The following is a 72,089-nucleotide window of genomic DNA, read 5'->3' as shown; positions in this document are numbered from 1 at the left end:
GGCAGCAGAACATTATCCACGGCGTCTCCAGACTCTGTCACGTCTGTCACGTGCTTAGTGTGAACCTGCTTTCATCTGTGAAGAGCACAGGGCGCCAGTGGCTTATTTGCCAATATTGTTGTTCTCTGGCAAATGCCAAACGTCCTTCACGGTGTTGGGCTGTAAGCACGACCCCCACCTGTGGACGTCGGGCCCTCATACCACCCTTTTTCTGACCGCTTCAGTGGACACATGCACATTTGTACGCTGCCGGAGGTATTTTTTTGCAGAGCTCTGGCAGTGCTTCTCCTGCTCCTCCTTGCACAATGGTCCTGCTGCTGGATTGTTGCCCTCCTACAGCCTCCTGTATGTCTTCTGATGTACTGGCCTGTCTCCTGGTGGCACCTCCATGCTCTGGACACTACGCTCACAGACACAACAAACCTTCTTGCCACAGCTCGCTCTGATGTGCCATCCTGGATGAGCTGCACTACCTGAGCCATTTGTGTGGGTTGTAAACTTCATCTCATGCTACCACTAGAGTAAAAGCACCACCAGCATTAAAAAAGTGACCAAAGCATCAGCCAGGAAGCATATGAACTGAGAAGTGGTCTGTGGTCACCACCTGCAGAACCACTCCTTTATTGGGGGTGTCTTTCTAATTGCCTATAACTTCCACCTGTTGTCTGTTCCATTTGCACAACAGCATGTGAAATTGATTGTCAATCAGTGTTGCTTCCTGAGTGGACAGTGTAATTTCACAGAAGTGTGATCGACTTGGAGTTACATTGTGTTGTTTAAGTGTTCCCTTTATTTTTTTGAGCAGTGTATAATTGACCTTATATTAATTCAGTACCGTATACCATATACCGTATAACACGCATTTTTTAGGCTAACATTTTTAGCCTAAAGTCTATCTGGGGGTTATACGACAATAAGCCGCTGCAGTTCAATGATTTAAAGCGGGCGCTTTAAATCAATGAACTGCAGCGGCTTTTGCAGGTGCAGAGACCTGCCGTCGCTGCCGGCTTCTCTCCCCCTGCTATCGCCGCCGCTGCCCCTTTTCTTCCCCTGGCTTTCGGTGCCGCTGCCCCATTGCCGCCACCCATAGCCAGGAGGAGAGAAGCGGCACCGGCAATGGGGCAGCAGTGCTGACAAACAGGGGGAGAGAAGGGGCAGCGGCACCCATTGCCGGCGCCGCTGCCCCATTGCCTCCCCCATCCCCGGTTGTATAATTACCTATTGCCGGGGTCGGGTCAGCGATGCTTCAGGCCTCCGGTGTGCATCCCCTGCGTTGTTGCTATGAGCTGCACGGTGCGGCTCAATGACGAGTGACGTCACTCGTCATTGCGTCTCGCAGTGCATAGCAACGACGCAGGGGATGCACACTGGAGGCCTGAAGCAGCGCGGACCCGACCCCGGCAACAGGTAATTATACAATGGGGATGGGGGAGGCAACGGGGCAGCGGAGCCGGCAATGGGTGCCGCTGCCCCTTCTCTCCCCCTGGCTATCGGAGCCGCTGCCCCATTGCCGGCGCCACTTCTCTCCCCCTGGCTAGCGGTGCCAGCAATGGGGCAGCGCCAGCGATAGCCTGGGGGAGAGAAGGGGCAGTGGCGCCGATGGCAGGGGGAGAGAAGCAGCAGTGGCAGGGCTCTAGACCCCAGGAAAGGCAGGAGGAGAGAAGCAGGCAGCGACGGCCTCTGTTTCCCTGCCTTTCCTGGGGGCTTCTGTGGGGTTAGAAACAGTGTATAGGGGTATACACATGCACACACACGCACCCTCATTTTATCAAGGATATTTGGGTAAAAAACTTTTTTTACCTAAATATTCTTGGTAAAATGAGGGTGCGTGTTATAGGCCGGTGCGTGGTATACCCTGATAAATAAGGTAATTTTCCCTTATGCTGCTACCCTTTTATAATCCATAATTTTTGGGCCAGGTAGTCTAATAACTTGGCGACATGATAACAGTATTTGTGCATGGTTTGGGAAAATAGGTGCAAAAGGACAAATGGATGAAAGGATGGCTGCATATGGCAACATTACTGTTTGCTTTTTTTCAATGCAAAGGATGAGCGTAAAATTATTAAAAAGGTATATTTGTAGATGAACAGGCAGGCTGAAGGGAAGGACGTAGTCCGGTATTATAAATGGGTTTTTGGGTTAAAAATGTGTATTTTTTTCCCTTATGCTGCTATCCTTTTATAATCCATAATTTTGGGGCCAGGTTGTCCGATAACTTGGCAAAGTGAGAACAGTATGAGTGTATGATGGTTTGGGAACATAGGTGTAGAAGCACAAATCGATTAAAGGATAGCTGCATATGGCAACTTAACTGTATGTTTTTCCAAAGTAAACGAAGAGTGTATAATTATTAAAAAAGGTATTTTTGGAGATGGACAGGCAGGCTGAAGGGGAGGAGGTAGGCCTGTATTTTGAACTTAAAAACTCAAATCGGTTTTTGGGTTCCAAATGTGTATTTTTCACTTATGCTGCTATCCTTTTATAATCCATAATTTTTGGGCCAGGTAGTCTAATAACTTGGCGACATGATAACAGTATGAGTGCATGGTTTGGGAAAATAGGGGCAGAAGGACAAATGGATGAAAGGATGGGCGCATCTGGCAACTTTACTGTTTGCTTTTTTCAATGCAAAAGATAATTATTAAAAAGGGTATTTTTGGAGATGGACAGGCAGGCTGAAGGGGAGGAGGTAGGCCTGTATTTTGAACTTAAAAACTTAAATGGGTTTTTGGGTTCAAAATGTATATTTTTCCCTTATGCTGCTATCCTTTTATAATCCATAATTTTGGGGCCAGGTTGTCCAAAAACTTGGCAAAGTGAAAAAAGTATGAGTGTATTATGGTTTCAGAACATAGGTGTAGAAGCACAAATCAATGAAAGGATAGCAGCATATGGCAACTTAACTCTTTGTTAGTTTTTCCAAAGCAAAAGAAGAGCGTATAATTGTTAAAAAAGGTATTTTTGGAGATGGACAGGCAGGCTGAAGGGGTGGAGGTAGGCCTGTATTTTGAACTTAAAAACACAAATGTGTTTTTGGGTTCAAAATGTGTATTTTTCCCTTATGCTGCTATCCTTTTATAATCCATAATTTTGGGGCCAGGTTATCCGATAACTTGGCAAAGTGAGAACAGTATGAGTGCATGGTTTGGGAAAATAGGTGCAGAAGGACAAATGGATGAAAGGATGGCTGCATGTGGCAACTTTACTGTTTGCTTTTTTTCAATGCAAAGGAGGAGCATATAATTATTAAAAAGGATATTTATTTATTTTATTTATTTATATAGCGCCTACAGATTCCGCAGCGCTTACAATTATGGGGTACAAACAAAAACAAGTATCAGACATAATACACAATAACTATTCAAGCAAGAGGTGTGGGGATATATTGAGGATATATTGGGGATATGTTGAGGATATGTTGGGGATATGTTGAGGATATGTTGAGGATATGTTGGGGATATGTTGTGGATATGTTGAGGATATGTTGAGGATATGTTGGGGATATGTTGAGGATATGTTGAGGATATGTTGAGGCCAATTAGAGACTGTTGTAGGCCTGTTTGAAGAGATGTGTTTTTAGGCCACATTTGAAACTATGGATGTTGTTGTTGAGTCTGAGGGATTGATGGATAGCCTTCCAGAGAACCGGTGCAGCACGAGTGAAGTCTTGGAGACGGGAGTGAGAAGTTCGGATTATAGAAGATGTTAGCGTGAAATCATTAGCAGATCGGAGAGAACGTGTAGGATGGTAGACGGAGATGAGAGAGGAGATGTAGGGAGGTGCAGCATTGTGGAGAGCTTTGTGTGTGAGACTGAGGATTTTGTACTGTATTCTAGACTGAATTGGTAACCAATGTAGTGACTGGCACAGGGAGGAGGCGTCGGTGTAGCGACTGGAGAGGAAGATGAGTCTGGCTGCGGCATTAAGGATGGACTGGAGAGGAGAGAGTTTGGAGAAAGGAAGGCCTATTAGTAAAGAGTTACAGTAGTCGAGGCGGGAGTGAATCAAAGCAATAATGAGAGTTTTAGCAGTTTCAGTAGTGAGAAACGGGCAGATTCTTGAAATGTTTTTGAGATGCAGGTGACAAGAACGTGAAAGACACTGAATATGAGGAGTGAAAGACAGATAAGAGTCAAGTGTAACTCCAAGACAGCGAGCCTGCTGCCCGGGAGTTTTGGTAGTACCACATACCGAGATGGAAATGTCAGGGTTAAGTACAGTATTAGTTGATGGAGAACAGACAAGAAGTTCTGTTTTAGAAAGATTTAGGGTATATTTGGAGATGGACAGGCAGGTTGAAGGTGAGGAGGTAGGCCTGTATTTTAAAATAAAAAACTCAAATGGGTTTTTGGGTTCAAAATGTGTATTTTTCCCTTATGCTGCTATCCTTTCATAATCCATCATTTTGGGGCCAGGTTGTCCAATAATTTGGCAAAGTGAGAACAGTATGAGTGTATGATGGTTTGGGAACATAGGTGTTAAAGCACAATTCAATGAAAGGATGGCCGCATATGGCAACTTTACTATTTGATTTTTTCCAATGCAGTGGAGTAGCTTATAAATATTAAAAAGGGTATTTTTGGAGATGGACAGGCAGGCTGAAGGGGAGGAGATAGGCCTGTATTTTGAACTTAAAGACTCAATTGGTTTTTGGGTTCAAAATTTGTATTTTTCCCTTATGCTGCTATCCTTTTATAATCCATAATTTTGGGGCCAGGTTGTCCGATAACTTGGCAAAGTGAAAACAGTATGAGTGTATGATGGTTTGAGAACATAGGTGTAGAAGCACAAATGGATTCAAGTATGGCAGCCTATGGCAACTCTACTGTTTAATTTTTTTTTTATGCAAAGGAGGAGTGTATAATAATTAAAAGGGTATTTTTGGAGATGGACAGGCAGGCTGAAGGGGAGGAGGTAGGCCTGTATTTTGAACATAATAACTCAAATGAGTTTATGGGTTCAAAATGTGTAATTTTCCCTTATGCTGCTATCCTTTTATAATCCATTATTTTTGGGCCAGGTAGTCTAATAGCTTGGCGACATGGTAACAGTATGAGTGCAGGTTTGTGGAAAATAGGTACAGAAGGACAAATCGATGAAAGGATGGCAACTTTACTGTTTGCTTTTTTTCAATGCAAAGAAGGAGCGTATAATTATTTAAAAAAGCATATATTTGGAGATGGACAGGCAGGCTGAAGGGGAAGAGGTAGGCCTGTATTTTGAACTTAAAAACTCACATGGGTTTTTGGGTTCAAAATGTGTATTTTTCCCTTATGCTGCTTGCCTTGTAAAATCCATAATTTTGGGGCCAGGTTGTCCGATAACTTGGCGATGTGAGAACAGTATGAGTGTATGATGGTTTGGGAACATAGGTGTAGAAGCACAAATGGATGAAACGATGGCAGCATATAGCAACTTTACTGTTTGATTTTTTTCATTGCAAAGGAAGAGCGTATAATTATTAAAAATTTTATTTTTGGAGATGGACAGGCAGGCTGAAGGGGAGGAGGTACGCCTTTATTTTGAACTTACAAACTCAAATGGGTTTTTGGTTCAAAATTAGTGTTGCTCACGAATATTCGCAATTCGAATATTATTCGCGAATATCGCATATTCGCGAATTCGCGAATTTCGCGAATATAGCGCTATATATTCGTAATTACGAATATTCGTTTTTTTTTTTCACAATACACATCACAGTGATCATCCCTCTCTGCTTCCAGCTTGTGTGGTGTAAAGAAGGCTGTAATACTACTGTGTGAGACTGGCGTGCGAAAATTCGCATATACGAAAATTAGCATATGCGAATTTTCGCATATGCAAACTTTTGCGTATGCTAATTTAGAATACGCTAATATTCACATATGTTAATTTTCGCATACGCGCATTTTCGCATATATGCGAAAATAAAACGAGAATATGACGAATATGCGAATATTCGCGAATATATGACGAATATTCGTCCATATATTCGCGAATATTCGCGAATTCGAATATGGCCTATGCCGCTCAACACTATTCAAAATGTGCAATTTTCCCTTATGCTGCTACCCTTTTATAAGCCATCATTATTGGGCCGGGTAGTCTGATAACTTGGCATGGTTTGGGAAAATAGGTGTAGAAGGACAAATGGATGAAAGCATAGTTGCATATGGCAACTTTACTGATTGATTGTTTTTTCAAAGCAAAAGAGGAGCGTATAAATGTTTAAAAAAAAGGTATTTTTGGACATGGACAGGCAGGCTGAAGGGGAGGAGGTAGGCTTGTATTTTGAAATTAAAAACTCAAATGGGTTTTTGGGTTGAAAATTTGTAATTTTTCCTATGCTGCTACCCTTTTATAAACCATATTTTTTGGGCCAGGTAGTCTGATAACTTGGCAACATGAGAACAGAATGAGTACATAATGGTTTGGGAAAATAAGTGTAGAAGGACAAATGGATGAAAGGATGGTAGCATATGGCAACTTTACTGTTTGCTTTTTTTCAATGCAAAGGAGGAGTGTAAAATTATTAAAAAGGGTATTTTTGGAGATGGACAGGCAGGATGAAGGGGAGGAGGCCTGTATTTTGAACTTAAAAACTCAAATGGGTTTTTGGGTTCAAAATGTGTATTTTCCCCTTATGCTGCTATCCTTTTATCCTTTAATCCATAATTTTGGGGCCAGGTTGTCTGAAAACTTGGCAAAGCTAGAACAGTATGAGTGTTTTATGGTTTGGGAACATAGGTGTTGAAGCACAATTCGATTAAAGGATGGCCACATATGGCAGCTTTACTGTTTGATTTTTTTCAATGCAGGGGAGGAGCTTATAATTATTAAAAAGGGCATTTTTGGAGATGGACAGGCAGGCTTAAGGGGAGGAGGTAGGCATGTATTTTGAACTTAAAAACTCAAATGGGTTTTTGGGTTCAAAATGTGTAATTTTCCCTTCACTGCTACCCTTTTATAATCCATAATTTTTGGGCCAGGTAGTCTGATAACTTGGCGACATTAGAACAGTAAGTGTGTAAAATGGATTGGGAAAATAGGTGTGGAAGGACAAATGGATGAAAGAATAGCAGCATATGGCAACCTTACTGTTTGCTTTTTTCAAAGCAATAGAGGAGTGTATTATTGTTAAAAAGTGTATTTTTGGAGATGGACAGCCAGGCTGAAGGGGAGGAGGTAGGCCTGAATTTTGAACTTAAAAACTCTAATGGGGTTTTGGGTTCAAAATGTGTAATTTTCCCGTATGCTGCTAATCTTTTATAATCCATAATTTTTGGGCCAGGTATTCCGATAACTTGGTGAAATGAGAACAGTATGACTGTAGGATGGTTTGAGAAAAGGCTATTTGTGGAGATGGACAGGCAGGCTAAAGGGGAGAAGGTAGGTCTGTATTTTGAACTCAAAAACTGAAATGTTTTGACCTATCTTGACCTCATATCCCATTCCCATATCCCGTCCTCATATCCCATCCTCCTATCCCGACCTCATATCTTGTCCTCATATGCTATCCTCATATTCTATCCTCATATGCCGTCCTCATATCCCGACCTCATATCCCATCCTCATATCCTGTCCCCATATGCTATCCTCCTATCCCATCCTCATATCCCGACCTCATATCCCTTCCTCATATCTCAACCTCACATCTCAACCTCACATCCCGATCTTATATGCTGTCTTTATATCCCGTCCACATATCTGTCCTCATATCATGACCTCATATCCTGTCCTCATATCCCAACCTCATATCCCATTTTCTTATCCTGTACTTATAACCCGACCTCATATCACGTCCTCATATCCTGTCCTCATATCCCGACCTTATATCTCGTCCTCATATTGCAACCTCATATCCCTTCCTTATGTCCCATCCCCATATCCCTACCTAATATCCTGTCCTCATGTACTATTCTCATATCCCATCCTCATATTCCGACCTCATATCCTGACCTCATATCCCATCCTCATAACCCGACCTTATATTCTGTCCTCATTTCCCTTCCTCATATGCTATCCTCATTTTCCATCCTCATATGCTGTACTCATATCCCGACCTTATATCCTGACCTTATATCCCGTCCTCATATCCCTACCTTAAATTTCATCCTCATATTCCAACCTCATATCCCGTCCTTATGTCCCATCCCCATATCCCGACCTAATATCCTGTCCTCATATACTATTCCTTAGACTTGTGCACTAGAAAAAATTTCATTTCGTTTCGTTTTTTCGTTTTGGAAAAAAATTTCGGTCTGGTAATATTTTCAGATTTTTCGGATACATTCGGTATTCGGGTGTTCGGTTTGATTTTTCGGATACATTCGGTATTCGAGTACATTCGGTAAATCTTTTTATTCTTTTTTGGACTTTAGCGATCCTAAAAAGTTATGGAGATACTTTTTTTATTAAAATTTCGTAGGGTACCAAAAAAAATTATAATAAAAAAGATACAATAGTGAGGAAAAAAATGGTGTCTAACGAAATGTATCTTTTTTATTATGAGATGTTTATTAATTTTTAAACAGGGATCAATTTATGTGAGCGGGTAAAGCGCTAAAAATGTAGTCGACAATAATAAAAATGTATTGTGTGCGTGTTTTTCACTTTTTTTTTTTTTTTACATTTTTTATGTAGTACTACTTCTCCCAGCATGGAAAACACTTTTCCATGATGGGAGTAGTAGTTACCTGTACTAATTGACAGATCGCTGGGGTCCCTTGCGATCCTCTTAAATAATGTATAGATGTGGCGGTTGCTCTTCTATGGTCCCCTGCACTCACGTATATATACACATATTTATATTTCCCGCAGAGCTGTAATTGGCCAGTTGGTTCCAGCCAATCACAGCTCTCTTTGAGAAATAGGAATATGTGTATATATACGGCCGTGCAGGGGACCATAGGAGAGCGGCCGCCGCATCCATACATTATACAAGAGCATCACAGCGGGCGTCAGGAGTGATACCTGCAGTGATCTTTCCTTAATTACAAGTACTACTACTCTTAACATGGAGTAAACTCTGCTCCATGCTGGGAGCTGTAGTACCTGCATTAATAGACAGATCACAGCGAGTGTCTGAAGTTACACTCGCTGCGATATGTCTATTAATGCTGGTACTACAGCTCCCAGCATGGAGCAGAGTGTGCTCTATGTTGGGAGTATTAGTACCTGCAGTAAGGGACAGATCACAGCGGATGTCACTTCTCCTGACACCCTCTGCGATCGTCCTTATGTGAATCTCGGGATCAGCTGTTCTCAGGGCTACAGAGAAGAGAGAACAGCTGATGCTGAGCCGTAGGTATACATTGAATATCTACTTCCCAGCAAGAACTTACAGTGAGCCTGCAATGTGTATACAGTATACACATTGCTGGCTCACTTAACCCCTTGCTGAGCTGTGCGCTATGCGCAAGCCCAGCAAGGAAAGAGTTAACTTACACTGCTGGACAGTGTAGGTTAACCCTTTGGGTGGTATACACTATATACAGCTATCTATAGATAGCTGTATATAGTGTATACAGAAGACGAAGTCTGCTTACTTCCCTCGAGTACCGGGCAGGTCCGTATAGCTCTGCCCACTAGTGATGACATCGTTAGGGGCGGAGCTACAGAAGGGAACTAGGCTAGTTAATCTGAAGCTCTGTTCACATTGTCTGTTTTGTATAATGTGAACAGACCCTTCTGGCAGTGTCTACCCAGACAGGGAGACTCCAGCTGTTGCTAAACTACAACTCCCAGCATGCCCAGACAGCCAAAGGCTGTCTGAGCATGCTGGGTGTTGTAGTTTTGCACCAATTGGTGGCTCCCTGTTTCGGTAGACATTGCATCATGGGACAGCGCCGAAAATGTCATAACCAATTTTTTGTGTTTTTTTTGTACTGCGGATTCGATGGATTATGGCAGATCTTTTTTTCTTTTAATAAAATGGTTAACGAGGGCTGTGGGGGAGTGTTTTTTTAAATAAAATAATTTTTCCAATGTGTTGTGTTTTTTTTTTATTGAATTTTCAGGCTTAGTAGTGGAAGCTGTCTTATTGACGCAATCCATTACAAAGCATGGGCTTAGTGCTAGCCCCAAAAACAGCTAGCGCTCACCCCCAATTATTATCCTGGTACCCACTGCCACAGGGGTGCCGGGAAGAGCCGGTATCAACAGGCCCGGAGCATCAAAAATTGCGCTCCTGGGCCTAGACGGTAACAGGCCGGTGTTATTTAGGCTGGGGAGGGCCAGTAACAATGGTCCTCGCCCACCCTGGTAACGTCAGGCTGTTGCTGTTTGGTTGGTATTGTGCTGAGAATGAAAATACGGGGAACCCTATACATTTTTATTTTATTTTGTATTTAAATAAATTTTAAAAAAATGCATGGGGTTCCCTGTATTTTCATTCTCAGCACAATACCAACTAAACAGCAACAGCCTGATGTTACCAGGGTGGGCGAGGACCATTGTTACTGGCCCTCCCCAGCCTAAATAACGCCAGCCTGTTACTGCCTAGGCTCAGGAGCACCGTTTTTGATGCTCCGGGCCTGTTGGTACCGGCTCTTCCCTACACCCCTGTGGCGGTGGGTACCGGGGTAATAATTGGGGGTTAGCGCTAGCTGTTTTTGGGGCTAATGCTAAGCCCAGGCTTAGTAATGGATTCAGTCAATAAGACAGCTTCCACTACTAAGCCTGAAAATTCAACAAAAAAAAACCACAACACATTGGAAAAATTATTTTATTTAAAAAAACACTCCCCCACAGCCCTCGTTAACCATTTTATTAAAAGAAAAAAAATCTGCCATAATCCATCGAATCCGCAATAATCCTCTGCATACACGGATCTTAAACGAGAAGAAAAAAAACACAAAAAATTGGTTATGACATTTTTGGCGCTGTCCCATGATGCAATGTCTACCGAAACAGGGAGCCACCAATTGGTGCATAACTACAGTTGTAGTTTAGCAACAGCTGGAGTCTCCCTGTCTGGGTAGACACTGCCAGAAGGGTCTGTTCACATTATACAAAACGGACAATGTGAACAGAGCTTCAGATTAACTAGCCTTGTTTCCTTCAGTAGCTCCGCCCCCTACTGACATAATCACTAGGGGGCGGAGCTACATGGACCTGCCCCATACTCGAGGGAAGTAAGCGGACTTCGTCTTCTGTATACACTATATACAGCTATCTATAGATAGCTGTATATAGTGTATACCACCCAAAGGGTTAACCTACACTGTCCAGGAGTGTAAGTTAACTCTTTCCTTGCTGGTCTTGCGCATAGCGCACAGCTCAGCAAGGGGTTAAGTGAGCAAGCAATGTGTATACTGTATACACATTGCAGGCTCACTGTAGGTTCTTGCTGGGCAGTAGATATATGATGTATACCTATGGCTCAGCGTCAGCTGTTCTCCCGCCTCTGTATCCCTGAGAACAGCTGATCCCGAGATTCACATAAGGACGATCGCAGTGGGTGTCAGGAGGAGTGACATCCGCTGGGATCTGTCCCTTACTGCAGGTACTAATACTCCCAACATGGAGCACACTCTGCTCCATGCTGGGAGCTGTAGTACCTGCATTAATGGACATATCGCAGCGAATGTAACTTCTGACACCCGCTGCGATCTGTCTATTAATGCAGGTACCACAGCTCCCAGCATGGAGCAGAGTGTATTCCATGTTGGGAGTAGTAGTACTTGTAGTAAAGGAAAGATCCCTGCGGGTATGACTCCTGACGCCTGTTGTGATGCTCCTGTATAATGTATGGATGCGGCGGCCGCTCTCATATGGTCCCCTGCATGGCCGTATATATACACATATTCCTATTTTTCACAGAGAACTGTGATTGGCTGGAACCATCTGACCAATCACAGCTCTGCGGGAAATATGAATATGTGCATATATACGTGAGTGCAGGGGACCATAGAAGAGCGGCCGCCGCATCTATACATTATACAAGAGGATCGCAAGGAACCCCGGCGATCTGTCAATTAGTACAGGTAACTACTACTCCCATCATGGAACAGTGTGTTCCATGCCGGGAGTAGTAGTACTACCTAAAAAAAAAAAAAATTTTAAGTGAAAAACACGCACACACTACATTTTTATTATTGTCGGCTAAATTTTTAGTGCTTTACCCGCTCACATAAATTCATCCCTGTTTAAAAATTAATAAACATTTCATAATAAAAAAGATACATTTCGTTAGATACAATTTTTTCCATCACTACTGTATCTTTTTTATTATTTTTTTGTTATTAAAATGAATTCTTTACGTCATTTATGGATAACGAATGCATTCGTTTTTTACCGCATGCATTCGGTAAATAACGAATGCATTCGTTATGTTACTATTCATATTATCGTTGCTATTCGGGATTGTTCAAAATATGTTTTCGTGCATTTGGATCGGTCCGAATGCCCGAAAACGGTTACATTCGGTAAATTAGTAGTGTTGAGCGGCATAGGCCATATTCGAATTTGTGATATTTCGCGAATATATGGCCGAATATTCTTCATATATTCGCTAAATTCGCATATTCGTAATATTCTTGTTTATTTTCGCATATGCGAAAATTTGCATATAAGAAAATTAGTATATGCGACAATTTGCATAAGCGAAAATTTGAATAAGCTACAATTCGCATATGCGAAAATTAGCATATGCGAATTTTCACATATGCGAATCTTCGCATATGCGAAAATTCGTACGCCAATCTCACACAGTAGTATTAGAGCCTTCTTTACACCACACAAGCTGGAAGCAGAGAGGGATGATCACTGTGATGTGTACTGTGAAAAAAAAAAAAAACGAATATTCGTAACTACGAACATATAGTGCTAAATTCACGAATATTCGCGAATAAAATTCATATTGCGAATATTCGTGAGCAACACTATAAATTAGATATTTTTGCCGAACCGAATTGCACATGTCTACTATTCTCATATCCCATCCTCATATGCTGTATTCATATTTCGACCTCATATCCTGACCTCATATCCCATCCTCATAACCCGACCTCATTTCCTGTCCTCATTTCCTGACCTCATAAGCTATCCTCATATCCCATTCTCATATGCTGTCCTCATATCCTGACCTCATATCCCATCCTCATGTCTCAACCTAACATCCTGTCCTCATATACCGACCTTATATCCCATCCTTTTATCCCGTCCTTATATCCCTTCCTCATATCCCGTCCTCATATCTCAACCTCATATCTTAACATCCTATCCTGACCTCCTATCCCGCGTGTCCCGGTGCCCTGCGCGGGGCTGTCTGCGCCTCCTCTCCCGCTCCTGTGTGCCCGTGCCCCGGCATTCTCCTCCCCGCCACTTACCTTACTCCTCTGTCACTCCCGCTGGGCAGCATCCTCGTCCCGCTCGCACGGGAGCCGCGTCCTGGGGCTTCTCTCAGCGCGTCTCCCGTGCATCCTCCTGCAGTGCTGGTGCGCGCGCGTCTCTCCTCCAGGGCGCGCGCACGTGCCACTCTGTGAGATTTAAAGGGGCAGTACCCTTTCTATTTGTCACCTAGTTGGTCCCGCCTTATTTAAGCATTCCACTTCCCTTGTTCCCTGCCGGATCTTTGTGCTATTGCCCTAGAGAAAGCGTACCACTACTGTTAACTACCTGTGCTACCTGACCTTTTAGCTACGTCCCCGACTTCGTACCTTAGCCGCCAGCCCTTGACCTTCTGCTACGTCCCTGACTACGCACCCAGTCTCCAGCCTCAGACCTTAGCTTTACCCAGCCCACGACCTACCATCAGCCCGACAGGTTGCCCGCTCCCTATCTCCCGGTGACTCCTCTCTGTGCCAAGTACCACCTCGGCCGCCCGCGTGGTCGAGTCGTACCAGCGGAAGCGACCTGGATGTCGCCTGCCGCAGCAAGTCCATCCTGCTTCGCGGCGGGCTCTGGTGAAGACCAGCGGCGTCTTAGATTCCGCTCCCTGGTGCGGCTCTCTACATCTGCCACGCGGTGCTCAGCGGATCCACCTCCAGTCTTCTCCGGTGAGTGTCACACCGACCTATGCTGACCTCCTATCCCGACCTCCTTTCTCGACCTCATATCCCATCCACCTTTCCCATGCATATATCACAACTTCCTATCCCGTCCTCCTATCTCCACCTCCTATCCTGTTCATATCCCGTCCTCATAGCCCAACCCCATATACCGTCCCCATATCTTGACCTCATATTCTGTCCTCATATGCCAACCTCATATCCCGTCCACATATCCCAACCTCATATCCCTTCCTTATATCCTGTCCTCATATCCCATCCTCATATGCTATCCTCATATCCTGTCCCAATATCCCGATCTCATATGCTATCCTCATATCCCGTCCTCATATCATAACCTCATATCCCATCCTCCTATCCCGTTCTCATATCTCGACCTCATATCCCGTCCTCCTGTCTCAACCTCATATCATGTCCTTATATCCCGTCCTCATATCTCAACCTCATATCTCCACCTCCTATCCTGATCTCCTATTCCGACCTTCTATCCTGACCTCATATCCTGTCCTCATATCCTGATCTCCTATCCCCTCCTCCTATCTCAACCTCAGATCCTGTCCTCATATCTCGACCTCCTATCCCGTCCTCCTATTTCAACCTCATATCCTGTCCTCATATCCTGTCCTCATATCCTGACCTCCTATCCTGTCCTCCTATCTTGACCTCATATTCTGTCCTCATATCCTGACCACATGTCCATCCTCATATCTCGACCTCCTATCCCGACCTCCTATCCCATCCTCATATCCCTTCCTCATATCCTGACCTCATATCCCGACCTCATATCTGTCCTCTTATCATGACCTAATATCCTGTCCTCATATCCCGACCTCACATCCCGTCCTCACATCTTGTCCTCATATCCCTACCTCATATCCCAACCTTATATCCCATCCTCTTATCCTGTCCTCATATCCCGACCTCATATCCTGTCCTCATATCCCAATCCTCATATCCTGACCTCATATGCTATCCTCATATGCCATCCTCATGCTGTCCTCATATGCTACCCTCATATCCCTTCCTCATATGCTGACCTCATATCCTGTCCTTATGTCCCAACCTCATATCCCGTCCTCATATCCCGACTTCATATCCTGCCCTCGTATCCCGACCTCATATGCTATCCTCATATCCCATCCTCAAATCCTGTCCTCATATCTCGACCTCCTATCCCGTCCTCATATTCCATTCTCATATTCTGTCCTCATATCTCAACCTCATATCCCATCCTTATATCCTCTCCTCTTATTCCCACCTCCTATCTTGACCTCATATCCCATCCTCATATTCCGACCTTATATCCCATCCTCATATCCTATCCTGACATCCCATCTTTATATCCCGACCTCATATACCGTCCTTATCTCCCATCCTCATATCCTTTCCTCATATCCCGACCTTATGTCCCATCCTCATATCCTGTCCTCAGATGGGACTGATTTGTGATGAAGATATTGTAAGCTGAAAATAGAAGGGGATGTGGCTTTGTGGGACGGGGTGTGATTTGCAAGCCAGAACGATGCACAAAAAGGGTAAATAATATAAGGAGGAGTGGGGCTTAAAATGTGGGCTTGTCTATGGAGATGGTGTGTGGCTTTAAAGCCGGATTGACACATTCACCAGGAGATGCAGAACGGAGCTTGTGGAGTAAGGTACTGGAAGTCCCATCTTTTATATAAGGGTGTATGTAAGGGTTAATTTAACTATCATATCTTTTTATTTGCCATATAAGTAATATGTGTACCAGGTATTATTGAAATATCTCCAGCTGTACGGATGTTATGTAGGAACATACATTTCCCAATGATTTGCATGGGACTTTAAACAAAAACCCCGACCCTCACAAATGGGGGTAGTTAAGGGTTAAATTAACTATCCTATAGTTTAAGTTTTCATATAAGTAACATGTGACCAAGTATTATCAAAATATCTCCAGCCATTTGGAAAGTAATGCAGTAACATATATTTTCCATAGACTTGTATGGGACTTTAAACAAAAACCCTGACCCTGGCAAATGGGGTTGAGTAAGGGTTAAATCACCTATCATATCTTTGTTGTTGACATATAAGTAACATGTGTGCCAAGTTTCATGTTAATATCTTTTGCCGTCTGGACATGATGCTGGAACATACACACATACACACACACACACACACACACATTGGGGCAGGGGCGGACACAGACAACAGAGGGCCCCTGTGCAAAGAATATTTGTCATCATCCAGACCCCCGTCATTAACACCCTCATCATCATCACCCTGTCATCATCACCCTGTCATCACCCCCCCTTCATCATCCCCCCTTCATCATCACCGCCTGTCATCATCCCCCCTTCATCATCCCACACCCCCCTTCATCATCCCCTTGTCATCATCCCCTTGTCATCATCCCACACCCCCCTTCATCATCCCCTTGTCATCATCCCCACCCCCCTTCATCATCCCCTTGTCATCATCCCACACACCCCCTTCATCATTCTCTTGTCATCATCCCCTTGTCATCATCCCCACCCCCTTCATCATCCCCTTGTCATCATCCTCTTGTCATCATCCCACACCCTCCCTTCATCATCCCCCTGTCATCATCCCACCCCCCCCCTTTCATCATCTCCTTGTCATTATCCCCCCCCCCCTTCATCATCCCCTTGTCATCATCACCACATGTCATCATCATCACCGCTTGTCAATGTCTGATACAGTGGACTTCAACCTGCGGACCTCCAGATGTTTCAAAACTACAACTCCCAGCAAGCCCAGGCAGCCATCGGCTTGCTGGGAGTTGTAGTTTTGAAACCTCTGGAGGTCTGCAGGTTGAAGATCACTGCGGCCTTCGACATCATCCAGCCCCCTCTCACCCCCTTTAGTTCTGTACTTACCTCCGCTCGGCGCTGGTCCAGTGCTGCAGGACTGTCCGGTGGGGAGGTCGTCCGGTGGGATAGTGGTTCCGGGCTGCCATCTTCACCTCTTCTCCGCGCTTAGGGCCCGGAATACAGGCGTTGCCTTGACGATGACGCAGAGGGACGTTGGTAATGAACGTACCTCTGCGTCGTCGTCAAGGCAACGTGACTATTCCGGGCCCGAAGCGCGGAGAAGAGGCCCCCCCCGATGAAGATGGCAGCCCAGAACCACTATCCCACCGGACGACCTCCCCACCGGACAGTCCTGCAGCACTGGACCAGCGCCGAGCGGAGATGAGTACAGAACTAAAGGGGGTGAGAGGGGCTGGATGATGTCGAAGGCCGCAGTGGTCTTCAACCTGCGGACCTCCAGAGGTTTCAAAACTACAACTCCCAGCAAACCCGGACAGCCGATGGCTGCCCGGGCTTGCTGGGAGTTGTAGTTTTGAAACCTCTGGAGGTCAAAAGGTTGAAGACCACTGAGGGCGGAGAGTACACTCGAGTATAAGCCGAGGGGGGTGTTTTCAGCACGAAAAATCGTGCTGAAAAACTCGGCTTATACTCGAGTATATACGGTATACGTTTGTTAGGTAGGCAGGAAAAGCATTTGCTAGGTAGGTAATATGTTTGGTTGGTAGGTGGGTGGCCACGTTACATTTGGTAGGTAGGCCCTTAGTCCAGTGTTTTCCAAACAGGCTTTGGCTGTTTGGGCAAGCTGGGAGTTGTAGTTTTGCAACAGCTGGAGGCACTCAGGTTGGGAAACACTGGACTAAGGGCCCAACTACCCACCAAAATGCCACCTTCTGCTGCAAAACTTTAACTTCCAGCTTAAGACTGTCCGAGCATGCTGGGAGTTGTAGTTTTGCAACAGATGGAGAGACAATGTTTCGAAAACACTGCCGTAGTTAGTGTTTCCCAACCTGGGGGCCTCCAGCTGTTGTAAAACTACAACTCCCAGCATGCCCGGACAGTCTTAAGCTGGGAGTTAGAGTTTTTCAACAGCTGGAGGCACCCAGGTTGGAAAACACTGGACTAAGGAGCTACCTACCAAACCTGAGTGTCTCCAGCTGTTGCAGAACTATAACTCCCAGCATGCCTGGACAGCTAAAGACTGTCAGGGGAATGCTGGGAGTTGTAGTTTTGCAACAGCTGGAAGTCCCCAGGTTGGAAAATACTGACTAAGGCAGTGTTTTCAAAACAATGTCTCTCCAGGTGGTCCAAAACTACAACTCCCGGCATTCCCGGACAGTCTCTAGCTGTCAAGGCATGCTGGAAGTTATAGTTTTGTAACAGCTGGAGGCACACTTATTTGTAAACACTGGTGTAACACTGGAGGCACACTGATTTGTAAAACTGGTGCTGAAACAATGATGACACTGAGCGCACCGTGATTCACTGACCTGCAGGAAAAGCAGATGGCAGCGAACAGAGTACGGGACACCAATATTGGAGCAACGGGGGAGCATAGACAGTTGAGTTAGTTTCTTTTGGAATAATTTTCATCCCTGGCACAGTGGATAAAACTAAAATAAAATACTAAAAAAGTCAGCAAGTAGAAGTAAAACATCCGTCTTTATTCAGGGTTCTTCCTTAAAAGCCTTCACGGTGGCAGACAAACCGTGAACATATCAAAAATATGAAATATTGCACAAACAGAGGGGGGTCCCAAGCATGGCTGACGCGTTTCTGATCTATCGATCCTTACTCATAGCCTGTAGAACCTCAAATGAGTCACCCTTATATACTCCAGGGCATTTTCCCCATTCCCACAGGAAGGGGAGGGACAGGTCCACATCACATGTGCGCGTGATTAAAACAAAAACATGGGACCAAACACAGATAAATTATTCGGAGACATATCAGTAATGTAATATTAAATCTGTTTTGCTATTTAGACCATGGGGTTGAATGCAATTCAAAAGATAAATCCACATGATTTCCCTATTGTGGAGGGATCGAATATGGTCACCTCCCCTTTTATTTAGCTTCACCTTCATAATGCCTGAGAACCTGAGGGAAGTGGTGTCTGAATTATGATATATTAGAAAATGTTTAGATATGTTAGAAATGTTCGAGCTTAAAGGGCCAGCAGCATGTCTAATGTGCTCTTGCATGCGTTTTTTAAGGGACCTTTTGGTGGAACCCACATATGTTAAGTGGCATTGTGTGCACATGATTTTATATACAACAAAAGTGCTATCACAATTTATAAAGTTGTAAATGACATGGCATTTGCCATCCACCGTACCTTCTATTTTCTGGCATTTTTCGGCAAAGGGACATACCACACACCACGATTTACCGCACTTGTGGAAGCCCTTGGTGCTAATCCACTGGGTGGTAACACTAGCCGTGTCCACCATACTGGGAACAAGGAGATTGGATAGAGTAGGTGCCCGCCTCGCTGCAAATCTCACACCTGACTTTATAATCTCCCCTACCGTGGGATCTGTTGATAGCAAAGGTAAGTGTTTAATTACAATGCGTTTGATGTCATTAAATTCTGGACTGTACGTGGTGACAAATGTAGGACAATCTTGTGATTCAGTTGGTTGCTTACTTGTTAAAAGGGATTTTCGATCCATAGGATCCACTCTCGACCAAGCTTTTTTCAAGAGCCATCCAGGGTAACCTCGAGCCGCCAGGCGTGTGCATGCTGCATCAGCTTCCCTGCGGTACACCTCGGCGGAAGATCTGTTCAGCTTAATTTGTATAATTTCACCTGGTATGGCTCTTACTGTTTTTTTGGAATGGCATGAATTCGCCCTTAGGATGATATTGCCTGATATCTTTTTTCTGTAAGGATCAACCTCAATTTTATTTGTATCAGGGTTGCCACATAATATGACATCCAAAAAGGGGGTTTGACTTTTACACCATGTGTGGGTAAACGTAAGATTGAACCGATTATTATTGATATATGTCATGAATGCATCAACGGTCAGATGGTCGGACGACCAAATGATGAACACATCGGATACATACCTCCCATACCATGCGAGGCATGTGGAAAATGGATTGGTCTCAGAAAAAATTTACTGCTCCTCCCACCAAAAAACAAAAAGCTTAGCCCGAGCTGGTGATGACTTTGCTCCCATTGAAGCACCCGTGCGCTGCAAATAAAAATTGTTACCAAACATAAAATAATTGTGTTTTAACACAAAATCTACCACCTCAATAATGTAATGTCTCAAATCCACAGAATATTTAGAAAATCTCATCAGTATATCCGAGATAGCTGATAATGCCAGGTAGACGATGTGGTCATCATTTGGTCGTCCGACCATCTGACCGTTGATGCATTCATGACATATATCAATAATAATTGGTTCAATCTTAAAGGGGTATTCCAGGCAAAAACTTTTTTATATATATCAACTGGCTCCAGAAAGTTAAACAGATTTGTAAATTACTTCTATTAAAAAATCTTAACCCTTTCAGTACTTATGAGCTTCTGAAGTTAAGGTTGTTATTTGATGACACCTGTCTCGGGAAACGCCCAGTTTAGAAGAGGTTTGCTATGGGGATTTGCTTCTAAACTGGGCGTTGCCCGAGACAGGTGTCATCAGAGAGGACTTAGACAGAAAAAAACAACCTTAACTTCAGAAGGTCATAAGTACTGAAAGGATTAAGATTTTTTAATAGAAGTGATTTACAAATCTGTTTAACTTTCTGGAGCCAGTTGATATATAAAAAAAAGTTTTGGCCTGGAATGCCCCTTTAAGTCCCAGGATGCCCTTGGTCCTAGTGGGGTTAAAAGGACAAAAGATTAAAATATATAAACTAAGAAGACACTGTGAAGTACGGGGATATACTCAGCAGGCCTGGAGAAATATTTTTCTAAAAGATGTTTTTATGTACTTGATGTATTTCTAGGTGTATATTAATATATAGAAGAAGAAAGCAGCACTCCTAAAGCGTGAGTAGGTGCCTCCAGCTAGGATCCGGGTCCAGGATCCTGCATACGTAGTTCCAAGGAAAATGCTGTGGCACTCAAGGTATGGTGAAAAAATGAAAACTATTTATTCATCCCAAATGTGCAAAGAGCAACGTTTCAATGGTCTCACACCATCATTATCAAGTGGCTTGATAATGATGGTGTGAGACCATTGAAACTTTGCTCTTTGCACATTTGGGATGAATAAATAGCTTTCCCCTCTTCCAACAGAGTCAACAGTTCTTTTTTAAAAGGTTCAGTGGGATCCCCACAAAGTTTAAGGTAAGTTTTATCATCAGATAGTAGATTTTCATTTAACCCCTTAAGGACTCAGGGTTTTTCCGTTTTTGCACTTTCGTTTTTTCCCTATTACCTTTTAAAAATCATAACCCTTTCAATTTTCCACCTAAAAATACATATTATGGCTTATTTTTTGCGTCACCAATTCTACTTTGCAGTGACATTAGTCATTTTACCCAAAAATGCACGGCGAAACGGAAAAAAAATCATTGTGCCACAAAATCGAAGAAAAAACGCCATTTTGTAACTTTTGGGGTTTCCGTTTCTACGCAGTGCATATTTCGGTAAAAATGACACCTTATCATTATTCTGTAGGTCCATACGGTTAAAATGATACCCTACTTATATAGGTTTGATTTTATCGCACTTCTGGAAAAAATCATAGCTACATGCAGGAAAATGTATACGTTTAAAAATGTCATCTTCTGACCCCTATAACTTTTTTATTTTTCCACGTACAGGGCGGTATGGGGACTAATTTTTTGCACCGTGATCTGAAGTTTTTATCGGTATGATTTTTGTTTTGATCAGACTTTTTGATCACTTTTTATTCATTTTTTAATGGTATAAAAAGTGACCAAAATACGCTTTTTTGGACTTTGCTCGTGCGGTTTAATTAATGATATATTTTTATAGTTCGGACATTTACGCACGCGGCAATACCACATATGTTTATTTTTATTTTTTTTTACACTGTTTTATTTTTTTTATGGGAAAAGGGGGGTGATTCAAACTTTTATTCGGGAAGGGGTTAAATGACCTTTATTAACCCTTTTTTTTTACATTTATTTTGCAGTGTTATAGGTCCCATAGGGACCTATAACACTGCACACACTGATCTCTCATCCTTTTCACAGGCGTGTATTAACACGCCTGTGATCAGTGTTATCGGCGCTTGACTGCTCCTGCCTGGATCTCAGGCACGGAGCAGTCATTCGCGGATCGGACACCGAGGAGGCAGGTAAGGGCCCTCCCGGTGTCCGGTCAGCTGTTCGGGACGCCGCGATTTCACCGCGGCGGTCCCGAACAGCCCGACTGAGCAGCCGGGTCACTTTCACTTTCGCTTTAGAAGCGGCGGTCAGCGTCGTTAAGGGGTTAAATTGATATACAGTCTCGTGTCCATACATCCTACCGAGCCGCCTTTATCGGCGGATAGGAGCGTCAAATTTTTGTTTTTCTTTAATTTCTTTATGGCAGCAGCCTCTTTTTTATTCAAATTAGGACATTACTTTTGATTGTAGATTAACCAAATTTTTCATGATAAGGTCCTGGAACCAATCAAAAATTGCTGGTCTGGTCTTTATGGGGTAAAAATTTTGGTTTTTAGTGGAGAAGGTATGTGCAGTATTCACTTCATCACAAATTGATATCCCACTATTTTCAAGGAGACAGAGATGTCTAAAAGCAATTTGTTCTGCTAACGTATGCATTAGTGGTAAATCAGGGTTTATAGAAAGTCGAGGTGGGTCCGATGGTTCATCAGCAATTTCCACAAAAAAATGTTTCTTAACTTAAAGTTTTCACAAATTTATTTATATCCAAAATTGTCTGATAAACATCAAAATGATGTGTAGGAGAGAAACCCAGTCCTTTCCACAGGACCGAGGTTTCTTCATCTGTAATGATTTATGCAGAAATGTTAATGACTTGAAAATCCTCTTTTATTGCTTTTTCCGTTTGTCCTTGTTACTCTCCGAAGCTCTTCTTCCTATGTATTCTGCCACGGCGCCTTCCTCGTTTTTTTGACTGTCTTCTCGCATTGCGATTCTTGTGAGTGTTCACATATTGCGGTACTGAGTCCCCGCTAGTGTCCGTGGTATCTGAACAATCTGAATTTTCAGTAAACTCCTGGTCAGAAGAACTAAATTCACATGGAGCGATTCTCTGTCGTGGCTTACTTGCAACATTGAATCGCTCTATTCCAGTATTCTGCAAAACCTGGCATTATCAGCTATCTCGGATATACTGATGAGATTTTCTAAATATTCTGTGGATTTGAGACATTACATTATTGAGGTGGTAGATTTTGTGTTAAAAAACAATTATTTTATGTTTGGTAACAATTTTTATTTGCAGCGCACGGGTGCTTCAGTGGGAGCAAAGTCATCACCAGCTCGGGCTAACCTTTTTGTTTTTTGGTGGAAAGCAGTTTATTTTTTCTGACACCAATCCATTTTCCACATGCCTCGCATGGTATGGGAGGTATGTAGACGATGTGGTCATCATTTGGTCGTCCGACCATCTGACCGTTGATGCATTCATGACATATATCAATAATAATCGGTTCAATCTTAAAGGGGTATTCCAGGCAAAAACATTTTTATATATATCAACTGGCTCCAGAAAGTTAAACAGATTTGTAAATTACTTCTATTAAAAAATCTTAACCCTTTCAGTACTTATGAGCTTCTGAAGTTAAGGTTGTTCTTTTCTGTCTAAGTGCTCTCTGATGACACCTGTCTCGGGAAACGCCCAGTTTAGAAGAGGTTTGCTATGGGGATTTGCTTCTAAACTGGGCGTTTCGTGGGAGGCCTTAGGCGAAACTTGAACTTGAGGCCCTGCTTTATTTTCTGCTGAAATTACATGGTGGTCCGGCTTTGAGATGGTTATACTGTGACATCACTGTGTATTATCCCTGTACTGTGACATAACTGTGTATTATCTCTGTACTGTGCCATCACTCTGTGTATTATCCCTGTACTGTGACATCACTGTGTATTATTCCTGTACTGTGACATCACTGTGTATTATTCCTGTACTGTGACATCACTGTGTGTATTATCTCTGTACTGTGACATCACTGTGTATTATCCCTGTACTGTGATGTCACTGTGTATTATCCCTGCACTGTGACGTCACTGTGTACTATCCCTGTACTATGATATCACTGTGTATATTATCCCTCCCTATACTGTGACATCACTGTGTGTATTATCTCTGTACTGTGACATCACTGTGTATTATCCCTGTACTGTGACATCACTGTGTGTATTATCTCTGTACTGTGACATCACTGTGTATTACCCCTGCACTGTGACGTCACTGTGTACTATCCCTGTACTATGACATCACTGTGTATATTATCCCTCCCTATACTGTGACATCACTGTGTGTATTATCTCTGTACTGTGACATCACTGTGTATTATCCCTGTACTGTGACATCGCTGTGTGTATTATCTCTGTACTGTGACATCACTGTGTACTATCCCTGTACTGTGAAATCACTGTGTATTATCCCTGTACTGTGACATCACTGTGTATATTATCCCTGTACTGTGACATCACTGTGTATATTATCCCTGTACTGTGACATCACTGTGTGTATTATCCCTGTACTGTGACATCACTGTGTATATTATCCCTGTACTGTGACATCACTGTGTGTATTATCCCTGTACCGTGACATCACTGTGTATATTATCCCTGTACTGTGACATCACTGTGTGTATTATCCCTGTACTGTGACCTCACTGTGTGTATTATCCCTGTACTGTGACATCACTGTGTGTCTTATCTCTGTACTGTGACATCACTGTGTGTATTATGCCTGTACTGTGACATCACTGTGTATTATCCCTGTACTGTGACATCACTCTGTATATTATCCCTGTACTGTGACATCACTGTGTATTATTCCTGTACTGTGACATCACTGTGTATTATTCCTGTACTGTGACATCACTGTGTATTATTCCTGTACTGTGACATCACTGTGTATATTATCCCTGTACTGTGACATCACTGTGTGTATTATCCCTGTACTGTGACATCACTGTGTGTATTATCCCTGTACCGTGACATCACTGTGTATATTATCCCTGTACTGTGACATCACTGTGTGTATTATCCCTGTACTGTGACCTCACTGTGTGTATTATCCCTGTACTGTGACATCACTGTGTGTCTTATCTCTGTACTGTGACATCACTGTGTGTATTATGCCTGTACTGTGACATCGCTGTTTATTATCCCTGTACTGTGACATCACTCTGTATATTATCCCTGTACTGTGACATCACTGTGTATTATTCCTGTACTGTGACATCACTGTGTATTATTCCTGTACTGTGACATCACTGTGTGTATTATCTCTTTACTGTCACATCACTGTGTATTATCCCTGTACTGTGACATCACTGTGTATTATCCCTGTACTGTGACGTCACTGTGTATTATCCCTGTACTATGACATCACTGTGTATATTATCCCTCCCTGAACTGTGACATCACTGTGTGTATTATCTCTGTACTGTGACATCACTGTCTATTATCCCTGTACTGTGACATCACTGTGTGTATTGTCTCTGTACTGTGACATCAGTGTGTGTAATATCTCTGTACTGTGACATCACTGTGTGTATTATCCCTGTTCTGTGACATCACTGTGTATTATCCCTGTACTGTGACATCACTGTGTATTATCCCTGTACTGTGACATCACTGTGTATATTATCCCTGTACTGTGACATCACTGTGTGTATTATCCCTGTACTGTGACATCACTGTGTATATTATCCCTGTACTGTGACATCACTGTGTGTATTATCCCTGTACTGTGACATCACTGTGTGTATTATCCCTGTACTGTGACATCCCTGTGTATATTATCTCTGAACTATAACATCACTGTGTGTTATCTCTATACTGCAACATCACTGTTGATACTTACACTGCACTGTGACATCACTGTATATATTAAGCCTGTATACCCTATTGCCTCTGTACATATTTACCTTGCACTGCGAGTGACAATACAGGGTAAATATGCACAGTGACATCACAGTTCAGAGTTCATATAAACAGTAATGTCTCTGTACAGGGACAATAAACAGTTTTGCCACTACAGGATTAATAAACGCAGTGTTGTCACAGTAGAGGGTAACGATACAGTGATGTCATTGTACCGGGAAAATATACACATTGAAGTCAGCATTCAAGAATAATAAACTGTGATGTCACTACAGGGTTGTTATAAACAGTGACATCAAATTACAGGATGAAGCACAGTGATGTCACAGTTTATTATGAAGCACAGTGATGTCACAGTTTATTATGAAGCACAGTGATGTCACAGTTTATTATGAAGCACAGTGATGTCACAGTTTATTATGAAGCACAGTGATGTCACAGTTTATTATGAAGCACAGTGATGTCACAGTTTATTATGAAGCACAGTGATGTCACAGTTTATTATGAAGCACAGTGATGTCACAGTTTATGATGAAGCACAGTGATGTCACAGTTTATTATGAAGCACAGTGATGTCACAGTTTATTATGAAGCACAGTGATGTCACAGTTTATTATGAAGCACAGTGATGTCAGTTTATTATGAAGCACAGTGATGTCAGTTTATTATGAAGCACAGTGATGTCACAGTTTATTATGAAGCACAGTGATGTCACAGTTTATTATGAAGCACAGTGATGTCACAGTTTATTATGAAGCACAGTGATGTCAGTTTATTACGAAGCACAGTGATGTCACAGTTTATTACGAAGCACAGTGATGTCACAGTTTATTACGAAGCACAGTGATGTCACAGTTTAATATGAAGCACAGTGATGTCACAGTTTATTATGAAGCACAGTGATGTCACAGTTTATTATGAAGCACAGTGATGTCACAGTTTATTATGAAGCACAGTGATGTCAGTTTATTATGAAGCACAGTGATGTCACAGTTTATTATGAAGCACAGTGATGTCACAGTTTATTATGAAGCACAGTGATGTCACAGTTTATTATGAAGCACAGTGATGTCACAGTTTATTATGAAACACAGTGATGTCACAGTTTATTATGAAGCACAGTGATGTCACAGTTTATTATGAAGCACAGTGATGTCGCAGTTTATTATGAAGCACAGTGATGTCGCAGTTTATGATGAAGCACAGTGATGTAACAGTTTATGATGAATCACAGTGATGTCACAGTTTATTATGAAGCACAGTGATGTCACAGTTTATTATGAAGCACAGTGATGTCACAGTTTATTATGAAGCACAGTGATGTCACAGTTTATTATGAAGCACAGTGATGTCACAGTTTATGATGAAGCACAGTGATGTCACAGTTTATTATGAAGCACAGTGATGTCACAGTTTATGATGAAGCACAGTGATGTCACAGTTTATTATGAAGCACAGTGATGTCACAGTTTATTATGAAGCACAGTGATGTCAGTTTATTATGAAGCACAGTGATGTCAGTTTATTATGAAGCACAGTGATGTCACAGTTTATTATGAAGCACAGTGATGTCACAGTTTATTATGAAGCACAGTGATGTCACAGTTTATTATGAAGCACAGTGATGTCACAGTTTATTATGAAGCACAGTGATGTCACAGTTTAATATGAAGCACAGTGATGTCACAGTTTATTATGAAGCACAGTGATGTCACAGTTTATTATGAAGCACAGTGATGTCACAGTTTATTATGAAGCACAGTGATGTCACAGTTTATTATGAAGCACAGTGATGTCACAGTTTATTATGAAGCACAGTGATGTCACAGTTTATTATGAAGCACAGGGATGTCACAGAGACTACAGAATGTACAACTGTACGTATGATGAAGATGGCGGGATTCTATCGAAACGTCACACATACATGGAGGAATAAAACACTTTGTTTTTGCACCTTATCTGGGAGTGCCGCTGGATCTTTAGTTTTGTAGATAGATAGATAGATGATATATAGATAGATAGATAGATAATAGATATGAGATAGATAGATAGCTAGATATGAGATAGATAGATAGATCAGTGTATCCCAACCAGGGGGCCTCTAGCTATTCCAAAATGACAACTCCCAGCATGTCTTTGGCTTTATGAGCATACTGGGAGTTGTAGTTTTGCAACAGCTGGAGGCCCCCTGGTTGGGAAACACTGATCTATCTATCTATCTATCTATCAATCATCTATCTATCCATCTATCTCCTATCTATCTATCTATATCATATCTATCTATCATCTATCTATCTATTTCATATCTATCTATCATCTATCTATCTATCATCTATCTATCTATCTTTCTATCTATCTCATATCTATCTATATATCTATATATCATCTATCTATCTATCTCTCATATCTATCTATCTTTCATCTATCTCTCATCTATCTGAGATAGATATGAGATAGATAGATAAATAGAAAGATAGATAGATACATAAATAGATGGATATAGATAGATGGATAGATAGATAGATAGATAGATAGATAGATATGAGATAGATAGATATGAGATAGATAGATAGGAGATAGATGGATAGATAGATAAAAAAAAAAAAACTCCAGAAGAGCAGCACAACAAAATTAAGAAAACCAATGCAATGGTGCCCGCTGGGTGTGGACCTTGGTGAGAGGTTCACTTGTACTAGAAAAAAACAAGAGACCAGCAGCACACAGAAAAATGTGTGCAAAAAAGGTGGAGATTTATCGCATTATCCCAGTGTACAAAAGAAGCGACGTTTCAGCAACCTCTCGTCGCCATTCTCAAGCTCCTTGAGAACGGCGACGAGAGGTCGCTGAAACGTCGCTTCTTTTGTACACTGGGATAATGCAATAAATCTCCACCTTTTTTGCACTCATTTTTCTGTGTGCTGCTGGTCTCTTGATTTTTTTTTTTTTTTGGATAGATAGATAGATAATAGATAAATGATTGATATAGATCAGTGTTTCCAACTAGGGGGGCCTCCAGCTGTTGCAAAACTACAACTCCCAGTATGCTCATAAAGCCAAAGGAATGCTGGGAGTTTTAGTTTTGCAACAGCTGAAGGCCCCCTGGTTGGGAAACTGATCTATCTATCTATATCATATAAATGTATCTATATCATATCCATCTATCTATATCATATCCATCTATCTCCTATCTATCTATCTATCTATCTATCTAATCTATCTATCTATCTGTCTATATCATATCTATCTATCATCTATCTATCTATCTATATCATATCTATGTATCTATCATCTATCTATCGATCTGTCTATCATCTATCTATCCATCTATTTATGTATCTTTCTATATATCATCTCTCTATCTATATATCATCTATTTATCTATCTTTCTATCTATCTCATATCTATCTATCTATCTATCTATATATATATATATATATATTTATGTATCTGTCTATCTATATATCATCCATCTACCTATCTATCTCTCATATCTATTTATCTATCTATCTCTCATCTATCTGAGTTAGATAGATAGATAGATAGATAGATAGATATGAGATAGATAGATAGATAGATAGATATGAGATAGATAGATAGATAGATAGATATGAGATAGATAGATAGATAGATATGAGATAGATATGAGATAGATAGATAGATAGATAGATATGAGATAGATATGAGATAGATAGATAGATAGATATGAGATAGATATGAGATAGATAGATAGATAGATAGATAGATATGAGATAGATAGATAGATATGAGATAGATATGAGATAGATAGATATGAGATAGATATGAGATAGATAGATAGATAGATAGATAGATATGAGATAGATATGAGATAGATATGAGATAGATAGATAGATATGAGATAGATAGATATGAGATAGATTGATAGATAGATAGATATGATATAGATAGATAGATAGATAGATATGAGATAGATATGAGATAGATAGATAGATAGATATGAGATAGATAGATATGAGATAGATAGATAGATATGAGATAGATAGATAGGAGATAGATAGATATGAGATAGATATGAGATAGATATGAGATAGATAGATATGAGATAGATATGAGATAGATAGATAGATAGATATGAGATAGATATGAGGATAGATAGATAGATATGAGATAGATAGATAGATATGAGATAGATATGAGAAAGATAGATAGATAGATGCATAAATAGATGGATATAGATAGATGGATGGATGGATAGATATGAGATAGATAGATAGATAGATAGGAGATAGATATATAATAGATTGATTGATAGATAGATAGATAGATCAGTGTTTCCCAACCTGGGGGCCTCCAGCTGTTGCAAAACTACAACTCCCAGTATGCTCATAAAGCCAAAGGAATGCTGGGAGTTGTAGTTTTGCAACAGCTGGAGGCCCCCTGGTTGGGAAACACTGAACTACCTCCCACTGTCTCCTACAACTTTCCCCCTCTCCCCCAAGCAAGTTATTTACTTTAAAAGGGCAGCATCAGCAGTGGGCACTGGGCAGGTAAGTCTTCCATACTGGTGGTGTCCAGGCCTGTATACACACAGCAGGCCTGCTCCACAAGGTCCAGCAGCAGCATACAGGGGAGTGAGAGAGGGGGAGGAGCTTCCTGTCTTCTCTTCCCAGTCTGCATAACGCGGCCCGTGCGTGGTGACAGGGCTGCAGGCTGAATATTTATTTAAAAAAAGGATGCCGGAGTAGGTGGCTCCGGGGGGCGTCGGGTGCAGCGGGGGCTCGGGCCCCTTACTGGTGGCCATGAGAGCTGCTAGTGACCTACTGCTGCTAGGGGGGGCACAAGGGGGGGCAATCATGATGTAGGGGGGGCCGTGGCCCCCTCTGGCCCCCCTAACACCCGCCCCCACCAGAGACGCCACTGGCTGCAGGGGTGGTTGAACGCAGCGTCAATCTGGGTGCTGTCAAACTAGATGTGGTCGGGGAGTATGCGGTGGTATGTGGCCTAATGCTCGCCTCTGGGGCCGGACCTGGAGAGGGCAGCGGGCACCCTCTCACGCTGGGCCCCTGTGCAGCTGAACCAGCTGCACAGGCGATATGTCCGCCCCTGCATTGGGGGAGATTTATCAAAACCAGTCCACAGGAAAAGTTGCCCAGTAGCCCATAGTAACCAATGAGCTTGCTTCCTTCCTTTTTTAATAAGGCCTCTGTAAAATGAAAGAAGCAATCTGAATGGTTGCCATGGGCAATTGCACCACTCTTGCTCTGCACAAGTTTTGATAAATCTCCCCCATTGAGTTTTATATATATATACTAGCTGAATACCCGGCATTGCCCGGTTTTTCCTTCCTAATCCTTGTTGGGGAGGAAAATAAACAAAGGAGGAAGCTTTTGACTTCATATCCCGTCCTCATATATTATTGTCATATCCCAACCCCATATCCCGTCCTCATATCCCTACCTCCCATCCCAACCTCCTATCTCGTCATCATATCTCGACCTCATATTCCGTCCTCCTATCCCGACCTATCCCGACCTCCTATCCCGTCCTTCTATCCCGTCCTCTTATCCCGTCCTCTTATCCCATCCTCCTGTCTCGACCACCTACTATCTCGACCTCCTATCCCGTCCTCCTATCTCGTCCTCCTATCTCGACCTCCTATCCCGTCCTCCTATCTCGTCCTCCTATCTCGACCTCCTATCTCATCCTCCTATCCCGACCTCCTATCCCGACCTCCTATCCAGCCCATCTATCTCGACCTCCTATCCCGACCCCTATCCCTTCCTCCTATCACGTTCTCATATCCCATCCTCATATCTCGTCCTCATATCCCGTCCTCCTATCTCGACCTCCTATCCCGACCTCCTATCCCTGTCCTCCTATGCTGTCCTCCTATCCCGACCTCCTATCCCATCCTCCTTTTCAGTCCTCATATCCCGACCTCCTATCCTGACCAGTAATATGTGTACCAGGTATTGCAATATCTCCAGCAGTACGGAAGTTATGTGGGAACATACATTTCCCATTGAATTGTATGGGAATTTAAACATAAACCCCGCCCCTGGCAAAAGGGGGTTTAGTTAGGGTTAAATCACCTATCCTATGTTTGTGGTTGACATATAAGTAACATGTGTACCAAGTTAATATCTTTAGCCGTTTGGATATGATGCCGGAACGTACACACATACACACATTGGGGGAGATTTATCAAAACATGTCCAGAGGAAAAGTTGCTGAGTTGCCCATAGCAACCAATCAGATTGCTTCTTTCATTCTTGCAAAATGAAATAAGTGATCTGATTGGTTGCTATGGGCAACTGGGCAACTGGGCAACTTTTCCTCTGCACAGGTTTTGATAAATCTCCCCGATTGAGTTATATGTATATATATATATATATATATATATATATATATATATACATATATATATACATAGATTAAAGCATGCAGGATAGAACTGCTATGTAGAAGAAAATGGCAGACAAATTCAAAAATTACCCTTTTCCATAGCAATAGAGACATGTGTCTATCTATCTATCTATCTATCTATATATATATTATATGCGTGTGTTTTTTACATTTCTTCCCTCGCTTAAAGAACTGTGAGACAAGGTTGGTGCCATCACACATGTGACATCACAGGGGATCATCTATATCTTTGCCTTTCCTCAGCAAAGAAGACAAGAAATTTCAAGGATCAGAGGGAGGATGGCCAGGAGCAGCCGAATACAACCAACAAACCAAGAAGATTGGTTCTTAGCATGCCTTCCAAATGCCTAGGACAGGATAAAGAAAACATTCAGCAAAGAGAAGTTGAAGGGGTAATCCAGGATGAGAAAATCAGAGCTGATTTCTTCTGAAAACTGCACCACCTCTGTCCTAATGTTGTGTGTGATATCGCTGCTCAGTTCTTCAAAAGTGAATGGAGAAAACTAGTAATACTACATACAACATGAGGACAGGTATGGTGCTGTTTTTGGAAACAAATAGCTCTGTTTTCTATTCCCTTTTAACAAACTCCTAGGATGCAGCAACATTCATCTGATGGACGGCACAGGTAGGACACTACATGTTTTTCTATACATTTCTCACTATTAACCCCTTAAGGACTCAGCCCATTTTGGCCTTAAGGACTCAGACAATTTAATTTTTACGTTTTCATTTTTTCCTCCTCGCCTTCTAAAAATCATAACTCTTTTATATTTTCATCCACAGACTAGTATGAGGGTTTATTTTTTGCGCAACCAGTTGTCCTTTGTAACTCATTATATCATAAAATGTATGGCGCAACCAAAAAACACTATTTTTGTGGGGAAATTAAAACGAAAAACGCAATTTTGCTAATTTTGGTAGGTTTCGTTTTCACGCCGTACAATTTATGGTAAAAATGATGTGTGTTCTTTATTCTGAGGGTCAATACGATTAAAATGATACCCATTATTACATACTTTTATATTATTGTTGCGCTTAAAAAAAATCACAAACTTTTTAACCAAATTAGTGCGTTTATAATCCCTTTATTTTGATGACCTATAACTTTTTTATTTTTCCGTATAAGCGGCGGTATGGGGGCTCATTTTTTGCGCCATGATCTGTACTTTTTTTTATACCACATTTGCATATAAAAAACTTTTAATACATTTTTTATAATTTTTTTTGAATAAAATGTATAAAAAAAGTAGGAATTTTGACCTTTTTTTTTTTTTCGTTCACGCCGTTAACCGTACGGGATCATTAACATTTTATTTTAATAGTTCGGACATTTACGCACGTGGCGATACCAAATATGTCTATTAAAAAAAATTTTTACGCTTTTTGGGGGTAAAATAGGAAAAAACGGACGTTTTACTTTTTTATTGGGGGAGGGGATTTTTCACTTTTTTTTAACTTTTACTTTTACATTTTTTAACATTTTTTTTTACACTTGAATAGTCCCCATAGGGGACTATTCATAGCAATACCATGATTGCTAATACTGATCTGTTCTATGTATAGGACATAGAACAGATCAGTGTTTTCGGTCATCTCCTGCTCTGGTCTGCTCGATCACAGACCAGAGCAGGAGACGCCGGGAGCCGCACGGAGGAAGGAGAGGGGACCTCCGTGCGGCGTTCTGAATGATCAGATCCCCGCAGCAGCGCTGCGGGCGATCCGATCATTCATTCAAATCGCGCACTGCCGCAGATGCCGGGATCTGTATTGATCCCGGCACCTGAGGGGTTAATGGCGGACGCCCGCGAGATCGCGAGCGTCGGCCATTGCCGGCGGGTCCCTGGCTGCGATCAGCAGCCGGGATCAGCTGCGCATGACACGGGCATCACTCCGATGCCCGCGGTTATGCTTAGGACGTAAATGTACGTCCTGGTGCGTTAAGTACCACCGCACCAGGACGTACATTTACGTCCTGCGTCCTTAAGGGGTTAACACCAGATTCATGTAACTAACACAATCATTTCAATGGCCTCAGTGCTGAACTTCTAGACACATGGGATATTTATCAAAACCTATGTACAGGAAGAGTATCATCTTTCATCCTTTAGAGATATTTGGGGAGATTTATCAAAATCTGTGCAAAGGAAAAGTTGACCAGTTGCCAATAGCAACCAATCAGATTAATTTTCATTTTCAGATTCAAATTCATTTTGCAGAGGCCTTGTTAAAAATTAAATAAGCAAGCTGATTGGTTGCTATGGGCAACTGGGCAACTTTTCCTCTGCACAGGTTTTGATAAATTGTGAGCTGCTGGAGGGGACTTTTTTTGTGCGAACTTGGCGAGTAGTACTGGTTGCCTAGTTTTGGTCACCCCAATGTGAAATCAGTCAAATGCATTCTACACCTCCCCCTTTTTCTTTATACTCTTTCCCTACAATATCTTTCACCCCCCTGCTATTTGGGGAAATTGGAGAAGGGAGTGCTTACACACATTGGGGGACATGTATCAAAGATTTTAGCCCTGTTTTGTGTTAAATTTTTTGCGCACAGTTTTGTACGAGCTGTTTTTTTGTGTCTTTTTTGCGCACATTCTGGTGGAGCATTTCCTCCAGATGTGTAAGTTTTGGTGTACCTTGGAGTGACATATTTAGTACACACAAATTTATTAACTGCGTACATTTCATTTACCCACAGAAATCTTGCGTGATGACCATATTTTTAACGCAAATATAAGCCATCTTGGACTGCACTTAGCAAGATGCTCTAAATCATGCATTTAATTTTCCATTTGGATTGCGGAGATTACTATGCTTATGTCACCAGTCAGATTATCTCTGTGATACTTAAAATCTTTTTCATGTACCTTTTAAAAAAAGGAAATGATTATAGACCACTTATGATCACCCCTTCACCCGCAGTCTAACCTGATTCAACTGGATAATACATCAGGTTATAGTGCAGGTGAAATACTTCCGGCACAATTCAGACTTCAAACTGTGTAAAATTCAAACTCCCCAGCTGCTCTTGATGAGTGCAGGAGATTGCACCTGTGTAGTGTAACCATGGTGACCACAGCTAAGAATAAACCACTGTATGTGCAGGGAGAGACAAGAAGATATCGCTATTAGGTCTTTGTATATGTGTGAGTGTGTATGTGTATGAGGCAGGTGTGTGAGTGTGTGTGTGTATGTAGCAGAGCTGAGTGTGTAAGTGTGTGTATGTAGCAGAGCTGAGTGTGTGAATGAGTGTATGTAGCAGAGTTGAGTGGGTGAATTTGTATATGTAGCAGAGATGAGTGTGTATATATAGCAGAATTGAGTGTGTGAGTGTGTGTATGTAGCTGAGTTGAGTGTGTGTGTGTGTATGTATGTAGCAGAGTTTAGTGTGTGAATGTGTGTATGTAGGAGAGTTGAGTGTGTGAGTGTGTGTATGTAGCAGAGTTGAGTGTTTGAGTTTGTGTATATAGCAGAGTTGAGTGTGTGTATGTAATAGAGCTGAGTGTGTAAGTGTGTGTAAGTAGCAGAGTTGAGTGTGAGTGTATGTAGCAGAGTTGAGTGTGTGTATGTAGCAGAAATGAGTGTGTGAGTATGTGTATGTAGCAGAGCTGAGTGTGTAAGAGTGTGAATGTAGCAGAGTTGAGTGTGTTAATGTGTGTATGTAGTAAAGTTGAGTGTGTGAATGTGTGTATGCAGCAAAGCTGAGTATGTATATGTAGCAGAGTTGAGTGTGTGAGTGTGTGTATGTAGCAGAGTTGAATGTGTGAGTGTGTGTATGTAGCAGAGTTGAGTGTTTATGTAGCAGAGTTGAGTGTGTGAGTGTGTATATGTAGCAGAGTTGAGTGTATGAGTGTGTGTATGTAGCAGGGTTGAGTGTGTGCGTGTGTGTATGTAGCAGAGCTTAGTGTGTATATGTAGCAAAGTTGAGTGTGTGTATGTAGCAGATTTGAGTGTGTGAATGTGTGTATGTAGCAGAGTTGAGTGTGTAAGTGTGTGTATGTAACAAAGTTGAGTGTGTGAGTGTGTGTATGTAGCAGAACTGAGTGTATAAGTGTGTGTATGTGGTAGAGCTAAGTGTTTGAGTGTGTGTATGTAGCAGAGCTGAGTGTGTGTGTGTATGTAGCAAAGTTGAGTGTGTGATTGTGTGTGTATGTAGCAGAGCTGAGTGTGTGAGTATGTGTATGTAGCAGAGTTGAGTATGAGTGTATGTAGCAGAGTTGAGTGTGTGAGTGTGTGTATGTAGCAGAAATGAGTGTGTGAGTATGTGTATGTAGCAGAGCTGAGTGCGTAAGAGTGTGAATGTACCAGAGCTGAGTGTGTGAATGTGTGTATGTAGCAAAGCTGAGTGTGTATATATAGCAGAGTTGAGTGTGTTAATGTATGTATATAGCAGAGTTGAGTGTGTGAATGTGTGTATGTAGCAAAGCTGAGTATGTATATGTAGCAGAGTTGAGTGTGTGTGTGTGTGTATGTAGCAGAGTTGAATGTATGAGTGTGTGTATGTAGCAGAGTTGAGTGTGTATGTAGTAGAGCTGAGTGTGTGAGTGTGTATATGTAGCAGAGTTGAGTATGTGAGTGTGTGTATGTAGCAGGGTTGAGTATGTGAGTGTGTGCGTGTGTGTATGTAGCAGAGCTGAGTGTGTATATGTAGCAAAGTTGAGTGTGTGTATGTAGCAGATTTGAGTGTGTGAATGTGTGTATGTAGCAGAGTTGAGTGTGTAAGTGTGTGTATGTAGCAAAGTTGAGTGTGTGAGTGTGTGTATGTAGCAGAACTGAGTGTATAAGTGTGTGTATGTAGTAGAGCTAAGTGTGTGAGTGTGTAAATGTAGCAGAGCTGAGTGTGAGTGTGTATGTAGCAAAGTTGAGTGTGTGATTGTGTGTATGTAGCAGAGCTGAGTGTGGGTGTATGTAGTAGAGTTGAGTGTGTTGTGTGTGTATGTAGCAGAAATGAGTGTGTGAGTATGTGTATGAAGCAAAGCTGAGTGTGTATATGTAGCAGAGTTGAGTGTGTTAATGTGTGTATGTAGCAAAGCTGAGTATGTATATGTAGCAGTTGAGTGTGTGAGTGTGTGTATGTAGCAGAGTTGAATGTGTGAGTGTGTGTATGTAGCAGAGTTGACTGTGTGTATGTAGCAGAGTTGAGTGTGTGAGTGTGTATATGTAGCAGAGTTGAATGTGTGAGTGTGTATGTAGCAGGGTTGAGTGTGTGAGTGTGTGCGTGTGTGTATGTAGCAGAGCTGAGTGTGTATATGTAGCAAAGTTGAGTGTGTGTATGTAGCAGATTTGAGTGTGTGAATGTGTGTATGTAGCAGAGTTGAGTGTGTAAGTGTGTGTATGTAGCAAAGTTGAGTGTGTGTATGTAGCAGAACTGAGTGTATAAGTGTGTGTATGTAGTAGAGCTAAGTGTGTGAGTGTGTGTATGTAGCAGAGCTGAGTGTGTGTGTATGTAGTAAAGTTGAGTTTGTGATTGTGTGTATGTAGCAGAGCTGAGTGTGTGAGTGTGTATATGTAGCAGAGCTGAGTGTGTGAGTGTGTATATGTAGCAGAGCTGAGTGTGTGTGTGTGCATGTAGCAGAGCTGAGTGTGTGACTGTGTGTATGTAGCAGAGCTGAATATGTGAATGTGTGTATGTAGCAGTGCTGAGTGTGTGGTTGCATGTATGTAGCAGAGTTGAGTGTGTGATTGTGTATATTAGGCAGAGCTGAGTGTGTGATCAGGTGTATTTAGCAGAGATGAGTGTGTGATCAGGTGTATGTAACAATGTTGAGTGTGTGTGGTCATGTTTACACATAATCACATTCAGCTCTGCTACATACCCATGTTGCACACAAATTTCTGCTAACAGGGTGCCTCCAGCTTTTGCAAAACTTCAACTCCCAGCATACCAAGTATTGCAACACTTGGAGGCATTCTGGTTGGTAAACACTGATATAGAGTTAAGGGAACAGATTGTTCAGCAAAATTACTAATTTTTTAAACCCAGACATTCTGGGGGAGATTCTACTGTTATTATTCACACCTTTTATTTTTTTCCTGACATTTTCAAAGGTCTCTCGACCTCGACCTCCTATCCTGTCCTCCGATCCCGACCTCTTATCCCAACCTCCTATTCCGTCCTTCTATCCCGTCCTCCTATCCCGTCCTCATATCCCGGCATCCTATCCCGACCTCCAATCCAATCCTCATATCCCTTCCTCATATCCCGACCTCATATCCTGTCCTCATATCGGTCCTCTTATCACGACCTAATATCCTGTCCTCATATCCCGACCTCACATCCCGTCCTCACATCTTGTCCTCATATCCCGACCTTATATCCCATCCTCTTATCCTGTCCTCATCCCGACCTCATATCCTGTCCTCATATCCCATCCTCATATCCCGACCTCATATGCCATCCTCATATGCTGTCCTCCTATTCAGACCTCATATCCTGTCCTCCTATCCCGTCCTCATATCCCATCCTCATATCCCGACCTCATATCCTGTCCTCATATCCCATCCTCATATCACAACCTCATATACCGTCCTTATGTCCCATCCTCATATCCTGTCCTCATATGCTATCCTCATATCCCATCCTCATATACTGACCTCATATCCCGTCCTTATGTCCCAACCTCATATCCCATCCTCATATCCCGACTTCATATCCTGTCCTCATATCCCGACCTCATATGCTATCCTCATATCCCATCCTCAAATCCTGTCCTCATATCTCTACCTTCTATCCTGTCCTCATATTCCATTCTCATATTCTGTCCTCATATCTCAACCTCATATCCCATCCTTATATCCTGTCCTCCTATTCTCACCTCCTATCTTGACCCCAGATCCCATCCTCATATCCCATCCTCATATCATATGCCCACATCCCATCTTTATATCCCGACCTCATATACCATCCTTATATTCCATCCTTATATCCTGTCCTCATATCCCGTCCTTATGTCCCATCCTCATATCCTGTCCTCAGATGGGACTGATTTGTGATGAAGAAATTATAAGCTGAAAATAGAAGAGGACGTGGCTTTGTGGGACTGGGCGTGATTTGCAAGCCAGACCGATGCACAAAAAGGGTAGATAATATAAGGAGTGGGGCTTAAAATGTGGGCTTGTCTATGTGAGATGGGGTGTGGCTTTCTGACTTTAAACAAAAACCCTGACCCTGGCAAATGGGGTTAAGAAAGGGTTAAATCACCTATCATATCTTTGTTGTTGACATAACATGTGTGCCAAGTTTCATGTTAATATCTTACTTCATGTTAATATCTTATCTTAATATCACATTGTGGGAGATTTATCAAAACCTGTCAACAGGAAAAGTTGCCCAGTTGCCAATAGCAACCAATCAGCTTGATTCTTTCCTTTTTTAATAAGGCCTCTGTAAAATGAAAGAAGCAATCTGATTGGTTGCCATGGGCAACTGCACCACTCTTGCTCTGCACAAGTTTTGATAAATCTCCCCCATTGAGTTATATATATATATATATATATATATAGATATAGATATTTTTTTTTCTCCTTCCTAATCCTTGTTGGGGAGGAAAATAAACAAAGGAGGAAGCTTTTGACTTCATATCCCGTCCTCATATATTGTTGTCATATCCCAACCCCATATCCCGTCCTCATATCCCAACCTCCTATCCCGACCACCTATCTCGTCATCATATCTCGACCTCATATCCCATCCTCCTATCCCGACCTCCTATCCCAACCTCCTATCCCGTCCTCTTATCCCATCCTCTTATCCCGTCCTCTTATCCCATCCTCCTATCTTGACCTCCTACTATCTCAACCTCCTATCCCGTCCTCCTATCCCGTCCTCCTATCCCGTCCTCATATCTCATCCTCCTATCTCGACCTCCTATCTCGACCTCCTATCTCGACCTCCTATCCTGACCTCCTATCCCGTCCTCCTATCTCGTCCTCCTATCCCGTCCTCCTATCTCGACCTCCTATCCCGACCTCCTATCCCGACCTCCTATCCAGTCCATCTATCTCGACCTCCTATCCCGACCTCCTATCCCGTCCCCTATCCCTTACTCCTATCACGTTCTCATATCCCATCCCTATATCCCGTCCTCATATCCCGTCCTCCTATCTCGACCTCCTGTCCCTACTTCCTATCCTGACTTCCTATCCCAGTCCTCCTATCCTGTCCTCCTATCCCGACCTCCTATCCCATCCTCCTTTCCTGTCCTCATATCCTGACCTCCTATCCCGACCAGTAATATGTTTACCAGGTATTGAAATATCTCCAGCTGTACGGAAGTTATGTGGGAACATACATTTCCCATTGACATGTATGAGACTTTAAACATAAACCCTGCCCCTGGCAAATGGGGGTGAGTAAGGGTTAAATCACCTATCCTATGTTTGTTGTTGACATATAGGTAACATGTACCAAGTTTCATGTTAATATCTTTAGCCGTTTAGACGTAATGACGGAACGTACACACATACACACATTGGGGGAGATTTATCAAAACCTGTCCAGAGGAAAAGTTGCTGAGTTGCCCATAGCAACCAATCAGATCGCTTCTTTCATTTTTCGGAAAACCTCTGCAAAATGAAATAAGTGATCTGATTGGTTGCTATGGGCAACTGGGCAACTTTTCCTCTGCACAGGTTTTGATAAATCTCCCCGATTGAGTTTTATATATATATATATATATATATATATATATATATATATATATACTAGCTGAGTACCCGGCGTCGCCCGGTTTTCCTTCCTAATCCTTGTTGGGGAGGAAAATAAACAAAGGAGGAAGCTTTTGACTTCATATCCTGACCCCACATCCCGACCTCCTATCCCATCCTCCTATCTCGACCTCCTATACCATCCTCCTGTCCCATCCTCCTATTCCGACCTCCTATCCCGTCCTCCTGTCCCATCCTCCTATCCTGACCTCCTATCCCGTCCTCCTATCTCGACCTCCTGTCCCGACCTCCTATACCGTCCTCCTATCCCTACCTCCTATCCGGACCTCCTATCCCGTCCTCCTATCCCTACCTCCTATCTCGACCTCCTATCCCGACCTCCTACCCGTCCTCCTTTCTCGACCTCCTATCTCGACCTCCTATCCCGACCTCCTATCCCGTCCTCCTATCCCGTCCTCCTTTCCCAACCTCCTTTCCCGTCCTCATATCTCGACCTCCTATCCCGTCCTCTTATCCCGTCCTCATATCCCGTCCTCCTATCCCGTCCTCCTATCCCGACCTCCAATCCCGACCTCCCATCCCGTCCTCCTATCCCGACCCGTATGGGAACATACATTTCCCATTGATTTGCATGGGACTTTAAACAAAAACCCAGACCCTCACAAATGGGGGTAGTTAAGGGTTAAATTAACTATCCTATATTTTAAGTGGACATATAAGTAACATGTGACCAAGTATTATCGAAATATCTCCTGCCGTTTGGAAGTTATGCGGTAACATATATATCTCATTGACTTGCATGGGACTTTAAACATAAGCCCCGCCCCTGGCAAATGGGGGTGAGTAAGGGTTAAATCCCCTATCCAAATGTTTGTTGCTGACATATAAGTAACATGTGTGCCAAGTTTCATGTTAATATCTTTAGCCTTTTGAAAGTTTTTGTGGAACATACAAACATACATACACACATACATACACACACACACACACACACACACACATTGGGGGACATGTATGAAAGATTTTACCCCTGTTTTGGGTGTATTTTTTTGCGCAAAATTTTGCGCAAGCCCTTTTTTTGCGTTTTTTTTTGCGCATGTTTTGGTAGAGCATGTCGTCCAGATGTGGCTGAATCAGGGTACCTTGGAGCTGCATATATAGTACGCATGGATTTATTACCTGCGTACTTTTCCTTTGCACCAAAAATTTTGACGCAAGAGCGTCTTTTTCCCCGCAAATATAAGCCATCTTTAACTGCACGTAGCAATCCTTTCTATTTCTGAAGGAAAGTTCTCCTAAGGAACCACCAGAATGTTATAACTTTCCTATCTCAATTCCTCATTTGGTTTGCTTTATATTGCTTTTTACTCCTTGGTTATTCCAAAGCACTTTTAAAATAATATGCATATAGAATATTTGTTTACAGTTCAGTTATTCATTAGATCACTTGTATATTGGTATTGTTATTTTATAATCCAACAATTTAATACATTTACATAGGAAATGTTTGATAACTTACTTATCATTGAACAAGCTCCGTCACATTAAAATAGCTTTGTAATCCACTTAACACTGTAGATAATTTTCCTTTTATTTTTAAAATGTACTGCTTTCCGTTATACTTTTCCCCAGCGCCCGGTAAGATGGTGGCTATCACTGATAGCCAGCCATCTTACCATGTGACCACGGGGGGTTTCATCCCCCCCCCCCCCCCCGGGGTTTCATCCCCCCCCACCCCCCAGCGATCACTGCTATCAGCTAGTCAAATCTGACTAGCTGATAGCAGCGTTTCGCTATGAGAATACTTAGCAGCGCGGTGTGTCCGGATCACGGGGATCGGGACACACACCGCTTTGCTAAGTGTCCCTTACCCGTCCCCCGGCGTCACTTTCCCGGCCATGCGGTGTCCCAAGCTGTCCCGGCGCGAGCGGCGTCCTCCAGGCGGTCCCGGGGGTGAGTGTGCAGCAGCAGGGCGGCATCTTCATTGGCAGCAGTGAGATCGCCGTAAAGCAATCTCACCGCTGCCTCTGGGAGTTTCAAAACTGCAACTTCCAGCATACCCAGACAGCCTTTGGCTTTCTGGGCATGCTGGGAGTTGTAGTTTTGCAACATCTGGAGGGCCACAGTTTGGAGACCACTGTATAATGGTCTCCAATCTGTGCTCTTCCAGATGTTCCAAAATTACAAATCTCAGCATGCCCACTCTGTCGAGGCATGCTGGGAGTTGTAGTTCTGTAACATCTGGAAGACCACAGATTGGAGACCATTATACAGTGGTCTACAAACTGTGGACCTCCAGCTGTTGCAAAACTACAACTCTCAGCATGCCCAGACTGCCCAAGCATGCTGGGAGTTGTAGTTCATCAACATCTGACCCTTCAGATGTTGCCGAAATACAACTTCCAGCATGTCTGGCCATGCTGGGAATTATAGTTTTGCAACAGCTGGAGGCACACTAGTTGGGAAACATTGTTTCCTAACTCTTTTTCCCAACCCGTGTGCCTCCAGCTGTGCCTCCAAACTATAACGCCCAACATGCACTGACAGACCATGCATGCTGGGAAATGGAGGCACACTGGTTTGGAAACACTAAGTTAAGTAAAAAAAACGTTCAAGTGTTTTGCAACCAGTGTGCCTTCAGCTGTTGCATAACTACAACCCTCAGCATGCACAGACTGCCAAAGGGCATGCTGGGAGTTGTAGCAGTATGCCTCCAGCTGTTGCATAACTACAAGTTCCAGCATGTCCTTCTGCTGTCACTGTATGCTGAGATTTGAAGTTTTTGCAACAGCTGAAGGCACACTGGTTTACAAAACACTGAGTCTGTTTCCGTGTTTTGCAACCGGTGTGCCTCCAGCTGTTGCAAAACTACAACTCCCAGCATGCACGGACAGCCAAAGGGCATGCTCGGAGTTGTAGTTTTGCAACAGCTGGATGTCCCACCCCCCCTCCCCCCAATGTGAATGGACAGGGTACAATCACATGGGCGGAGGTTTACAGAGAGTGCTGCAAGATTGAGATGCAGCAAACTCGCTGTGAACCCCCGCCCGTGTGACTGTACCCTAAAAACACTACACTACACTTAAATAAAATAAGTAAAAAACACTACATGTACACATAGCGCTACACAGCCCCCCTCCCCTCCCCAATAAATATGAACAACGTCTGGTACGGCACTGTTTCCAAAATGGAGCCTCCAGCTGTTGCAAAACAACAACTCCCAGTATTGCCGGAGAGCCATTGACTGTCCAGGAATGTTGGGAGTTTTGCAACAGCTGGAGGCACCCTGTTTGGGAAACACTGGCATAGAATACCCCTATGTCCACCTCTATGCAAAACCCTAATTTAGGCCTCAAATGCGCATGGCGCTCTCTCACTTTGTCGTATTTCAAGGCAACAGTTTAGGGACACATATGGGGTATCGCCGTACTCGGGAGAAATTGCCTTACAGATTTTGGGGGGCTTTTTCTCCTTTTACCCATTATGAAAAGGAACAGTTGGAGTGTACACCAGTATGTTAGTGTATAAAAATTTAATTATTTACACTGACATGCTGGTGTTGCCGCATACTTTACATTTTCACAAGAGGTAAATGGGAAAAAAGATCCCCATTTTTTGGGACACAATTTAGCCAGAGTACGGAGATACCACATGTGGGCGCAAAGTGCTCTGCGGGCGCACAACAAGGCCCATAAGGTAGAGTGCACCATGTACATTTGAGGTGATTTGCACAGGGGTGTCACAAATGTTAAATGAAGAATAAGGACATTGGTATAATTGATGTGTTATAATTGGGTGCAAAAAGGGGTATTATTGTGAGATTAAAACTCTACATAATGAAGAAGAAAAATTCTAAAACTAATAACGAGGACACATTTACTGTTTAGGTGCAGATATGCTGCAGACAAAGCTCCTACTAAATAGAGCTGCGGGGTAAATTTATGCTCTGAGGAGAATTCTAAATTTAAACGCAATTCAAGAGAGTAGCTGCACAAGAATGATAAATTTAACGCAGCTGCGCCAAATTTGGACAACAGGCAGAGGAGTAAAAAACTTCTATTATACACTGGAAATGATACATGTCCCCCATTGAGTTTTATATATATAGATAGATATATAGATTAAAGCATGCAGAATAGAACTGCTATGTAGAAGAAAATGGCAGAAATATTCAAAAATTACCCTTTACCATAGCAATAGAGACATGTGTCTATCTATCTATATATATATTATATGCGTGTGTGTTTTACATTTCTTCCCTCGCTTATAGAACTGTGAGTCAAGGTTGGTGACATCACACATGTGACATCACAGGGGATCATCTATATCTTTGCCTTTCCTCAGCAAAGAAGACAAGAAATTTCAAGGATCAGAGGGAGGATGGCCAGGAGCAGCCGAATACAACCAACAAACCAAGAAGATTGGTTCTTAGCATGCCTTCCAAATGCCTAGGACAGGATAAAGAAAACATTCAGCAAAGAGAAGTTGAATGGGTAATCCAGGATGAGAAAATCAGAGCTGATTTCTTCTGAAAACTGCACCACCTCTGTCCTAATGTTGTGTGTGATATCGCTGCCCAGTTCTTCAAAAGTGAATGGAGAAAACTAGTAATACTACATACAACATGAGGACAGGTATGGTGCTGTTTTTGGAAACAAATAGCTCTGTTTTCTATTCCCTTTTAACAAACTCCTAGGATGCAGCAACATTCATCTGATGGACGGCACAGGTAGGACACTACATGTTTTTCTATACATTTCTCACTATTAACACCAGATTCATGTAACTAACACAATCATTTCAATGGCCTCAGTGCTGAACTTCTAGACACATGGGATATTTATCAAAACCTATGTACAGGAAGAGTATCATCTTTCATCCTTTAGAGATATTTGGGGAGATTTATCAAAATCTGTGCAAAGGAAAAGTTGACCAGTTGCCAATAGCAACCAATCAGATTAATTTTCATTTTCAGATTCAAATTCATTTTGCAGAGGCCTTGTTAAAAATTAAATAAGCAAGCTGATTGGTTGCTATGGGCAACTGGGCAACTTTTCCTCTGCACAGGTTTTGATAAATTGTGAGCTGCTGGAGGGGACTTTTTTTTGTGCGAACTTGGCGAGTAGTACTGGTTGCCTAGTTTTGGTCACCCCAATGTGAAATCAGTCAAATGCATTCTACACCTCCCCCCTTTTTCTTTATACTCTTTCCCTACAATATCTTTCACCCCCCTGCTATTTGGGGAAATTGGAGAAGGGAGTGCTTACACACATTGGGGGACATGTATCAAAGATTTTAGCCCTGTTTTGTGTAAAAAATTTTGCGCACAGTTTTGTACGAGCTGTTTTTTTGCGTCTTTTTTGCGCACATTCTGGTGGAGCATTTCCTCCAGATGTGTAAGTTTTGGTGTACCTTGGAGTGACATATTTAGTACACACAAATTTATTAACTGCGTACATTTCATTTACCCACAGAAATCTTGCGTGATGACCATATTTTTAACGCAAATATAAGCCATCTTGGACTGCACTTAGCAAGATGCTCTAAATCATGCATTTAATTTTCCATTTGGATTGCGGAGATTACTATGCTTATGTCGCCAGTCAGATTATCTCTGTGATACTTAACCCCTTAAGGACGCAGCCCTTTTTCACCTTAAGGACTGAGCCCTTTTTCGCAATTATGACCACCGTCACTTTACGAATTAATAACGCGAAAACGCTTTTACCGAATATTCTGATTCTGAGATAGTTTTTTCGTGACATATTCTACTTTATTTTGGTGGTAAATTTTTGGCGTTAATTGCATCCTTTTTGGGTGAAAAATCCCAAAATTTCATGAAAATTTTGAAAATGTTCCATTTTTCTAACTTTGAAGCTCTCTAATTGTAAGGAAAATGGATATTCCAAATAAATTGTATTTTTCTTCACAAATACAATATGTCCACTTTATGCTGGCATCATAAAATGGACATATTTTTGCTTTTTGAAAAAATTAGAGGGCTTCAAAGTAGAGCAGCAATTTTCAAAAATGTTATGAAAATTGCTAAATCTGAAGGGACAGATGTTACAGAACTACAACTCCCAGCATGCCTGGGCAGTCGAGGCATCTCTGAGAGTTGTAGTTTGGCAACATCTGGAGGGCTACTGTTTGGGCACCACTGTAACAGTGGTCTCCAAACTGTGACCCTCCAGATGTTGCAAAACTACAACTCCCAGCATGCCCAGACAGCCTTTGGCTGTCTGGGCATGCTGGGAGTTGCAGTTTGACCCCCCTAGTGGTTGCCACAATAAAGATCGATTTACTTTCACTTTCAATTCCCCCCCTCACTGTCGATTCCCTACCTGATCAGGATCCAGCAGGCTCCAGCGAAGATCCCAGGTCCCCAGGCATCTTCTCCTGCAGGTACAGCCTCCATCTTCTTCCCAGAGCCCCTCAACATTCAGGGGCGGGCAGAACGGGGGTTGCCATGGCAACCCCCTGTCCTGCGCTGCCATTGGTCAGAACTCCGTTCTGATTAATGGCAGGGGATAGGAGTAGATCGCAGCTCTGCGACCTCACTCCTATCCTTTAGGCTGATCGGGGCTGTTGCTGACAGCTCCGATCAGCCCTATTTTCCGGGTGATTGGGTCACCAGAGACCCGATCAGCACGGAATTGGAGAAAATCGCACGTCTGAATTGACATGCGATTTTCTCCGATCGCCGACATGGGGGGGTCTCAGGACCCCCCTGGGCGATGTGCCAGGGTGCCTGCTGAATGATTTCAGCAGGCATCCGGCTCCGGTCCCCAACCGGCTAGTGATGGGGACCGGATTTCCCACGGGCGTATGGATACGCCCTCGGTCCTTAAGGACTCGGAATGCAGGGCGTATCCATACGCCCTGTGTCCTGAAGAGGTGATCTTTTTCATGTACCTTTAAAAAAAAGGAAATGATTATAGACCACTTATGATCACCCCTTCACCCGCAGTCTAACCTGATTCAACTGGATAATACATCAGGTTATAGTGCAGGTGAAATACTTCCGGCACAGTTCAGACTTCAAACTGTGTAAAATTCAAACTCCCCAGCTGCTCTTGATGAGTGCAGGAGATTGCACCTGTGTAGTGTAACCATGGTGACCACAGCTAAGAATAAACCACTGTATGTGCAGGGAGAGACAAGAAGATATTGCTGTTAGGTCTATGTATATGTGTGAGTGTGTGTATGTAGCAGAGGCAGGTGTGTGAGTGTGTATGTAGCAGAGCTGAGTGTGTACGTGTGTGTATGTAGCAGAGCTGAGTGTGTGAATGAGTGTATGTAGCAAAGTTGAGTGTGTGAATGTGTATATGTAGCAGAGCTGAGTGTGTATATATAGCAGAGTTGAGTGTGTGAGTGTGTGTGTATGTAGCAGACTTGAGTGTGTGTGTGTGTATTTAGCAGAGTTTAGTGTGGGAATGTGTGTATGTAGCAGAGTTGAGTGTTTGAGTGTGTGTATGTAGCAGAGTTGAGTGTTTGAGTGTGTGTATGTAGCAGAGTTGAGTGTTTGAGTGTGTGTATGTAGCAGAGTTGAGTGTGTGAGTGTGTGTATGTAGCAGAGCTGAGTGTCTAAGTGTGTGTATGTAGCAGAGCTGAGTGTGTGATTGTGTGTATGTAGCAGAGATGAGTGTGTGAGTGCATATATGTAGTAGAGCTAAGTGTGTGTGTGCATGTAGCAGAGCTGAGTGTGTGAATGTGTGTATGTAACAGGACTAAGTATGTGAATGTGTGTATGTAGCAATGCTGAGTGTGTGGTTGTGTGTATGTAGCAGAGTTGAGTGTGTGAGTGTGTATATTAGGCAGAGCTGAGTGTGGGATCAGGTGTATTATACAGAGCTGAGTGTGTGATCAGGTGTATGTAACAATGTTGAGTGTGTGTGTGGTCATGCTTACACATAATCACATTCAGCTCTGCTACATACCCATGTTGCACACTAATTTATGCTAACAGGGTGCCTCCAGCTTTTGCAAAACTTCAACTCCCAGCATGCCAAGTATTGCAACACTTGGAGGCATTCTGGTTGGTAAACACTGATATAGAGTTAAGGGGACAGATTGTTCAGCAAAATTACATATTTTTTAAACTCAGACATTCTGGGGGAGATTCTCAAAAACTACTGTTATTATTCACACCTTTTTTTTCTCCTCACATTTTCAAAGGTCTCTTTTGTTGCTTTGAAAATACGTGAAAATTCATTTTTGTGCCACTTTTGTTAGTTTTTTTGCACCAAAATATTTTTCTTGTTACAACCATGAGATTTTTTTAATGCCAAAATTGCCGAGTTTGGTGCCAAAATCGGCAATTTTTGTGCCAACTTTTACATCCAAGAAAATTCTGGTGGAAACATCTCACAAAATATTCCATGGTTACTAGTGCCCAGACAAGCAATAAGTGTATAAATAAAACATTTCTGAGCTTAACCCCTTAAGGACACATGACGTTCTCATACGTCTCCATTTCCGAGTCCTTAAGGACACATGACGTATGAGAACGTCATGTGTTTTACCGGCCCCCCGCAACCATCTGGAGCGGAGCCGGTCCCCGATGCCTGCTGAAATCGTTCAGCAGGCATCGGGGCATATCGCCCAGGGGGGTCATTATGACCCCCCATGTCGGCGATGGCCGCAGATCGCTGGACAATTCAGTCCAGCGATCTGCGGCGGATTCCGATTCAATCGGGTCTCCAGTGACCCGGTGACCCGGAATTATTGGCTGATCGGGGCCGTCAGAGACGGCCCCGATCAGCCAGAGCCAGCAGGGGTGAGGTGGCACTGGTGCCACCTCACGATGGCCCTGATTCGTCGGCCGGATTACCAGCCGACCAATCAGGGCGCCTGCTGCGGGTGTCACTCCCGCAACCCGCTCCGCCCCTCTTCCGGAGGACGTGAGCGGGTGCGGGACGTGCACCCCGGATGCTGGGGACCCCGATCCCCGGCGCCCCTGTTGGGATCGGGGCCCCAGGAGCAGCGGCGGAGGCGGAGACGACGAGGGACTGACCTGTGCGGCGAGGATCGTTGGAGGTGAGTGACAGCCTCCTGCTGTTGCTTAGCAACAGCTCCCAGCATGCAAAAAGGGCATGCTGGGAGCTGTAGTTATGCAACAGCAAGAGGCAGACCACCACAACTCCCAGCATGCCCTTATGGGCATGCTGGGACTTGTAGTTTTGCAACAGCTGGAGGCACATTCTTTCTATGGAAAAGTGTACCTTCAGCTGTTGTGTAACTACAACTCCCAGCTTGCACAATCAGCTAAAGTGCATGCTGGGAGTTGTAGTGGTGCATCTGGTGGTTGCATAACTACAACTCCCAGCATGCCCGTTGGCTGTCGGTGACTGCTGAGAGTTGTAGTTTTGCAACAGCTGAAGGCACACTGAGTTAAGTAGTAAACCAGTGTGTCTCCAGCTGTTGCATAACTACAATCCCCAGCATCCCCAGCCAAAGTAGTATGCCTCCAGCTGTTGCATAACTACAACACCCAGCATGCCCTTCCGCTGTCCGTACATGCTGGGGGTTGTAGCTTTTGCAACAGCTGAAGGCACACTGGTTGCAAAACACTGAGTTTGTTACCAAACTCGGTGTTTCACAACCAGTGTGCCTCCAGCTGTTGCAAAACTACAACTCCCAGCATGCACTGATAGACCGTACATGCTGGGAGTTGTAGTTTTGCAACAGCTGGATGTTCCCCCCCCAATGTGAACGTACAGGGTACACTCACAAGGGCGGAGGATTACAGTTAGTATCCGGCTGCAAGTTTGAGGTACGGCAAAATTTCTGCCGCAGCTCAAACTGCCAGCGAGAAACTACTGTGAACCCCCCGCCCGTGTGACTGTACCCTAAAAACACTACACTACACTAACACACAATAAAATAAAAAGTAAAAAACACTACATATACACATACCCCTACACAGCCCCCCTCCCCTCCCCAATAAAAATGAAAAACGTCTGGTATGCCACTGTTTCCAAAACGGAGCCTCCAGCGGTTGCAAAACTACAACTCGCAGCATGCACTGATAGACCGTACATGCTGGGAGTTGTAGTTTTGCAACAGCTGGATGTTCCCCCCCCCCAATGTGAACGTACAGGGTACACTCACATGGGCAGAGGATTACAGTAAGTATCCGGCTGCAAGTTTGAGCTGCGTCAAATTTTCTGCCGTAGCTCAAACTGCCAGCGAGAAACTACTGTGAACCCCCCGCCCGTGCGACTGTACCCTAAAAACACTACACTACACTAACACAAAATAAAATAAAAAGTAAAAAACACTACATATACACATACCCCTATACAACCCCCCTCCCCAATAAAAATGAAAAACGTCTGGTACGCCACTGTTTCCAAAACGGAGCCTCCAGCTGTTGCAAAACAACTACTCCCAGTATTGCCAGATAGCCGTTGACTGTCCAGGCATGCTGGGAGTTTTACAACAGCTGGAGGCACCCTGTTTGGGAATCACTGGCGTAGAATACCCCTATGTCCACCCCTATGCAAGTCCCTAATTTAGGCCTCAAATGCGCATGGCGCTCTCACTTTGGAGCCCTGTCGTATTTCAAGGCAACAGTTTAGGGCCACATATGGGGTATCGCCGTACTCGGGAGAAAATGGGCTTCAAATTTTGGGGGGTATTTTCTGCTATTACCCTTTTAAAAAATGTTAAATTTTTGGGAAAACAAGCATTTTAGGTAAAAAAAATAAATATTTTTTTACATATGCAAAAGTCGTGAAACACCTGTAGGGTATTAAGGTTCAAATTACCCCTTGTTACGTTCCCCGAGGGGTCTAGTTTCCAAAATAGTATGCCATGTGTTTTTTTTTTGCTGTCCTGGCACCATAGGGGCTTCCTAAATGCGGCATGCCCCCAGAGCAAAATTCGCTTTCAAAAAGCCAAATGTGACTCCTTCTCTTCTGAGACCTGTAGTGCGCCAGCAGAGCACTTTTCACACCCATATGGGGTGTTTTCTGAATCGGGAGAAATTGGGCTTCAAATTTTGGGGGGTATTTTCTGCTATTACCCTTTTTAAAATTGTAAAAATTTTGGGAAACCAAGCATTTTAGGTAAAAAAAATATATATTTTTTTACATATGCAAAAGTCGTGAAACACCTGTAGGGTATTAAGGTTCACATTACCCCTTGTTACGTTCCCCGAGGGGTCTAGTTTCCAAAATGGTATGCCATGTGTTTTTTTTTTGCTGTCCTGGCACCATAGGGGCTTCCTAAATGCGGCATGCCCCCAGAGCAAAATTCGCTTTCAAAAAGCCAAATGTGACTCCTTCTCTTCTGAGACCTGTAGTGCGCCAGCAGAGCACTTTTCACACCCATATGGGGTGTTTTCTGAATCGGGAGAAATTGGGCTTCAAATTTTGGGGGGTATTTTCTGCTATTACCCTTTTTAAAATTGTAAAAATTTTGGGAAACCAAGCATTTTAGGTAAAAAAAATATATATTTTTTTACATATGCAAAAGTCGTGAAACACCTGTAGGGTATTAAGGTTCACATTACCCCTTGTTACGTTCCCCGAGGGGTCTAGTTTCCAAAATGGTATGCCATGTGTTTTTTTTTGCTGTTCTGGCACCATAGGGGCTTCCTAAATGCGGCATGCCCCCAGAGCAAAATTTGCTTTCAAAAAGCCAAATGTGACTCCTTCTCTTCTGAGACCTGTAGTGCACCAGCAGAGCACTTTTCACCCCCATGCGAGGTGTTTTCTGTATCGGGAGAAATTGGGCTTCAAATTTTGGGGGGTATTTTCTGCTATTACCCTTTTTAAAAATGTAAAATTTTTGGGAAACCAAGCATTTTAGGTAAAAAAATATATATTTTTTTTACATATGCAAAAGTCGTGAATCACCTGTAGGGTATTAAGGTTCACTTTACCCCTTGTTACGTTCCCTGAGGGGTCTAGTTTCCAAAATGGTATGCCATGTGTTTTTTTTTTGCTGTCCTGGCACCATAGGGGCTTCCTAAATGCGGCATGCCCCCCAAAAACCATTTGTCGCTCCTTCCCTTCTGAGCCCTCTACTGCGCCCGCCGAACAATTAACATAGACATATGAGGTATGTGCTTACTCGAGAGAAATTGGGTTTCAAATACAAGTAAAAATTTTTTCCTTTTTATCCCTTGCAAAAATTCAAAAATTGGGTCTACAAGAACATGCGAGTGTAAAAAATGAAGATTTTGAATTTTCTCCTTCACTTTGCTGCTATTCCTGTGAAACACCTAAAGGGTTAATACACTTACTGAATGTTTTTTTGAATACTTTAGGGGGTGTAGTTTTTATAATGGGGTCTTTTATGGGGTATTTCTAATATGAAGACCCTTCAAATCCACTTCAAAACTGAACTGGTCCCTGAAAAATAGTGAGTTTGAAAATTTTGTGAAAAATTTCAAAATTACTACTGAACCTTGAAGCCCTATGGTGTCTTCCAAAAGTAAAAACTCATAAATTTTATGATGCAAACATAAAGTAGACATGTGAACCCCAAAAAATATATTTTGAATATCCATTTTCCTTACAAGCAGAGAGCTTCAAAGTTAGAAAAATGCAAAATTTTCATTTTTTTCATCAAATTTGGGGATTTTTCACCAAGAAAGGATGCAAGTTACCATAAAATTTTACCACTAAGTTAAAGTAGAATATGTCACGAAAAAACAATCTCGGAATCAGAATGATAACTAAAAGTATTCCAGAGTTATTAATGTTTAAAGTGACAGTGGTCAGAATTGCAAAAAACGCTCCGGTCCTTAAGGTATAAAATGGCCTGGTCCATAAGGGGTTAAATGTGATTGCAGGTGCAGTGACCAAGAAAAAAATATATAAAAGTATATATATATATATATATATATATATATATATATATATATTTACTTTTTTAATAATTACTTACATAACACCTTTTCCCCAAAAAACAAAGAAAAAAGACAACAAAACAATACAACTACAACCATTTCTTTGATTTCTACACTATGAAAAAGCTGGTGTGATTTTTGATGTAAACTGGACTCTCACCCCTTTGAAAATATCATATTAAGCAGACAATATACGTGGACACACCCGCTTTTACAAAAGTGACATGAACAGTGTAAACCGCGGCACAAAGCTCTTTGAATATGTGGTCGATACTTTTCGCGCCAAAATAGATTTTTTTTAACGCAAAATTCTTTGATAATCTTCCCCTCTGTGTTCGGCGCACACTGCTGCTCCAGCACTTCTAGCTATGAGCAGTGAGCAGTGTACCGTGTGAGGTAGAGAAGGATGCACGGTAGAGCGAGGGGGGCCTTTCTTTATTTGCACCAAATTTATCAAAGGACATGCACAACTTTTGTAAATCTTGAGCAAGAGTGTAAATTAGACAAGCAGTGTAAAGGGTAGAACTGGGTCTACAATAGACACCTAATGATACATGTACCCCTTTGTCTTGGCTCAACAGGTGTTGTGTCAACTGTGTCCCTCTATATATACCAGCTGAGTTCTACTACATAAATGGCATAAGTGACTGTTTGGATGAGCGCTGCCCGTTTTATAATTATTTTCTTATGTAATGAACAGAGTCTTGTCCTTCTGGATCTATTTACTGGGGGGGTATTCATCAAGAGTGGTGTAGGTGTACGTCTCTTTATCTCATTAAATCACGTGGTTTCCCTCTTTGTGTGGCCATAACTTTTTAATTTTCATCCAACCTCATTGGGGGAGATTTATCAAAACCTGTGCAAAGGAAAAGCTGCTGAGTTGCCCATAGCAACCAATCAGATTGCTTCTTTCATTTTTCACAAGGCCTCTGCAAAATGAAAGAAGCGATCTGATTGGTTGCTATGCGCAACTGGACAACTTTTCCTTTACACAGGTTTTGATAAATCTCCCCCATTGTGTAAGGGCTTATTTTTTGCAGGACAAGCCATACTTTTTATTAGTATTATTGTTGGGACACGTGTTACCTTTTGATCATTTTCATTCCAGTTTTTTAAACAAAATTAGCAAATTTTGTGTTTTTATATAGGGTTTTTTGTTACCAATGTTTACTGTGCGGGACAAATAACATCATTTTAAAGTAAAAGTCATTATGAATGTGGCAATACCTATTATGTATAGTTTTTTTTAAATTATTTAGTAATACAGGGCTTACTTAGAAAAGGAGTATTTATATAATTTTTTGCACTGTTTATTTAAAAACATTTTATTTTCACACTTTTCACCTGTTATACTATACTGCAGTACAAATTTACTGCAGTATGGTATAACTGTTATGACAGTTTGCCTGTATGGTCCAGGCTAGCACTGGACCTTACAGGCTCCCATACTGATAAGACAGAAAGCTATCCACTGGCCTTCTGTTGCCATGATAACCAGCCAGGTCCCGTTGACATTCTTGCGGGAATGTAGACACAATTTTTCCTAGAATGGATGGAACGTACCATTACCTGCGCAGCCACCGCTTTAATCTTTGTGGGGCTAGTGGACATTTCCAGGAATGGGAGCGTACTTGTACACCCTGCGTCTCCAACTGGTTAAACCAGTGCCTCTTGAGGAATAACATACTGGAAAATTTGACTTCACTTTTTAAACTTATGTTGTTAAATTATTTAGCAATATATTAAATTATACAAATACCCACATAAGTATTGAGTTCAAAATATGTAATTTTCCCTTATGCTACTATCCTTTTATAATCAATAATTTTTGGGCCAAGTAGTCCGATGACTTAGCCATCTTTATCATTTTTGACTTGGCAATATTGATAATTTTTAGGTTCAGGTCATCGGGTAACACGTAAAAATATGAGTGTAGGATGGTTTGGGAAAAAGGCTATTTTTAAAGGGGTACTCCGGTGAAAAACTTTTTTTTTTTTTTAAATCAACTGGTGCCAGAAAGTTGAACAGATTTGTAAATTACTTCTATTAAAAATCTTAATCCTTCCTGTACTTATTAGCTGCTGAATACTACAGTGGAAATTCTTTTCTGTTTAAAACACAGAGCTGTCTGCTGACATCATGAGCACAGTGGTCTCTGCTGACATCTATGTCCATTTTAGGAACTGTCCAGGGTAAAAGGAAATCCCCATAGCAAATATATGCTGTTATGGACAGTTCATAAAATGGACAGAGATGTCAGCAGAGAGCACTGTGCTCGTGATGTCAGCAGACAGTTCTGTGTTTTTAAAAAAAGAAAATAATTTCCGCTGTAGTAATCAGCAGCTAATAAGTACAGGAAGGATTAAGATTTTTTAATAGAAGTCACTTACAAATCTGTTTAACTTTCCGGCACCAGTTGATTTAAAAAAAAAAAAAAAAAGGTTTTCACAGGAGTACCCCTTTAACCCCTTAACGACCACGGACGTAAATGTGCATCCCGATTTGTCGGGACTTCCCACACCAGGACGTACATTTACGTCCTGTGTATGACCGCAAGCATTGGAAGGGTGCTGGCGTCATACACGGCAGGTTCAGGCTGCTAGCAGCAGCCGGGGACCCGCCGGTCCGCCATTAACCCCTCAGATGCCGTGATCAATACAGAATCACGGCATCTGCGGCATTGCGGCACTTTGATTGGATGATCGGATGGCCCCAGCGCTGCTGCAGGGATCCGATCATCATAGCCGGAGGTCCCCTTACCTAGCTCTGGCTGTCTCCCGGGGTCTTCTGCTCTGGTCTGCGATCGAGCAGACCAGAGCAGAAGATCACCGATAATACTGAGCAGTGCTGTGTCCTATGCATAGCACTGCACAGTATTAGCAATCAAACGATTGCTATAGATAGTCCCCTACGGGGACATAAAAAGAGTATAAAAAAAGTTGAAAAATGTAAATATAAAAAGGAAAAAAAAGTGAAAAATCCCCTCCCCCAATAAAAATGAAAATTGTCAGTTTTTCCCATTTTACCCCCAAAAAGCATAATTTAAAAAAAAAATAAACATATTTGGTATCGCCGCATGTGTAAATGTCCGGACTATCAAAATATAATGTTAATGATCCCGTATGGTGAATGGCATAAACGTAAAAAATTTAAAAAAAAAGTCCACAAATGCTGCTTTTTTGTCACATTTTATTCAAAAAAATGAATAAAAAATTATCTAAAAGTTTTATATATGCAAATGTGTTATCTAAAAAAAAGTACAGATGACGGCGCAAAAAATGAGCCCTCACACCGCCCTATATACGGAAAAATGAAAAAGTTATAGGTGGTCAAAATAGGGCGATTTTAGATTATTGATTTTGTACAAAAAGTTTCAGATTTTTTTTTAAGCAGACAAAAATATAAAAGTATCTAGCCATGGGTATCATTTTAATCATATTGACCCACAGAATAAAGAACACCTATCATTTTTACCGTAAAGTGTTCAGTGTGAAAACAAAATGTGCAAAATTTCTGTTTTCATTAAAATTTCCTCCCTAAAAATTTTTATTTGGTTCGCCGTACATTTTAAGGTAAAATGAGAGGTTTCATTACAAAGTACAATTGGTCACGTAAAAAACAAGCCCTTATATGGGTCTGTACATGGAAATATAAAGGAGTTATGGATTTTAGAAGGCGAGGAGGAAAAAACGAAAACGCAAAAATAAAATTGGCCTGGTCCTTGAGGTGAAAATGGGCTTGGTCATTAAGGGGTTAAAGATGGACAGGCAGTGTGAAGGGGAGTAGCTAGGCCTGTATTTTGAATTTAAAAACTCAAATGGGTTTTTGGGTTCAAAATATGTAATTTTCCGTTGTGCTTCTATTGTTTTATAATCCATAATTTTTGTGCCAGGTAGTCCGATAACTTGGCAACACGAGAATAATATGAGTATAGTATGGTTTGGTAAAAGTCTATTTTTGGAGATGAATAGGAAGGCTGAAGGGGAGGAGGCGGCCTACATTTTGAACCTGAAAACCCTCATGGGTTTTTGGGTTCAAAATGTGTAATTTTCCCATATGCTGCTACCCTTTTATAATCCATAATTTTTGGGCAAGATAGTCTGAAAACTTGGTGACATGAGCACAGTATAAGTGTTGGATGATTTGGAAAAAGGCTATTTTTAGAAATGGACAGGCAGGCGGAAGGGGAGAAAGTAGGCGTGTATTTTGAACTTAAAAATTCTAATGGGTTTTTGGGTTCAAAATATGTAATTTTCCATTATGCTGCTACCCTTTCATAATCCATAATTTTTTGGGCAAGGTATTTTGATAACTTGGCGACATGAGAACAGTATGAGTGTAGGACGGTTTGGGCAAAATCAGTGTAGAAGGACAAATGGATGAAAGGATGGCAACATATGGAAACTGTACTGTTTGCTTTTTTTAAAAAAAAGGAAAGGAGTGTAAATTGATAAAAAGGACAATTTTGGAGATGGATAGGAAGGCTGAAGGGGAGGAGGAGGCCTACATTTTGAACATGAAAACCCTCATGTGTTTTTGGGTTCAAAATGAGTAATTTACCCGTATGCTGCTACCCTTTTATAATCCATAATTTTTGGGCCAGGTATTCCGATAACTTGGCGACACGAAAACAGTATGAGTGTAGGATGATTTGGGAAAAGTCTATTTTTGGAGATGGGCAGGAAGGCTGAATGGGAGAAAGTAGACCTGTATTTTGAACTTAAAAACTCAAATGGGTCTTTTTGGGTCAAAATATGTAATTTTCCCTTATTCTGCTACCCTTTTATAATCCATAATTTTTGTGCCAGGTAGACCTTTATTTTGAACTTAAAAACCTCAAATAGGTTTTTGGGTTCAAAATATGTAATTTTCCCGTATTCTGCTACCCTTTCATAATCCATAATGAGTGTAGTGTATGAGTGTAGGATGGTTTGGGAAAATCGGTGTAGAAGGACAAATGGATGAAAGGATGGCAACATACGGAAACTGTACTGTTTACTTTTTTCAAAGCAAAGGAGTGTAAAATTGGTAAAAAACCCAATTTTTTAGATGGAGAGGAAGGCTGAAGGGGAGGAGGAGGCCTAAATTTTGAACTTGAAAACCCTCATGGGTTTTTGGGCTCAAAATGTGTAATTTTCCCATATGCTGCTACCCTTTTTTAATCCATAATTTTTGGGCAAGGTAGACCGAAAACTTGGTGACAAGAGCACAGTATGAGTGTAGGAGGATATCGGAAAAGGCTATTTTTAGAGATGGACAGGCAGGCTGTGGGGAAGGAGGTAGGCCTATATTTTTAACTTAAAAACTTAAAGGGGTATTCCGGTGCTTAGACATCTTATTCTCTATCCAAAGGATAGGGGATAAGATGCCTGATCGCGGGAGTCCCGCCGCTGGGGACCCCCGTGATCTTGCACGTGGCACCCCGTTTATAATCAGTCCCCGGAGCATGTTCGCATGATAGCTATCATGCCCCCTCCCGTAGGCTTGCATTGAGGGGCAGAGCGTGACATCACACGGGGGCGGGGGCGCCCTGAAGTCGCCGGTAATCAGTCCCGGAGCGAACACGCTCCGGGGACTGATTACAAACAGGGTGCCGCGTGCATCATCACGGGGGTCCCCAGCGGCGGGACTCCCGCGATCAGGCATCTTATCCCCTATCCTTTGGATAGGGGATAAGATGTCTAAGCACCGGAGTACCCCTTTAAATTGTTTTTTTTTGTGTTCAAAATGTGTAATTTACCCATATGCTGCTACTATTTTATAATCCATCATTTTTGGGCCAGGTAGTCAGATAACTTGGCGACACGAGAACAGTATGATTGTAGGAAGGTTTGGGAAAAGGTAAAATGAGGGTGCGTGTGTGCGCGTGTATACCCCGATACACCCCCAGGAAAGGCAGGGGGAGAGAGGCCGTCGCTGCCCGCTTCTCTCCCCCTGCCTTTCCTGGGGTCTAGAGCCCTGCTGCTGGCCCATCTCTCCCCCTGGCTTTCGGCACCACTGCCCATTCTGTCCCCCTGACTATCGATGCCGGCGCCGATAGCCAGGGGAAGAGAAGCCGCCCCGACTGCCAGGGGGAGAGAAGGGGCAGCGGCACCCATTGCCGGCGCCATAATTACCTTGGTCGGGTCCGCGCTGCTGCAGGCCTCCGGTGTGCGTCCCCTGCGTCATTGCTATGCACGGCGCGGCGCACTGACGTCATGCGCCGCACCGTGCAGCGCATAGCAACGACGAAGAGGACGCATGCCGGAGGCCTGCAGCAGCACGGACCCGACCCAGGTAATTATGCCACCGGGGATGGGGGAGGCAACGGGGCAGCGGCACCGGCAATTCTCTCCCCCTGGCTATCGGCGCCGGTACCGATAGTCAAGGGGACAGAACGGCAGCGGCGCCGATAGCCAGGGGGTGAGAAGGGCCGGCAGCAGGGCTCTAGACCCCAGGAAAGGCAGGGGGAGAGAAGCGGGCAGCGACGGCCTCTCTCCCCCTGCCTTTCCTGGGGGTGTATCGGCATATAACATGCACATAGACTTTAGGCTAAAAATTTTAGCCTAAAAAGTGCGTGTTATACGTCGATAAATACAGTATACATCCGGGTAGAAAAACAGACATGGTGCACATCTACAATCTTGTATAATGATCTGATTGCTTCTCAGCATAATATCAAAAACTAACAGGTTGTTAGTATACATTTTTGATCAAAAAGTACAAGCCCACTCGCCACGTCAAGGCCACCTATCCAGAGTGGGTCCCTAACGTCCCTAGCATAAAATGGCGCAGCACCAGGCGGCGACCACCACCGCCGCGACGCCAATGCCCAAATACAGTATACAACTGGGGATGGGAGAGGCAACGGGGCAGCGGCGCCGGCAATGGGTGCCGCTGCCCCTTCTCTCCCCCTGGGGCAGCGGCACCGATAGCCAGGCGGAGAGAAGGGGCAGTGGCACCAATAGCAGGGGGAGAGAAGCGGCGGCAGCAGGGCTCTAGACCCCAGGAAAGGAAGCAAGCAGCGACGGCCTCTCTCCCCCTGCCTTTCCTGGGGGCTTCTATGGGGTCAGAAACAGAGTATCGGGTATACACATGCACACACACGCACAATCATTTTATCAAGGATATTTGGGTAAAAAACTTTTTTACCCAAATATCCTTTGTAAAATGAAGGTGCATGTTATAGGCCAGTACGTGGTATACCCTGATAAATGGATGAAAGGATGGCTGCATATGGCAACTTTACTTTTTGCTTTTTTTCAATGCAAAGGAGGAGCGTAAAATTATTAAAAAGGGTATATTTGGAGATGGACAGGCAGGCTGAAGGGGAGGACGTAGGCCTGTAATTTGAATGGGTTTTTGGGTTCAAAATGTGTATTTTTCCCTTATGCTGCTATCCTTTTATAATCTATAATTTTGGGGCCAGGTTGTCCGATAACTTGGCAAAGTGAGAACAGTATGAGTGTATAATGGTTTGGGAACATAGGTGTTTAAGCACAATCCGAGAAAAGGATGGCCGCATATGGCAACTTTACTGTTTGATTTTTTTCAATGCAAAGGAGGAGCTTATAAATATTAAAAAGGGTACTTTTGGAGATGGACAGGCAGGCTGAAGGGGAGGAGGTAGGCCTGTATATTGAACTTAATAACTCAAATGGGTTTTTGGGTTCAAAATGTGTATTTTTCCCTTATGCTGCTATAATTTTATAATCCATAATTTTGGGGCCAGGTTGTCCGATAACTTGGCAAAGTGAGAACAGTATGAGTGTATAATGGTTTGAGAACATAGGTGTAGAAGCACAAATGGATGAAAGCATGGCGTCATATGACAACTTTACTGTTTGATTTTTTTATGCAAAGGTGGAGCGTATAATTATTAAAAAAAGGTATTTTTGGAGATGGACAGGCAGGCTGAAGGGGAGGAGGTAGGCCTGTATTTTGAACTTAAAAACTCAAATGGGTTTTTGGGTTCAAAATGTATATTTTTCCCTTATGCTGCTATCCTTTTATAATCCATAATTTTGGGGCTAGGTTGTCCGACAACTTGGCAGAGTGAGAACAGTATGAGTGTATGATGGTTTGGGAACATAGGTGTTGAAGCACAATTCGATGAAAGGATGGCCGCATATGGCAACTTTACTGTTAGATTTTTTTATGCAAAGGAGGAGCGTATAATCATTAAAAAAAGGTATTTTTGGAGATGGACAGGCAGGCTGAAGGGGAGGAGGTAGGCCTGTATTTTGAACTTAAAAACTAAAATGGGTTTTTGGGTTCAAAATGTATATTTTTCCCTTATGCTGCTATCCTTTTATAATCCATAATTTTGGGGCCAGGTTGTCCGACAACTTGGCAGAGTGAGAACAGTATGAGTGTATGATGGTATGGGAACATAGGTGTTTAAGCACAATTCGATGAAAGGATGGCCGCATATGGCAACTTTACTGTTTGATTTTTTCAATGCAAAGGAGGAGCTTATAAATACCGTATTTATCGGGGTATACCACGCACCGGCCTATAACACGCACCCTCATTTTACCAAGGATATTTGGGTAAAAAAAGTTTTTTACCCAAATATCCATGATAAAATGAGGGTGCGTGTGTGCGCGTGTATACCCCGATATACCCCCAGGAAAGGCAGGGGGAGAGAGGCCGTCCCTGCCCGCTTCTCTCCCCCTGCCTTTCCTGGGGTCTAGAGCGCTGCTGTCGGCCCTTTTCACCCCCTGGTTATCGGCGCCGCTGCCCGTTCTGTCCCCCTGACTATCGGTGCCGGCGCCGATAGCCAGGGGGAGAGAAGGGGCAGCGGCACCCATTGCCGGCGCCGCTGTCCCATTGCCTCCCCCCATCCCCGGTGGCATAATTACCTGAGTCGGGTCCGCGCTGCTCCAGGCCTCCGTCGTGCGTCCCCAGCGTCGTTGCTATGCACGGCGCGGCGCTCTGACGTCATGCGCCGCGCCGTTCAGCGCATTGCAATGACGCCGGGGACGCACGACGGAGGCCTGGAGCAGCGCGGACCCGACTCAGGTAATTATGCCACCGGGGATGGGGGGAGGCAACGGGGCAGCGGCGCCGGCATTGGGTGCCGCTGACCCTTCTCTCCCCCTGGCTGTCGGCGCCGCTTCTCTCTCCCTGGCTATCGGCGCCGGCACCGATAGTCAGGGGGACAGAACGGGCAGCGGCGCCGATAACCAGGGGGTGAAAAGGGCCGACAGCAGCGCTCTAGACCCCAGGAAAGGCAGGGGGAGAGAAGCGGGCAGCGACGGCCTCTCTCCCCCTGCCTTTCCTGGGGTGTATCGGCGTATAACACGCACATAAACTTTAGGCTAAAATTTTTAGCCTAAAAAGTGCGTGTTATACGCCGATAAATACGGTATTAAAAAGGGTATTTTTGGAGATGGACAGGCAGGCTGAAGGTGAGGAGGTAGGCCTGTATTTTGAACTTAATAACTCAAAGGGTTTTGGGGTTCAAAATGTCTATTTTTCCCTTATTCTGCTATCCTTTTATAATCCATAATTGTTGGGCCAGGTTGTCCGATAATGTGGCAAAGTGAGAACAGTATGACTATATGAGGGTTTGGGAACATAGGTGTAGAAGCACAAATGAATGAAAGCATGGCAGCATATGACAACTTTACTGTTTGATTTTTTTTATGCAAAGGAGGAGCGTATAATTAGCAAAAAAAGGAATTTTTGGAGATGGACAGGCAGGCTGAAGGGGAGGAGGTAGGCCTGTATTTTGAACTTAAAAACTTAAATGGGTTTTTGGGTTCAAAATGTGTATTTTTCCCTTATGCTGCTATCCTTTTATAATCCATAATTTTGGGGCCAGGTTGTCCGATAACTTGGCAAACTGAGAACAATATGAGTGTATGATGGTTTGGGAACATGGGTGTTGAAGCACAATTCGAGGAAATGATGGCCGCATATGGTACCTTTACTGTTTGATTTTTTTTCAATGCAAAGGAGGAGCTTATAAATATTAAAAAGGGTATTTTTGGAGATGGACAGGCAGGCTGAAGGGGGGGAGGTAGGCCTGTATTTTGAACGTAATAACTTAAATGGGTTTTTCGTTTCAAAATGTGTACCATATTTATCGGCGTATAACACGCATTTTTTAGGCAAAAATTTTTATTCTAAAGTCTATCTGCGTGTTATACGCCGATAAGCCGCTGCAGTTCAGTGATTTAAAGCGGGCGCTTTAAATCAATGAACTGTAGCGGCTTTTGCAGGAGCAGAAACCTGCCATCGTTGTCGGCTTCTCTTCCCCTGCTATTGGCGCCGCTGCCCCTTCTCTCCCCGTTGCTATCGGTGCCGCTACCCCATTGCCGGCGCCGATAGCCAGGGGGAGAGAAGCTGCGCCAGCAATGGGGTAGCAGCTCCGACAGACATAAGGAGAAAAGGGGCAGCGGAACCCATTGTCTCCCCATCCCCTTTTGTATAATTACCTGTTGCCGGGGTCGGGTCAGCGCTGCTCCAGGCCTCCGGTGTGCATCCCCTGCGTCGTTGCTATGCGCTGCATGGCGCGGCTCAATGATGAGTGACGTCAGTTGCCATTGCATCTCGCAGCGCATAGCAACGACGCAGGGGACGCACACCGGAGGCCTGAAGCAGCGCGGTCCCGACCACGGCAACAGGTAACTATACAACCGGGGATGGGGGAGGCAATGGGGCAGCGGCGCCGGCAATGGCTGCCGCTGCCCCTTCTCTTTCCCTGGCTATCTGCGCCGCTGCCCCAATGCCGGCCCTGCTTCTCTTCCCCTGGCTATCGGCTCCGGCAATAGGGCAGCAGCACCGATAGCCAGGGGGAGAGATGGGGCAGTGGCGCTGATAGCAGGGGGAGAGAAGCTATGGTAGCAGGGCTCTAGACCCCAGGAAAGGCAGGGGGAGGAAAGCGGGCAGCGACGGCCTCTCTCCCCCTGCCTTTCCTGGGGGCTTCTGTGGGGTCAGAAACAGTGTATCGGGGTATACACATGCACACACACACACCCTCATTTTATCAAGGATATCTGGGTAAAAAACTTTTTTTACCCAAATATCCTTGGTAAAATGATTGTGCGTGTTATAGACCGGTGCGTGGTATACCCCGATAAATACGGAAATTTTCCCTTATGCTGCTACCCGTTAATAATCCATAATTTTTGGGCCAGGTAGTCTAATAACTTGGCGACATGACAACAGTATGAGTGCATGGTTTGGGAAAATAGGTGCAGAAGGACAAATGAATGAAAGGATGGCTGCATATGGCAACGTTACTGTTTGCCTTTTTTCAATGCAAAGGAGAAGCGTAAAATTATTAAAAAGGGTATATTTGGAGATGAACAGGCAGGCTGAAGGGGAGGACGTAGGCCTGTATTTTGAATGGGTTTTTGGATTCAAAATGTGTATTATTCCCTTATGCTGCTCTCTTTTTATAATCCATAATTTTGGGGCCAGGTTGTCCGATAACTTGGCAAAGTGAGAACAGTATGAGTGTACAATGGTTTGGGAACATAGGTGTTGAAGCACAATTCGAGGAAAGGATAGCCGCATATGGCAACTTTACTGTTTGATTTTTTCAATGCAAAGGAGGAGCTTATAAATATTAAAAAGGGTATTTTTGGAGATGGACAGGCAGGCTGAAGGGGAGGAGGTAGGCCTGTATTTTGAACTTAAAAACTCAAATGGGTTTTTGGGTTCAAAATGTATATTTTTCCCTTATGCTGCTATCCTTTTATAATCCATAATTTTGGGGCTAGGTTGTCCGATAACTTGGCAAATTGAGAACAGTATGAGTGTATGATGGTTTGGGAACATAGGTGTTGAAGCACAATTCGAGGAAAGGATGGCCGCATATGGCAACTTTACTGTTTGATTTTTTCAATGCAAAGGAGGAGCTTATAAATACCGTTTTTATCGGGGTATACCACGCACCGGCCTATAACACGCACCCTCATTTTACCAAGGATATTTGGGTAAAAAAAGTTTTTTGCCCAAATATCCATGATAAAATAAGGGTGCGTGTGTGCGCGTGTATACCCCGATATACCCCGAGGAAAGGCAGGGGGAGAGAGGCCGTCGCTGCCCGCTTCTCTCCCCCTGCCTTTCCTGGGGTCTAGAGCGCTGCTGTCGGCCCTTTTCACCCCCTGGTTATCGGCGCCGCTGCCCGTTCTGTCCCCCTGACTATCGGTGCCGGCGCCGATAGCCAGGGGGAGAGAAGCGGCGCCGACAGCCAGGGGGAGAGAAGGGGCAGCGGCACCCATTGCCGGCGCCGCTGTCCCATTGCCTCCCCCCATCCCCGGTGGCATAATTACCTGAGTCGGGTCCGCGCTGCTCCAGGCCTCCGTCGTGCGTCCCCAGCGTCGTTGCTATGCATGGCGCGGCGCTCTGACGTCATGCGCCGCGCCGTTCAGCGCATAGCAATGACGCCGGGGACGCACGACGGAGGCCTGGAGCAGCGCGGACCCGACTCAGGTAATTATGCCACCGGGGATGGGGGGAGGCAACGGGGCAGCGGCGCCGGCAATGGGTGCCGCTGACCCTTCTCTCCCCCTGGCTGTCGGCGCCGCTTCTCTCTCCCTGGCTATCGGCGCCGGCACCGATAGTCAGGGGGACAGAACGGGCAGCGGCGCCGATAACCAGGGGGTGAAAAGGGCCGACAGCAGCGCTCTAGACCCCAGGAAAGGCAGGGGGAGAGAAGCGGGCAGCGACGGCCTCTCTCCCCCTGCCTTTCCTGGGGGTGTATCGGCGTATAACACGCACATAAACTTTAGGCTAAAATTTTTAGCCTAAAAAGTGCGTGTTATACGCCGATAAATACGGTATTAAAAAGGGTATTTTTGGAGATGGACAGGCAGGCTGAAGGGGAGGAGGTAGGCCTGTATTTTGAACTTAATAACTCAAAGGGTTTTGGGGTTCAAAATGTCTATTTTTCCCTTATTCTGCTATCCTTTTATAATCCATAATTGTTGGGCCAGGTTGTCCGATAATGTGGCAAAGTGAGAACAGTATGACTATATGAGGGTTTGGGAACATAGGTGTAGAAGCACAAATGAATGAAAGCATGGCAGCATATGACAACTTTACTGTTTGATTTTTTTTATGCAAAGGAGGAGCGTATAATTAGCAAAAAAAGGAGTTTTTGGAGATGGACAGGCAGGCTGAAGGGGAGGAGGTAGGCCTGTATTTTGAACTTAAAAACTTAAATGGGTTTTTGGGTTCAAAATGTGTATTTTTCCCTTATGCTGCTATCCTTTTATAATCCATAATTTTGGGGCCAGGTTGTCCGATAACTTGGCAAACTGAGAACAATATGAGTGTATGATGGTTTGGGAACATAGGTGTTGAAGCACAATTCGAGGAAATGATGGCCGCATATGGTACCTTTACTGTTTGATTTTTTTTCAATGCAAAGGAGGAGCTTATAAATATTAAAAAGGGTATTTTTGGAGATGGACAGGCAGGCTGAAGGGGAGGAGGTAGGCCTGTATTTTGAACTTAATAACTCAAATGGGTTTTTATGTTCAAAATGTGTATTTTTCCCTTATGCTGCTATCCTTTTATAATCCATAATTTTGGGGCTAGGTTGTCCGACAACTTGGCAAAGTGAGAACAGTATGAGTGTATGATGGTTTGGGAACATAGGTGTTGAAGCGTAATTCGATTAAAGGATGGCCACATGTGGCAACTTTACTGTTTGATTTTTTTTATGCAAAGGAGGAGCGTATAATTAATAAAAAGGGTATTTTTGGAGATGGACAGGCAGGCTGAAGGGGAGAGGTAGGCCTGTATTTTGAACGTAATAACTTAAATGGGTTTTTCGTTTCAAAATGCGTACCATATTTATCGGCGTATAACATGCAATTTTTAGGCAAAAATTTTTATTCTAAAGTCTATCTGCGTGTTATACGCCGATAAGCCGCTGCAGTTCAGTGATTTAAAGCAGGCGCTTTAAATCAATGAACTGTAGCGGCTTTTGCAGGAGCAGAGACCTGCCATCGTTGTCGGCTTCTCTTCCCCTGCTATTGGCGCCGCTGCCCCTTCTCTCCCCGTTGTTATCGGTGCCGCTACCCCATTGCCGGCGCCGATAGCCAGGGGGAGAGAAGCTGCGCCAGCAATGGGGTAGCAGCTCCGACAGACATAAGGAGAAAAGGGGCAGCGGAACCCATTGTCTCCCCATCCCCTTTTGTATAATTACCTGTTGCCGGGGTCGGGTCAGCGCTGCTCCAGGCCTCCGGTGTGCATCCCCTGCGTCGTTGCTATGCGCTGCATGGCGCGGCTCAATGATGAGTGACGTCAGTTGCCATTGCATCTCGCAGCGCATAGCAACGACGCAGGGGACGCACACCGGAGGCCTGAAGCAGCGCGGTCCCGACCACGGCAACAGGTAACTATACAACCGGGGATGGGGGAGGCAATGGGGCAGCGGCGCCGGCAATGGCTGCCGCTGCCCCTTCTCTTTCCCTGGCTATCTGCGCCGCTGCCCCAATGCCGGCGCTGCTTCTCTCCCCCTGGCTATCGGCTCTGGCAATTCGGCAGCAGCACCGATAGCCAGGGGGAGAGATGGGGCAGTGGCGCTGATAGCAGGTGGAGAGAAGCTATGGTAGCAGGGCTCTAGACCCCAGGAAAGGCAGGGGGAGGAAAGCGGGCAGAGACGGCCTCTCTCCCCCTGCCTTTCCTGGGGGCTTCTGTGGGGTCAGAAACAGTGTATCGGGGTATACACATGCACACACACGCACCCTCATTTTATCAAGGATATTTGGGTAAAAAACTTTTTTTACCCAAATATCCTTGGTAAAATGATTGTGCGTGTTATAGTCCGGTGCGTGGTATACCCCGATAAATACGGAAATTTTCCCTTATGCTGCTACTCTTTTATAATCCATAATTTTTGGGCCAGGTAGTCTAATAACTTGGCGACATGACAACAGTATGAGTGCATGGTTTGGGAAAATAGATGCAGAAGGACAAATGAATGAAAGGATGGCTGCATATGGCAACGTTACTGTTTGCCTTTTTTCAATGCAAAGGAGAAGCGTAAAATTATTAAAAAGGGTATATTTGGAGATGAACAGGCAGGCTGAAGGGGAGGACGTAGGCCTGTATTTTGAATGGGTTTTTGGATTCAAAATGTGTATTATTCCCTTATGCTGCTCTCTTTTTATAATCCATAATTTTGGGGCCAGGTTGTCCGATTACTTGGCAAAGTGAGAACAGTATGAGTGTACAATGGTTTGGGAACATAGGTGTTGAAGCACAATTCGAGGAAAGGATAGCCGCATATGGCAACTTTACTGTTTGATTTTTTCAATGCAAAGGAGGAGCTTATAAATATTAAAAAGGGTATTTTTGGAGATGGACAGGCAGGCTGAAGGGGAGGAGGTAGGCCTGTATTTTGAACTTAATAACTCAAAGGGTTTTTGGGTTCAAAATGTCTATTTTTCCCTTATTCTGCTATCCTTTTATAATCCATAATTTTTGGGCCAGGTTGTCCGATAACGTATCAAAGTGAGAACAGTATGAGTGTATGAGGGTTTGGGAACATAGGTGTAGAAGCACAAATGGATGAAAGCATGGCAGCATATGACAACTTTACTGTTTGATTTTTTTTATGCAAAGGAGGAGCGTATAATTAGCAAAAAAATGAATTTTTGGAGATGGACAGGCAGGCTGAAGGGGAGGAGGTAGGCCTGTATTTTGAACTTAAAAACTCAAATGGGTTTTTGGGTTCAAAATGTATATTTTTCCCTTATGCTGCTATCCTTTTATAATCCATAATTTTGGGGCCAGGTTGTCCGATAACTTGGCAAATTGAGAACAGTATGAGTGTATGATGGTTTGGGAACATAGGTGTTGAAGCACAATTCGAGGAAAGGATGGCCGCATATGGCAACTTTACTGTTTGATTTTTTCAATGCAAAGGAGGAGCTTATAAATACCGTATTTATCGGGGTATACCACGCACCGGCCTATAACACGCACCCTCATTTTACCAAGGATATTTGGGTAAAAAAAGTTTTTTGCCCAAATATCCATGATAAAATGAGGGTGCGTGTGTGCGCGTGTATACCCCAATATACCCCCAGGAAAGGCAGGGGGAGAGAGGCCGTCGCTGCCCGCTTCTCTCCCCCTGCCTTTCCTGGGGTCTAGAGCGCTGCTGTCGGCCCTTTTCACCCCCTGGTTATCGGCGCCGCTGCCCGTTCTGTCCCCCTGACTATCGGTGCCGGCGCCGATAGCCAGGGGGAGAGAAGCGGCGCCGACAGCCAGGGGGAGAGAAGGGGCAGCGGCACCCATTGCCGGCGCCGCTGTCCTGTTGCCTCCCCCCATCCCCGGTGGCATAATTACCTGAGTCGGGTCCGCGCTGCTCCAGGCCTCCGTCGTGCGTCCCCAGCGTCGTTGCTATGCACGGCGCGGCGCTCTGACGTCATGCGCCGCGCCGTTCAGCGCATAGCAATGACGCCGGGGACGCACGACGGAGGCCTGGAGCAGCGCGGACCCGACTCAGGTAATTATGCCACCGGGGATGGGGGGAGGCAACGGGGCAGCGGCGCCGGCAATGGGTGCCGCTGACCCTTCTCTCCCCCTGGCTGTCGGCGCCGCTTCTCTCTCCCTGGCTATCGGCGCCGGCACCGATAGTCAGGGGGACAGAACGGGCAGCGGCGCCGATAACCAGGGGGTGAAAAGGGCCGACAGCAGCGCTCTAGACCCCAGGAAAGGCAGGGGCAGAGAAGCGGGCAGCGACGGCCTCTCTCCCCCTGCCTTTCCTGGGGGTGTATCGGCGTATAACACGCACATAAACTTTAGGCTAAAATTTTTAGCCTAAAAAGTGCGTGTTATACGCCGATAAATACGGTATTAAAAAGGGTATTTTTGGAGATGGACAGGCAGGCTGAAGGGGAGGAGGTAGGCCTGTATTTTGAACTTAATAACTCAAAGGGTTTTGGGGTTCAAAATGTCTATTTTTCCCTTATTATGCTATCCTTTTATAATCCATAATTGTTGGGCCAGGTTGTCCGATAATGTGGCAAAGTGAGAACAGTATGACTATATGAGGGTTTGGGAACATAGGTGTAGAAGCACAAATGAATGAAAGCATGGCAGCATATGACAACTTTACTGTTTGATTTTTTTTATGCAAAGGAGGAGCGTATAATTAGCAAAAAAAGGAATTTTTGGAGATGGACAGGCAGGCTGAAGGGGAGGAGGTAGGCCTGTATTTTGAACTTAAAAACTTAAATGGGTTTTTGGGTTCAAAATGTGTATTTTTCCCTTATGCTGCTATCCTTTTATAATCCATAATTTTGGGGCCAGGTTGTCCGATAACTTGGCAAACTGAGAACAATATGAGTGTATGATGGTTTGGGAACATAGGTGTTGAAGCACAATTCGCGGAAATGATGGCCGCATATGGTACCTTTACTGTTTGATTTTTTTTCAATGCAAAGGAGGAGCTTATAAATATTAAAAAGGGTATTTTTGGAGATGGACAGGCAGGCTGAAGGGGAGGAGGTAGGCCTGTATTTTGAACTTAATAACTCAAATGGGTTTTTAGGTTCAAAATGTGTATTTTTCCCTTATGCTGCTATCCTTTTATAATCCATAATTTTGGGGCTAGGTTGTCCGACAACTTGGCAGAGTGAGAACAGTATGAGTGTATGATGGTTTGGGAACATAGGTGTTGAAGCGTAATTCGATTAAAGGATGGCCACATGTGGCAACTTTACTGTTTGATTTTTTTTATGCAAAGGAGGAGCGTATAATTAATAAAAAGGGTATTTTTGGAGATGGACAGGCAGGCTGAAGGGGGGAGGTAGGCCTGTATTTTGAACGTAATAACTTAAATGAGTTTTTCGTTTCAAAATGCGTACCATATTTATCGGCGTATAACACGCATTTTTTAGGCAAAATTTTTTATTCTAAAGTCTATCTGCGTGTTATACGCCGATAAGCCGCTGCAGTTCAGTGATTTAAAGCGGGCCCTTTAAATCAATGAACTGTAGCGGCTTTTGCAGGAGCAGAGACCTGCCATCGTTGTCGGCTTCTCTTCCCCTGCTATTGGCGCCGCTGCCCCTTCTCTCCCCGTTGCTATCGGTGCCGCTACCCCATTGCCGGCGCCGATAGCCAGGGGGAGAGAAGCTGCGCCAGCAATGGGGTAGCAGCTCCGACAGACATAAGGAGAAAAGGGGCAGCGGAACCCATTGTCTCCCCATCCCCTTTTGTATAATTACCTGTTGCCGGGGTCGGGTCAGCGCTGCTCCAGGCCTCCGGTGTGCATCCCCTGCGTCATTGCTATGCGCTGCATGGCGCGGCTCAATGATGAGTGACGTCAGTTGCCATTGCATCTCGCAGCGCATAGCAACGACGCAGGGGACGCACACC

The 72,089-nt window shown here is 43.6% G+C and overlaps 1 long non-coding RNA gene across 1 annotated transcript; it reads left to right on the top strand.

The window, feature by feature from the left end:
* Nucleotides 1–32,475: 32,475 nt before the first annotated feature.
* LOC130356417 (uncharacterized) lies at nt 32,476–54,523 on the top strand. Its single transcript, XR_008888874.1, has 3 exons — nt 32,476–32,856; nt 45,239–45,623; nt 54,338–54,523. It is a non-coding gene; the product is annotated as an uncharacterized LOC130356417 (long non-coding RNA).
* Nucleotides 54,524–72,089: the final 17,566 nt, after the last annotated feature.

This window comes from Hyla sarda, chromosome 2 (genome assembly GCF_029499605.1).
Source record: "Hyla sarda isolate aHylSar1 chromosome 2, aHylSar1.hap1, whole genome shotgun sequence".
In the NCBI taxonomy this organism is placed as follows: Eukaryota; Metazoa; Chordata; class Amphibia; order Anura; family Hylidae; genus Hyla; species Hyla sarda.
The sequence above is the reverse complement of the archived record's forward strand: the minus strand, read 5'-3'. Positions and strand labels throughout refer to the sequence as shown.